At 47.7% G+C, this 72089-nt stretch overlaps 4 protein-coding genes and 1 long non-coding RNA gene across 9 annotated transcripts in view; 3 read left to right on the plus strand and 2 right to left on the minus strand.

Annotated features, from left to right (window-relative positions):
* The first annotated feature begins 5365 nt into the window (after positions 1 to 5365).
* LOC115125899 (large ribosomal subunit protein eL43) lies at positions 5366 to 9979 on the plus strand. The gene is made up of 4 exons (XM_029655482.2): positions 5366 to 5472; positions 6647 to 6775; positions 7597 to 7679; positions 9829 to 9979. The coding sequence occupies exons 1-4, from the start codon at positions 5470 to 5472 to the stop codon at positions 9890 to 9892; spliced, it is 279 nt and encodes a 92-aa protein (XP_029511342.1). The 5' UTR covers positions 5366 to 5469; the 3' UTR covers positions 9893 to 9979.
* A 13412-nt stretch (positions 9980 to 23391) lies between these two features.
* Positions 23392 to 44524, plus strand: pecr (peroxisomal trans-2-enoyl-CoA reductase). The gene is made up of 8 exons (XM_065013859.1): positions 23392 to 23571; positions 31353 to 31486; positions 32697 to 32862; positions 32965 to 33046; positions 43173 to 43269; positions 43428 to 43538; positions 43951 to 44062; positions 44132 to 44524. The coding sequence occupies exons 1-8, from the start codon at positions 23460 to 23462 to the stop codon at positions 44212 to 44214; spliced, it is 897 nt and encodes a 298-aa protein (XP_064869931.1). The 5' UTR covers positions 23392 to 23459; the 3' UTR covers positions 44215 to 44524.
* Positions 23830 to 25050, minus strand: LOC135565765 (uncharacterized). The gene is made up of 2 exons (XR_010461842.1): positions 24614 to 25050; positions 23830 to 24208 (listed from the first exon to the last, which is right to left on the minus strand). It is a non-coding gene; the product is annotated as an uncharacterized LOC135565765 (long non-coding RNA).
* Positions 44525 to 52399: 7875 nt separating the features above from the next.
* Positions 52400 to 54481, plus strand: ndufb3 (NADH:ubiquinone oxidoreductase subunit B3). 2 transcript variants are annotated; one of them, XM_065013864.1, is made up of 3 exons: positions 52400 to 52482; positions 52857 to 52982; positions 54256 to 54481. In XM_065013864.1, the coding sequence occupies exons 2-3, from the start codon at positions 52858 to 52860 to the stop codon at positions 54404 to 54406; spliced, it is 276 nt and encodes a 91-aa protein (XP_064869936.1). In that variant the 5' UTR covers positions 52400 to 52482; position 52857; the 3' UTR covers positions 54407 to 54481. The 2 variants fall into 2 exon arrangements, with proteins under 2 accessions (XP_064869936.1, XP_064869937.1); XM_065013865.1 differs by having other exon boundaries at positions 52427 to 52529.
* Positions 54482 to 62331: 7850 nt separating this feature from the next.
* Positions 62332 to 72089, minus strand: part of eef1da (eukaryotic translation elongation factor 1 delta a (guanine nucleotide exchange protein)) — a 36085-nt gene continuing 26327 nt past the window's right edge. For 3 of the 4 annotated variants that reach the window (XM_065013861.1, XM_065013863.1, XM_065013862.1), the window contains 2 exons: positions 69381 to 69575; positions 62335 to 62492 (listed from right to left, as the gene is read on the minus strand). In XM_065013861.1, the coding sequence (XP_064869933.1) occupies positions 62454 to 62492; positions 69381 to 69575 (234 nt within the window). In that variant the 3' untranslated portion in view covers positions 62335 to 62453. Of the gene's footprint in view, positions 62493 to 69380; positions 69576 to 72089 lie in introns of all 4 variants that reach the window. The other variant, XM_065013860.1, reaches the window with a different exon arrangement.

Below are 72089 nucleotides of genomic sequence, written 5' to 3' on the forward strand. Positions count from 1 at the left end.
ATTAGTCACATGCGCCGAATACAACAGGGCTTAAATGGCTTTAAGACTTAAATGTGAAAACAAAGTATTGCCTATTTAATGAAAAAGTATTGCCTATTTAGCTTATTTAATGAAACCTGGCTGGCTTTTGATGTCCTAGGTCAGGGCTCTCCAACCCTGTTCCTGGAGAGCTACCAACCTTCCTGTATGTTTCTGCACCAACCCCCGTTGTAACTAACCTGATTCAGTTTATCAACTTATTTCATCAGATGAGCTAGATCAGGGTTGGAGTGAAAACCTTACAGGAGGGTATCTCTCCAGGAACAGGGTTGGAGTGAAAACCTACAGCAGGGTCTCTCTCCAGGAACAGGGTTGGAGTGAAAACCTACAGGAGGGTCTCTCTCCAGGAACAGGGTTGGAGTGAAAACCTACAAACTGGTGTCTCTCCAGGAGGGTCTGGTGTCTCTCCAGGAACAGGGTTAGAGAGAAAACCTACAGACTGGTGTCTCTCCAGGAACAGGGTTAGAGAGAAAACCTACAGACTGGTGTCTCTCCAGGAACAGGGTTAGAGAGCCCTGTCTGAGGCAATAGATCACAAAGCAGCATCCCGTCTGTAGGTTTTCACTCTTACCCTGTTCCTGGAGAGAGACCCTCCTGTAGGTTTTAACTCCAACCCTGTTCCTGGAGAGACATCATCCCCGCTAAACTTTTTGGAAATTTCAAGTTCCCTTTCTCATCCATAAACACAGACAAGTGAAAATACGATTCAGCAGCTGAAATCAGCAGGATGTGGGAGAATGTTATCAGGAAGGACCACTACCTTGGATGGATCACTACCATGGATGGACCACTACCTTGGATGGATCACTACCATGGATGGACCACTACCATGGATGGATCACTACCATGGATGGATCACTACCATGGATGGATCACTACCATGGATGGACCACTACCATGGATGGACCACTACCATGGATGGATCACTACCATGGATGGATCACTACCATGGATGGATCACTACCATGGATGGATCACTACCTTGGATGGACCACTACCGTGGATGGACCACTACCGTGGATGGACCACTACCGTGGATGGACCACTACCATGGATGGATCACTACCATGGATGGACCACTACCATGGATGGATCACTACCATGGATGGATCACTACCATGGATGGACCACTACCATGGATGGACCACTACCATGGATGGATCACTACCATGGATGGATCACTACCATGGATAGATCACTACCATGGATGGATCACTACCATGGATGGATCACTACCATGGATGGATCACTACCATGGATGGATCACTACCATGGATGGATCACTACCATGGATGGATCACTACCATGGATGGATCACTACCATGGATGGATCACTACCATGGATGGATCACTACCATGGATGGACCACTACCATGGATGGATCACTACCATGGATGGATCACTACCATGGATGGATCACTACCTTGGATGGATCACTACCTTGGATGGATCACTACCATGGATGGACCACTACCATGGATGGATCACTACCATGGATGGATCACTACCATGGATGGATCACTACCATGGATGGATCACTACCATGGATGGATCACTACCTTGGATGGATCACTACCATGGATGGATCACTACCTTGGATGGACCACTACCTTGGATGGATCACTACCATGGATGGATCACTACCATGGATGGACCACTACCTTGGATGGACCACTACCATGGATGGATCACTACCTTGGATGGATCACTACCTTGGATGGATCACTACCTTGGATGGATCACTACCATGGATGGATCACTACCATGGATGGATCACTACCATGGATGGATCACTACCATGGATGGACCACTACCATGGATGGATCACTACCATGGATGGATCACTACCATGGATGGATCACTACCATGGATGGACCACTACCATGGATGGACCACTACCATGGATGGACATCTACCATGGATGGATCACTACCTTGGATGGACCACTACCTTGGATGGATCACTACCATGGATGGACATCTACCATGGATGGATCACTACCTTGGATGGACCACTACCATGGATGGATCACTACCATGGATGGATCACTACCATGGATGGATCACTACCATGGATGGATCACTACCATGGATGGATCACTACCATGGATGGACATCTACCATGGATGGACCACTACCATGGATGGATCACTATCATGGATGGATCACTACCATGGAAGGACATCTACCATGGATAGATCACTACCATGGATGGATCACTACCATGGATGGACCACTACCATGGATGGATCACTACCATGGATGGACCACTACCATGGATGGACCACTACCATGGATGGACCACTACCATGGATGGATCACTACCATGGATGGATCACTACCATGGATGGATCACTACCATGGATGGACCACTACCATGGATGGACCACTACCATGGATGGATCACTACCATGGATGGATCACTACCATGGATGGATCACTACCATGGATGGACCACTACCATGGATGGATCACTACCATGGATGGATCACTACCATGGATGGACCACTACCATGGATGGACCACTACCATGGATGGATCACTACCATGGATGGATCACTACCATGGATGGATCACTACCATGGATGGATCACTACCATGGATGGATCACTACCTTGGATGGACCACTACCATGGATGGACCACTACCATGGATGGATCACTACCATGGATGGACCACTACCTTGGATGGATCACTACCATGGATGGATCACTACCATGGATGGATCACTACCATGGATGGATCACTACCATGGATGGATCACTACCATGGATGGATCACTACCTTGGATAGATCACTACCATGGATGGATCACTACCATGGGATGGATCACTACCATGGATGGATCACTACCATGGATGGACCACTACCATGGATGGATCACTAAAATAATGATAATGCTCACCAGTGGTGATTTTAGCATGTAAATCTTGGTGGGGAAACTCAACCTTTTGTTGTTGTTGAAGCATGCCAGCAAAGCCACTCCACAACACAATACTAAACAATGCATTCATTGCAATATAAGGGTCCCATTTGTTTCGTTTTGTTATTTTTGTTCTAGTGTTCAGTGTCATTAAAAGATCATGAACACGTGTCACGCTGCATCTTGGTCCTCTCCTTCTTCCACCTATGACGATCGTTACACCCATGGAGGGAATCCTTACCACTGCTACACCTGGCTGTCAGCGGAGCCTTGTCTGGCAGCGAAACAGTTCATTCAGCCTCATTTACTGCCTTTAAAAAAATAATAGCTGATATGACTGACTTGCTTAAATAAATGTGGTTTCTATTGACAATTGAGATGTACAAACTATGGCATAAGGGGACAACAAGCAGATAAGAGGCAATCTGTCATTTAGATTAAGACATTAATGAGCGAGCTAAGACGGACGTCGTCAATAAAACTATTTGTTCAGCACTCTTGAAATGTACAGCGACAGAATTCATAACATGGGCCATTTTCATAGTATTCTCCCTGTACACTGATTCAGAACCATAGGATAAATAAAGGGGGCATATAAGCAGACAATGAAAGCTCTTACAATATTCAATGATTACATTTCTTTAAAACAGGCTATATGCTACGTGTGCACCACCAAGTCAGAACAGTAGGTGGAATTATGAGGGGGGTAAGGGACCAAATTGTTAGGGTGAGGCACATGGGCTACTAGCAGCTTACTACACAACATGAACGTAGTGTTACTTTCCTAGCGACAGTATACATATCTCCCTGGCATATTACATCATTCATGCAGCAGCAAACAATACATTTTCAGACTCATCGTTGTTGTGTTGTGAACAGGAAGGAATGATGCTGAATGTGAATAAATAAATAAATGAAAAAACATGCTTCATTTACCCCACCGCTCAGCGATCCTTCTTGTGGGAACATTTAGTCTTTTTTGCAGTGTCCCCCTGTGTGACAGAACACGTAGGCAATTTAAAAAAAAAAAACATTGTTTGAAAACTGATATGTGACACCTATTAATGCAACAATAACATGCTAAACAGGTGAGGCTCTGCCCCTCCTGCCCTGAATGACTGGTCGCCACTGAGGATCACGGTTCATCGGTTTAAATATTATGGGGGGGTGGATCTATAGCCTACATTTAGCAGCATGAGTTTTCAGTGTTGTGTACTATCGTCTAGACAGGAAGTTGAAATGAATGAAATATCGTCACGCCTACAATAAAAACCTACAGGCTTCCATCATGAGTCAAATAAATAATTACAGGGGGCAGTTTGTGAAAACGAATCCTGTGTGAATCTTCCTCTGGAATAATGCACATGCTTGGATAATAATGACATAACCAATGTCTCTAGTAGTCCAAATAAGGCTATAACATGGCAAACAATAGGTTTATCAGAATAGAGTGCACAGCATTTATTTTATTCCACCTTTATTTAACCAGGTAGGCTAGTTGAGAACAAGTTCTCATTTGCAACTGGCGACCTGGCCAAGATAAAGCGTAGCAATTCGACACATACAACAACACAGAGTTACACATAGAATAAACAAACATACAGTCAATAATACAGTAGAACAAAAGAAAACAAAAAGTCTATATACAGTGAGTGCAAATGAGGTAAGTTAAGGAAATAAATAGGCCATGGTGGCGAAGTAATTACAATATAGCAATTAAAACACTGGAATGGTAGATCGGCAGAAGATGAATGTGCAAGTAGAGATACTGGGGTGCAAAAGGAACAAAATAAATAAATAAATACCATTATGGGGATGAGGTAGGTAGATAGATGGGCTGTTTACAGGCTATGTACAGGTGCAGTGATCTGTAAACTGCTCAGACAGCTGGTGCTTAAAGCTAGTGAGGGAGATGTGAGTCTCCAGCTTCAGAGATTTTTGCAATTACAAGCATCATCCAGTATCTCTACCTGTACATGACCATCTGATCATTTATCACTCCAGTGTTAATCTACAAAATTGTAATTATTCGCCTACCTCCTCATGCCTTTTGCACACAATGTACATAGACTATTTTTTCTCTTTTTTTTCTACTGTGTTATTGACTTGTTAATTGTTTACTCCATGTGTAACTCTGTGTTGTTGTCTGTTCACACTGCTATGCTTTATCTTGGCCAGGTCACAGTTGTAAATGAGAACTTGTTCACAACTAGCCTACCTGGTTAAATAAAGGTGAAATAAATAAAAAATTAAATAAAAAAATCCCATGGGATCCGTCAAGGCTGCACACAGCAGAAATATCACTGAAATATTCTAGTTCCTACACATCAACTTCCATATTCAAACAAAATAGTCATTTTATAGAACGCAACCTCTAGCAGTAGAAGCGTTGCTGAGGGGGGGAAGAGGCAACAGCGCCAACATCCCACAATGCAATACATTCCACAGGGGTAAATTGCGCCTGCGTACTGTGCGCTTCCTTTTTGGACCTACGTCTCCAGAACTACAATGGTGAGACGAAAATGTCCCCTTCCTAATCCACACCCATCTAACTAATCCAAAGCGGTTGATGGAATAACAATTTATCTAATGGGCCGTTAATATAATTCGCCATTAGCTCCAAAAGTTATTGCAGATATTTTTGAGAGCGAATGGCCAAAATACGTGTTTTTACTGTTCGTATAACTGGTAGTTATAGAAATGGACGCCCGGTATGTGTATGTCACTCGGGTTTGCGCACCCAGTGCTTAAAATTGGGTTCCGTTACCAAACTAGTTAAAATTGGGTCCCGTTACCAAGCTAGTTACAGATATGTGTTTGTGGTTTTTGTAACAACCATAAACAGCGCTTAGTTATGTCAATAGCTACTGTAGTTGTAGTTGCTTTAACTATCTGTTAAAGACTGGTTACTTGTCCTCGCCGCTGTAGACTGCAGTCATCGTTGCCAGCCAAGCTAATACTAACTTCTTAATGTTTTACAAATGTAACTAACTGTATTCTTGAGTGTGGTTGTAGAGCAGACGTTAGTTACATCCGCCATGTTGTCTATATGCCAAGAAATCAAAAGCGTAGTAAGTTGGCTGGTGCATGTTTAACTAGATTTGGGTAGTTTGCTTGCCAAGGTTGACCGTGTGATGTTTGAGAAAATGCTGGGTGAGGTCATTGCCTTGCTAGTTATTGGGGGGGTTCTATTAACTTGGCCTGGGTAAAAGTAGTTTGGCCTGGGTGGAAAAGGGATTGCATTCGTTTAGGAACCGAGCTGTCTCTCGGGCATGCCCCTTTCAGGCAGATGAGGAAGTCTGCTCAAAACAAGCCATGTAGGTTATCACGTGGCGTAATGAGTAGAATTCAGTATTTTCACGTGCAAAATCGATTGCTTTTAAATGAAATGCATTATTTGTCTTTCCAGTTTGAATGAAGGATCGTGTTGCCTTGTTGACGACAACCGAGCAGTGCAGTTTGTTAGATTTGAGTGTTGTACTCAGGCTTGGCCCGGTCAATGACAGGTCATATATATATATATATAACGCTGTTAGCTAAATGTTTGTTTGCAGTGCCCCTGTTGAGGTTTTTGTCTATGTAATGGGAGGAGTGGTATTTCCTACCATAAAGGCTAACAGTAAGATGGGAGATGCTAGTTGGACGAGGTTATTGTGTGTTAATTTGGTGTCTCCCTCTTCCTCAGGCCAAGCGCACCAAGAAGGTGGGGATTGTGGGTAAATATGGCACGCGTTACGGCGCGTCGCTCAGGAAGATGGTGAAGAAGATTGAGATCAGCCAGCACGCCAAGTACACCTGCTCCTTCTGTGGCAAGGTACGGTCCACACCTCTAACATGGTACGGTCCACACCTCTAACATGGTACGGTCCACACCTCTAACATGGTACGGTCCACACCTCTAACATATACAGCCAGTACACCTGCTCCTTCTGTGGCAAGGTACGGCCCACACACCCATGGACAGCAGAAATGTTTTGTTCCTGCAGAACGGTTACTGATGTCTTAATCCTTAAGTCTGTTGATGCACTGGTGTGTCAATCTAAGTAACATAATAAAACAATCCCCATCAAACTCTTGTCAGTTTAAACTGGAGGTGTAGTCGTTTCTGCCTTCCACATCTGTGGTGACAGCTAGAGCGCTGTTAGACGGAGACAAACCCAAAAGTATTTATTCCCCATAAATATTTGTAGCGTCGACCGGTATGGCTTACATACTAATATGACCACTATGGAAAGACGACTCTCACCAACACTATTCTCTATTTTGCTCTACGGCCTCACAAGGGTCCCAGGACTCGTCTGAAGGTAACCCATACCAGTTAATGGAGGTAGATTTGTGCCCCAAAAATAAGGGCTTTTCTTATCTCTCTTAGGTATAGGACACACTTCAAAACCTTATTCAATATTAATCAAATAGTTTTTTGTGATACCTACAGGGGTCCTACGTTTGATCAAACTGATAAATGATCCTTTGTATGATCGGTGTTGGGTTCTGGGTAAAACTTTGGACGTGGTTATACTCAGAAGTATAGGAACATTAATAACATGAGAGGCCATAATGAAGGAGGGGGACAGTTGGAGGTTAATAACAGTATTGAACTGACGTTACTAAACAGTACTTGTGTTTCATCATCAGACTAAGATGAAGAGGAGGGCAGTTGGTATCTGGCACTGTGGGTCCTGCATGAAGACTGTTGCTGGAGGCGCCTGGACATACAAGTAAGTAACACTGTGAGCCTGTGGACGTAGAACTGTGTTTCTGGACTGTGAGGGGGTGCCTTCTCCATCTATCCCCTCAGATTAGACCAGGGATCTGTAACCACGTAGAACTGTGTTTCTGGACTGTGAGGGGGTTCCTTCTCCATCTATCCCCTCAGATTAGACCAGGGATCAGTAACCACGGAGAACTGTGTTTCTGGACTGTGAGGGGGTTCCTTCTCCATCTATCCCCTCAGATTAGACCAGGGATCAGTAACCACGGAGAACTGTGTTTCTGGACTGCGAGGGGGTGCCTTCTCCATCTATCCCCTCAGATTAGACCAGGGATCTGTTACCACGGTGGAAGGTCATGAATTTAACGCTCCTTTTCCTTATTCTGTTGAAATGATCCATGCTGCCATTTGACAAATACAAATATTCTGTCTATAATAATCTCATGTAGACTAGTCTACCTGCACTGTAATCTCATGTAGACTAGTCTACCTGCACTGTAATCTCATGTAGACTAGTCTACCTGCACTGTAATCTCATGTAGACTAGTCTACCTGCACTGTAATCTCATGTAGACTAGTCTACCTGCACTGTAATCTCATGTAGACTAGTCTACCTGCACTGTAATCTCATGTAGACTAGTCTACCTGCACTGTAATCTCATGTAGACTAGTCTACCTGCACTGTAATCTCATGTAGACTAGTCTACCTGCACTGAAATCTCATGTAGACTAGTCTACCTGCACTGTAATCTCATGTAGACTAGTCTACCTGCACTGTAATCTCATGTAGACTAGTCTACCTGCACTGAAATCTCATGTAGACTAGTCTACCTGCACTGTAATCTCATGTAGACTAGTCTACCTGCACTGTAATCTCATGTAGACTAGTCTACCTGCACTGTAATCTCATGTAGACTAGTCTACCTGCACTGTAATCTCATGTAGACTAGTCTACCTGCACTGTAATCTCATGTAGACTAGTCTACCTGCACTGTAATCTCATGTAGACTAGTCTACCTGCACTGTAATCTCATGTAGACTAGTCTACCTGCACTGTAATCTCATGTAGACTAGTCTACCTGCACTGTAATCTCATGTAGACTAGTCTACCTGCACTGTAATCTCATGTAGACTAGTCTACCTGCACTGTAATCTCATGTAGACTAGTCTACCTGCACTGTAATCTCATGTAGACTAGTCTACCTGCACTGTAATCTCATGTAGACTAGTCTATTTTAACGCAAGTTTTAGCTATAATTTAAAAAAAAGTGGTGGAAACATTTTTAGATATTTATTCGGTCCATCAAAATGAAACTGTACATGTTGTGCACTGTGTCACCACGTGCTGGTTTTGCTCCACAACAAGTCTGATTGGTTCTTTATGTGGATTCTAGAATATGAGCATGTGAGGTGATTTTCCCCTCCAGACTGGGATTAGCAGGTAGCATCTCTGGTATAGTGGTGATTTTCCCCTCCAGACTGGGATTAGCAGGTAGCATCTCTGGTATAGTGGTGATTTATCCCTCCAGACTGGGATTAGCAGGTAGCATCTCTGGTATAGTGGTGATTTGTCCCTCCAGACTGGGATTAGCAGGTAGCATCTCTGGTATAGTGGTGATTTGTCCCTCCAGACTGGGATTAGCAGGAATATATTGACAGAGTCGTGTACCTTGACTTTTCTTTGTTCAGAGGGTTGAAACATTTGTCCTGTTTGCAAAAGGGCAATAAAATAATACCGCAAAGAATTCCAAGTTTTTGCCCAGAATACAAAGTGCTCTGTTTGTGGCACTGAGTACCACTCTCCATATTTACAAGCTTAGTAGTGGCTGCATCCTTATAACTGAGTTTTCAGGTTACAAACTAAGCGCAGGCAAAATCCTAGAGGAAGAAGTCACCTTTCAGCAGGACAATGACCTAAAAGATGAGGTCAAATCAACACCAGTTGCTATAGGCAACTGATTTACCAGACACAGGTTAAGCCTAGTCCAGGACTGGAGCACTTTAATAGAGATTCTTCATAGAAAGGACTTCTTAGTTCAGGACTAGACTTAACCTGTGTGTAGGGAAACTGCCTGGCCCTTGGTGTCTTGTGAGTTCAGTATATTTTCCACTGCATGTGCTAAACCACCGCTCTGTGTTCGCTCTCTGTTCCACAGCACGACGTCTGCAGTCACGGTGAAGTCGGCCATCAGGAGACTGAAGGAGCTGAAAGACCAGTAGACAGTTACCGGAGAATCAGACTGTTGTGTTTTTGACCTGGCCGCTGTGTCGAACATCTACCACAATAAAAAGCCGTCTGGAGCAGAACACCGGAGTCTACTTGTACTACTTGTGTTGCTGTTGGTACCTGAGTGTCTGAATGTTATTTGGCGCTGATGTTAAACTCCTACAGTCCCACTTCTAGCCCCTTTTAAAAAATATATATATATATTGTTTGAGCTCCAGACTTCTGGTTTGTTCCGTTGGTTTTCTGATTAATTAACAAGCTCTTAAAAGCAATGAAAAGCTCATCCATAACGAATGCATTACATAACATGGTAAAATACTTAGTTGTGAAGCTAAATATAAGGGCTGGACATGCAGATACGAGTGATTCATTGATGGGGTCTGATGGGTTGCATTTGGAAAGTGTTCAGACATTTTGTTACGTTAACGACCTATTTTAAGACTGATTTAATAGTTTTTCCCCTCAATTGACACACTACCCCATAACGACAAAGCAAAGAAAGGCTTTTGAAGAAAAGAAACCAAATTAATCACATTTACAGACCCTTTGCTCAAATCCCCAAGCTTTGTTGAAGCACCTTTTAGTAGTGATTACAGCCTAGAGTCTTGGGTATGATGCTACAAGCTTGTACCTGTATTTGGGGAGTAAACAATAAAATGTTACTGGTCACATGTGTTTAGCAGATGTTCCTTCAACCCTGCAGTCATATAACCATTTCACAGCAATGGAATTAAAAACACTCCCAGAGCCCTGTAGGCTGTGTCATCGTTGTTGGAAATCAAGCCTACTACTGTTGTCTGCAAACTTGATGATTGAGTTGGAGGCGTGCATGGCCACAGTCAACCGGAGGGGACTGAGCACACACCCTTGTGGGGCCCCAGTGTTGAAGATCAGTGGGGTGGAGATGTTGTTTCCTACCTTCACCACCTGGGGGCGGCCCGTCAGGAAGTCCAGGACCCAGTTGCACAGGGGGGGTTCAGACCCAGGGCCTCCAGGTTAATGATGAGCTTGGAGGGTGGTGTTGAATGCTGAGCTATAGTTAAGTCACCCGCGTTCTTACATTTATTTTAACTAGGAAAGTACGTTAACAAATTATTTACAATTACAGCCTAGGAACAGTGGGTTAACTGCCTTGTTCAGGGGGCAGAAGGACAGATTTGTACCTTTTATTTTGCAACTTTTTGGTTACTGGCCCAACGCTCTAACCACTAGGCTACCTCCGCCGCAAACAGGTATTCATCTAGTCCAGATGGGATAGGGCCGTGTGATGGCGATTGAAGTGGGTCTAGAGGTGATTTCACTCTCAAAGCACTTCATGATGACAGAAGTGAGTGCTATGGGGCGATAGTCGTTTGTTTGTTTATCCATCCTTTATTTTACCAGGTCAGTTGACTGAGAACACGTTCTCATTTGCAGCAACGACCTGGGGAATAGTTACAGGGGAGAGGAGGAGGATGAATGAGCCAATTGTAAACTGGGGATGATTAGGTGACTGGTGGTTTGAGGGCCAGATTGGGAATTTAGCCAGGACACTGAGGTTAACACCCCTACTCTTACGATAAGTGCCATGGGATCTTTAATGACCTCAGAGAGTCAGGACACCCGTTTAACATCCCATCTGAAAGACGGCACCCTACGCAGGGCAGTGTCCCCAATCACTGCCCTGGGACATTGGGATATTTTTTTTAGACCAGAGGAAAGAGTGCCTCCTACTGGCCCTCCAACACCACTTCCAGCAGCATCTGGTCTCCCATTGAGGAACTGACCAGGACCAACCCTGCTTAGCTTCAGAAGCAAGCCAGCAGTGGTATGCTCAGTTACCTTTGCTTTCTTGGGAACAGGAACAATGGTAGCCCTCTTGATGCATGTGGGGACAGCAGACCGGGATAGGGATTGATTGAATATGTCCGTAAGCACCATAAACTACACTGTTTATATTCCCAGTCACCTTGCCATGGTTAAATGCGGTGGTTTGCGCAAAATGCTTCCATCTATACACGGTTTCTGGTTCGGGTAGGTTTTAGTGGGTACAACATCTCCTATACACTTGCTGATGAACTCAGTCTTCCTATCAGTGTATTCGTCTGTTATTCTCGGAGGCAGAACAGTCCACGTGATCAAAATAACATTGAAGCATGGATTCCGATTGGTCATACAAGCATTGTATAGTCTTTAGCACAGGTACTTCCTGTTTGAGTGTCTGCCTATGTGAAAGGAAGAGAGGAGCAAAATGGAGTCGTTGATCAGATTTGCCAAAAGGAGGGCAGGGGAGGGCCTTGTAGGCATCCTGGAAGTTGGTGGTAGCAGCGGTCCAGTGTTTTAGCAGCTCGAGTGCTACAGTCAATGTGTTGATAGAAGCATTTTCCTCAAATTTTCTTTAAAATCCCCAGCTACAATAAATGAGGCCTCAGGATATGTGGTTTCCAGTTTGCATAGAGTCCAGTGTAATTCTTTGAGGGCCATCGTGGTATCGGCTTGAGGGGGAAAATACACTGCTGTGACTACAACTGAAGAGATGTCTCTTGGGAGGTAATACGGTTGACATTTGATTGTGAGCTATTCTAGGTTGGGTGAACATAGGACTTGAGTTCCTGTATGTTATCACAATCACGAAACATACACCCTTCTTCCCGGAGAGGTATTTATTCCTATCTGCTCGATGAACTGAGAACCCAACTGGCTGGACCAGACAGTTTCCATGAAACAGTATGTTACAATCCCTGATGTCTCGCTGGAAAGCAACCCTCGCCCTGAAAGATCCTCGCCCTGAGCTCGTCTCTATTATCCAGAGACTGAACATTAGCAAGTAAGTACTCGGAGGCGGTGGGTGTTGTGCGTGGCTCCTGCGTCGAACTAGAAGTCCGAGTACCTCTTGTCTGCCGGTGATGTTTTGGGGCACCCTCTGGAATTCCTGGGATGACATGGGCCTCCACACCTCCTCTAATGTAGCACCCTGTCTGACATGGGCCTCCACACCTCCTCTAATGTAGCAACCTGTCTGACATGGGCCTCCACACCTCCTCTAATGTCTGTCTGACATGGGCCTCCACACCTCCTCTAATGTAGCACCCTGTCTGACATGGGCCTCCACACCTCCTCTAATGTAGCACCCTGTCTGACATGGGCCTCCACACCTCCTCTAATGTCTGTCTGACATGGGCCTCCACACCTCCTCTAATGTAGCACCCTGTCTGACATGGGCCTCCACACCTCCTCTAATGTCTGTCTGACATGGGCCTCCACACCTCCTCTAATGTAGCACCCTGTCTGACATGGGCCTCCACACCTCCTCTAATGTAGCACCCTGTCTGACATGGGCCTCCACACCTCCTCTAATGTAGCACCCTGTCTGACATGGGCCTCCACACCTCCTCTAATGTAGCACCCTGTCTGACATGGGCCTCCACACCTCCTCTAATGTAGCACCCTGTCTGACATGGGCCTCCACACCTCCTCTAATGTAGCACCCTGTCTGACATGGGCCTCCACACCTCCTCTAATGTAGCACCCTGTCTGACATGGGCCTCCACACCTCCTCTAATGTAGCACCCTGTCTGACATGGGCCTCCACACCTCCTCTAATGTAGCACCCTGTCTGACATGGGCCTCCACACCTCCTCTAATGTAGCGCCCTGTCTGACATGGGCCTCCACACCTCCTCTAATGTAGCACCCTGTCTGACATGGGCCTCCACACCTCCTCTAATGTAGCACCCTGTCTGACATGGGCCTCCACACCTCCTCTAATGTAGCATCCTGTCTGACATGGGCCTCCACACCTCCTCTAATGTAGCACCCTGTCTGACATGGGCCTCCACACCTCCTCTAATGTAGCATCCTGTCTGACATGGGCCTCCACACCTCCTCTAATGTAGCACCCTGTCTGAGGGGGTAATTCCTGGTTGTCATGAGTTACCACCGCTCTGATATTCAAAATTAATTCCCAGTTGTATGTAAAAGCCAAAAGGTTCCTGGGGGCAAGATGGCGCCGATAGAGACGGTTTAGTTCTATGCAGCATTTAGTATTTTTTGATGTATTATTTCTTACATTGTTACCCCAGGAACTGTTATGACATACAGCCTGGAAGAACTATTGGCTATAAGAGCAACGTCAATTTACCAATATCAAAACTAGGAATATGACTTTCCCCGAGGCGGATCCTCTGTTTGGACCACCACCCAGGACAATGGATCAGACCCCAGCCGGCGACCCAAAACAACGGCGCCGCAGAAAGGGGAGATGGAGGGGTCTTCTGGTCAGGCTCCGTAGACGGGCACATTGCCTGGTCTTCTGGTAGACGTCACATCGCGCACCGCTCCAGAGCATACTACTCGCCTTGTCTAGTCTCTTGACAACAAGGTAGATTAAATTCGATCAAGGTTAGATTGTAACATTCTCTGTTTCCCGGAAACGTGGCTCACTGGGGATATGTTATCGGAGTCGGTAGTTTTAAGTTCCTCGGCGTACACATCACAGACAAACTGAATTGGTCCACCCACACAGACAGCGTTGTGAAGAAGGCGCGACAGCGCCTCTTCAACCTCAGGAGGCTGAAGAAATTTGGCTTGTCACCATAAACACTCACAAACTTTTACAGATGCACAATCGAGAGCATCCTGGCGGGCTGTATCACCGCCTGGTACGGCAAGTGCTCCTCCCACATCCGTAAGGTTCTCCCGAGGGTAGTGAGGTCTGCACAACGCATCACCGGGGGCAAACTACCTGCCCTCCAGGACACCTACACCACCCGATGTTACAGGAAGGCCATAAAGATCATCAAGGACAACAACCACCCGAGCCACTGCCTGTTCACCCCGCTATCATCCAGAAGGCGAGGTCAGTACAGGTGCATCAAAGCTGGGACCGAGAGACTGAAAAACAGCTTCTATCTCAAGGCCATCAGACTGTTAAACAGCCACCACTAACATTGAGTGGCTGCTGCCAACATACTGACACTGACTCAACTCACACCCCAGTTTAATAATTTAAAAAATGTATGTAATAAATGTATCACTAGCCACTTTATATAATGTTTACATGTCTTACATTACTCATCTCACATGTATGTACTGTATTTTATACCATCTACTGCATCTTGCCTGTGCCGTTCGGCCATCCATATATTTATATGTACATATTCTTATTCCATCCCTTAATATTTGTGTGTATCAGGTAGTTGTTGGGGAATTGTTAGATTACTTGTTAGATATTACTGCACTGTCGGAACTAGAAGCAGAAGCATTTCGTTACATTAACATCTGCTAACCATGTGTATGTAACCAATAACATTTGATTCGGGCTAGAAGCCCTCTATTGGCACCGGTTCTTCTCTGCAGATCCTCTCCATCTCTGTCAGGTTGGATGGGGAGCGTCGCTGCGCAGTTATTTTCAGGTCCATAGATGTTCGATCGGGTTAAAGTCCAGCCTCTCTCCCAAAGCCACTCCTGGGTTGTCTTGGCTGTGTGGTTAGGGTCGGTGTCCTGTTGGAAGGTGATCCTTCGCCACAGGCTGAGGTCCTGCGTGCTCTGGAGCAGGTTTTCATCAAGGGTCTCTCTGTACTTTGCTATTTTCATCTTTTCATATTTTTCCCTCGGTCCTGACTAGTCTCCCAGTCCCTGCCGGTGAAAAACATCCCCACAGCATGATGCTGCTTCATCATAGGGATGGTGCCAGGTTTCCTCCAGACGTGACACTGCCACCACCATGCTTCACCATAGGGATGGTGCCAGGTTTCCTCCAGACGTGACACTGCCACCACCATGCTTCACCATAGGGATGGTGCCAGGTTTCCTCCAGACGTGACACTGCCACCACCATGCTTCACCATAGGGATGGTGACAGGTTTCCTCCAGACGTGACACTGCCACCACCATGCTTCACTATAGGGATGTGCCAGGTTTCCTCCAGACGTGACACTGCCACCACCATGCTTCACCATAGGGATGGTGCCAGGTTTCCTCCAGACGTGACACTGCCACCACCATGCTTCACCATAGGGATGGTGCCAGGTTTCCTCCAGACGTGACACTGCCACCACCATGCTTCACCATAGGGATGGTGCCAGGTTTCCTCCAGACGTGACACTGCCACCACCATGCTTCACCATAGGGATGGTGCCAGGTTTCCTCCAGACGTGACACTGCCACCACCATGCTTCACCATAGGGATGGTGCCAGGTTTCCTCCAGACGTGACACTGCCACCACCATGCTTCACCATAGGGATGGTGCCAGGTTTCCTCCAGACGTGACACTGCCACCACCATGCTTCACCATAGGGATGGTGCCAGGTTTCCTCCAGACGTGACACTGCCACCACCATGCTTCACTATAGGGATGGTGCCAGGTTTCCTCCAGACGTGACACTGCCACCACCATGCTTCATCATAGGGATGGTGCCAGGTTTCCTCCAGACGTGACACTGCCACCACCATGCTTCATCATAGGGATGGTGCCAGGTTTCCTCCAGACGTGACACTGTCACCACCATGCTTCATCATAGGGATGGTGCCAGGTTTCCTCCAGACGTGACACTGCCACCACCATGCTTCATCATAGGGATGGTGCCAGGTTTCCTCCAGACGTGACACTGCCACCACCATGCTTCATCATAGGGATGGTGCCAGGTTTCCTCCAGACGTGACACTGCCACCACCATGCTTCACTATAGGGATGGTGCCAGGTTTCCTCCAGACGTGACACTGCCACCACCATGCTTCACCATAGGGATGGTGCCAGGTTTCCTCCAGATCATGGTCTGAGTCCTTTAGGTGCTTTTTTTTTTTGGCAAAACTCCAAGTGGGCTGTCATGTGCCTTTTCCTGAGGAGTGGCTTCCATCTGGCCAATACCATACAGACCGGATTGGTGGAGTGCTGCAGAGATGGTTGTCCTTCTGGAAGGTTCTCCCATCTCCACAGAGGATCTCTAGAGCTCTGTCAGGGACCATCGGGTTCTTGGTCACCTCCCAGACCAAGCTCCTTCTCCTGATTGCTCAGTTTGGCCGGGTGGCCAGCTCTAGGAAGAGTCTTGGTGGTTCCAAACTTCCTTTTAAGAATGATGGAGGCCACTGTGTTCTTAGGGACCTTCAATACTGCAGAAATGTTTTGTTTCCTTTCCCCAGATTGGTGCCTTGACACAATCCTGTCTCAGGGCTCTATGGACAATTCCTTCAACCTCATGGCTTGGTTTCTGCTCTGACATGCACTGTCAACTGTGGGACGTTATATAGACAGGTGTGCCTTTCCAAATCATGTCCAATCAATTGAATTTACCTCAGGTGGACTCCAATCAAGTTGTAGAAACATCTCAAGGATGATCAATGGAAACAGGATGCACCTGAGCTCAATTTCAAGTCTCAGAGCAAAGGGTCTGAATACTTATGTAAATAAGGTATTTCTGTTTTATTTTGAATACATTTGCAAACATTTGTGTGTGTATATTGATGTGGATTTTTACAAATTAAATCAATCAAATGTATTTAGAAATCCCTTCGTACATCAGCTGATATCTCAAAGTGCTGTACAGAAACCCAGCCTAAAACCTCAAACAGCAAACAATGCAGGTGTAGAAGCACGGTGGCTAGGAAAAACTCCCTAGAAAGGCCAGAACCTAGGAAGAAACCTAGAGAGGAACCAGGCTATGAGGGGTGGCCAGTCCTCTTCTGGCTGTGCCGGGTGGAGATTATAACAGAACATGGCCAAGATGTTCAAATGTTCATTGACCAGCAGGGTCAAATAATATTAATCACAGTAGTTGTCGAGGGTGCAGCAAGTCAGCACCTCAGGAGTAAATGTTGGTTGGCTTTTCATAGCCAATCATTGCGAGTCTCTCTGCCGCTCCTGCTGTCTCTAGAGAGTTGAAAACAGCAGGTCTGTGACAGGAAGCACGTCTGGTTAACAGGTCAGGGTTCCATAGCCACAGGCAGAACAGTTGAAACTGGAGCAGCAGCATGACCAGGTGGACTGGGGACAGCAAGGAGTCATCATGTCAGGTAGTCCTGAGGCATGGTCCTAGGGCTCAGGTCCTCCGAGAGAGAGAAAGAAAGAGAGAATTAGAGAGAGCATAATTAAATTCACACAGGACACCGGATAAGACAGGATAAATACTCCAGATATAACAGACTGACCCCAGCCTCCAGACACAAACTATTACAGCATAATTACAGCCATAAAACACTTCAGCAAACAGGCCTTTCTAATCTACCTGGCCGGGGTATCCTGGAATGACATTGACCTCATCCCTTCAGTAGATGATGCCTGGTTATTCTTTAAAAGTGCCCCCCACCATCTTAAATAAGCATGGCCCATTCCCCCCAAAATTGAACCAGGAACAGATATAGCCCTTGGTTCTCCCCAGACCTGACTGCCCTTAACCAACACAAAAACATCCTATGGCGTTCTGCATTAGCATCGAACAGCCCCCGTGATATGCAGCTGTTCAGGGAAGTTAGGAACCAATATACACAGGCAGTTAGGAACGCTAAGGCTAGCTTTTTCAAACAGAAATATACATCCTGTAGCACAAACTCCCAAAAGTTCTGGGACACTGTAAAGTCCATGGAGAATAAGAGCACCTCCTCCCAGCTGCCCACTGCACTGAGGTTAGGAAACACTGTCACCACCGATAAATCTACGATAATCGAACATTTCAATAAGCATTTTTCTACAGCTGGCCATGCTTTCCCCCTGGCTACCCCTACCCTGGCCAACATCTCAGCCCCCTCGTCCCCCAGCTACTCCTTCTACTACTACCCTGGCCAACTGCCCTGCTTTCCACCTGGCTACCCCTACCCCGGTCAACTGCTATGTTTTCCACCTGGCTACCCCTACCCCGGTCAACTGCCCTGCTTTCCACCTGGCTACCCCCTGCCCCGGTCAACTGCCCTGCTTTCCACCTGGCTACCCCCTGCCCCGGTCAACTGCCCTGCTTTCCCCCTGGCTACCCCTACCCCGATCAACTGCCCTGCTTTCCCCCTGGCTACCACTACCCCGGTCAAAAGCCTTGCACCCTCGACAGCAAACCGCCAAAGCCCCCACCATTTCTCCTTCACCCAAATCCAGAGAGCTGATGTTCTGAAAGAGCTGCAAAATCTGGACCCCTACATATCAGCCGGGCAAGACAATCTGGCCCTCAAACCATCATGGTCACCTAATAATCCCCAGTTTAGAATTGGCTCATTCATCCCCCTCCTCTCCCCTGTAACTATTCCCCAGGTCGTTGCTGCAAATGAGAACGTGTTCTCAGTCAACTTACCTGGTAAAATAACGGATAAATTAAAATAAAATAATGTCTTGAGATGTTGCTTGAATACATCCACAAAATGTTCCTTCCTCATGATGCCATCTATTTTGTGAAGTGCACCAGTCACTCTTGCAGCAAAGCACCCCCACAACATGATGCTGCCACCCACATGCACGGTTGGGATGGTGTTCTTCGGCTTGCAAGCCTCCCCCTTTTCCTCCAAACATAACAATGGTCATTATGGCCCAACAGTTCTATTATTGTTTCATCAGACCTGAGGACATTTCTCCAAAAAGTACGATATATGTCCCCATGTGACCATAGTCTGGCTTTTTTATGGCGGTTTTGGAGCAGTGGCTTCCATCCTTGCTGAGCGGCCTTTCAGGTTATGTCAATATAGGACTCGTTTTACTGTGGATATAGATTATTTTGTAACTGTTTCCTCCAGCATCTTCACAAGGTCCTTTGCTGTTGTTCTGGGATTGATTTGCACTTTTCGCACCAAAGTACGTTCATCTCTAGTAGACAGAACGAGTCTCCTACCTGAGTGGTATGACGGCTGTGTGGTCCCATGGTGTTTATACTTGCGTACTATTGTTTGTACAGATGAACGTGGTACCTTCAGGCGTTTGCAAATTGCTCCCAAGGATGAACCAGACTTGTGGAGGTCTTGGCTGATTTCTTTAGATTTTCCCATGATGTCAAGCAAAGAGGCACTGAGTTTGAAGGTAGGCCTTGAAATACATCCACAGGTACACCTCCAATTGACTCAAATGATGTCAATTAGCCTATCAGAAGCTTCTAAAGCCATGACATCATTTTCTGGAATATTCCAAGCTGATTAAAGGCACAGTCAACTTAGTGTATGTAAACTTCTGACCCACTGGAATTGTGATACAGGGAATTATAATTAAAAAAATCTGTCTGTTTACAATTGTTGGAATGCACAAAGTAGATGTCCTAACAGCCTTGCCAAAACTATACAAGAAATTATCACAGAAATTTGTGGAGTGGTTGAAAAAACAGTTTTAATGACTCCAACCTAAGTGTATGTGAACTAGTTTTAATGACTCCAACCTAAGTGTATGTAAACTAGTGTTAATGACTCCAACCTAAGTGTATGTAAACTAGTTTTAATGACTCCAACCTAAGTGTATGTAAACTAGTTTTAATGACTCCCAACCTAAGTGTATGTAAACTAGTTTTAATGACTCCAACCTAAGTGTATGTAAACTAGTTTTAATGACTCCAACCTAAGTGTATGTAAACTAGTTTTAATGACTCCAACCTAAGTGTATGTAAACTAGTGTTAATGACTCCAACCTAAGTGTATGTAAACTAGTGTTAATAACTCCAACCTAAGTGTATGTAAACTAGTTTTAATGACTCCAACCTAAGTGTATGTAAACTAGTGTTAATAACTCCAACCTAAGTGTATGTAAACTAGTTTTAATGACTCCAACCTAAGTGTATGTAAACTAGTGTTAATGACTCCAACCTAAGTGTATGTAAACTAGTTTTAATGACTCCAACCTAAGTGTATGTAAACTAGTTTTAATGACTCCAACCTAAGTGTATGTAAACTAGTTTTAATGACTCCAACCTAAGTGTATGTAAACTAGTGTTAATGACTCCAACCTAAGTGTATGTAAACTAGTTTTAATGACTCCAACCTAAGTGTATGTAAACTAGTTTTAATGACTCCAACCTAAGTGTATATAAACTAGTTTTAATGACTCCAACCTAAGTGTATATAAACTAGTGTTAATGACTCCAACCTAAGTGTATGTAAACTAGTCTTAATGACTCCAACCTAAGTGTATGTAAACTAGTTTTAATGACTCCAACCTAAGTGTATGTAAACTAGTTTTAATGACTCCAACCTAAGTGTATATAAACTTCTGACTTCATCTGTATGTTCTTCAGATTGTATTAGTTTTGAATTGTTACATTTATATTCACTTTGTTTATATACATTAAAAAGTTCAACTTTAAATGCAAATATTTAATAGCATTCTTTTCCATAACAAACCAATGCATTTTTAAATACATTGTGGTTAAGAGGAGTATGATTTCATTTAATAATTTAATTTGAATTGTTTTAACACCAATCATAGTCAAACTTTCGCAAACTGTTTGACTTGAAAAAATACATTTTGTTTGGGAGCCAAAAGAACCGGCTCACTGAACAGATCCGGAACGCCCATCACTAAAGGACATTATCAGTCGGCTTTAATACCGGCTGAACGCCCATCACTAAAGGACATTATCAGTCGGCTTTAATACCGGCTGAACGCCCATCACTAAAGGACATTATCAGTCGGCTTTAATACCGGCTGAACGCCCATCACTAAAGGACATTATCAGTCGGCTTTAATACCGGCTGAACGCCCATCACTAAAGGACATTATCAGTCGGCTTTAATACCGGCTGAACGCCCATCACTAAAGGACATTATCAGTCGGCTTTAATACCGGCTGAACGCCCATCACTAAAGGACATTATCAGTCGGCTGAACGCCCATCACTAAAGGACATTATCAGTTGGCTGAACGCCCATCACTAAAGGACATTATCAGTCGGCTTTAATACCGGCTGCACGCCCATCACTAAAGGACATTATCAGTCGGCTTTAATACCGGCTGAACGCCCATCACTAAAGGACATTATCAGTCGGCTTTAATACCGGCTGAACGCCCATCACTAAAGGACATTATCAGTCGGCTTTAATACCGGCTGCACGCCCATCACTAAAGGACATTATCAGTCGGCTTTAATACCAGCTGCACGCCCATCACTAAAGGACATTATCAGTAGGCTTTAATACCGGCTGAACGCCCATCACTAAAGGACATTATCAGTCGGCTTTAATACCGGCTGAACGCCCATCACTAAAGGACATTATCAGTCGGCTTTAATACCGGCTGAACGCCAATCACTAAAGGACATTATCAGTTGGCTTTAATACCGGCTGAACGCCAATCACTAAAGGACATTATCAGTTGGCTTTAATACCGGCTGAACGCCAATCACTAAAGGACATTATCAGTTGGCTGAACGCCCATCACTAAAGGACATTATCAGTTGGCTTTAATACCGGCTGAACGCCAATCACTAAAGGACATTATCAGTTGGCTGAACGCCCATCACTAAAGGACATTATCAGTCGGCTGAACGCCCATCACTAAAGGACATTATCAGTCGGCTGAACGCCCATCACTAAAGGACATTATCAGTCGGCTGAACGCCCATCACTAACGGACATTATCAGTCGGCTGAACGCCCATCACTAAAGGACATTATCAGTCGGCTGAACGCCCATCACTAAAGGACATTATCAGTTGGCTTTAATACCGGCTGAACGCCCATCACTAAAGGACATTATCAGTTGGCTTTAATACCGGCTGAACGCCAATCACTAAAGGACATTATCAGTTGGCTGAACGCCCATCACTAAAGGACATTATCAGTCGGCTGAACGCCCATCACTAAAGGACATTATCAGTCGGCTGAACGCCCATCACTAAAGGACATTATCAGTCGGCTGAACGCCCATCACTAACGGACATTATCAGTCGGCTGAACGCCCATCACTAAAGGACATTATCAGTCGGCTGAACGCCCATCACTAAAGGACATTATCAGTCGGCTTTAATACCGGCTGAACGCCCATCACTAAAGGACATTATCAGTTGGCTGTAATACCGTCTGTATCCTGGAGAGGGCGCCACAAGGGCGCTCAAAAACACGACAGATCACATTTTATTTGATTTTATTTCACCTTTATTTAACCAGGTAGACAAGTTGAGAACAAGTTCTCATTTACAATTGCGACCTGGCCAAGATAAAGCAAAGCAGTTCGACAGATACAACGACACAGAGTTACACATGGAGTAAAACAAACATACAGTCAATAATACAGTATAAACAAGTCTATATACAATGTGAGCAAATGAGGTGAGATAAGGGAGGTAAAGGCAAAAAAGGCCATGGTGGCAAAGTAAATACAATATAGCAAGTAAAACACTGAAATGGTAGTTTTGCAATAGAAGAATGTGCAAAGTAGAAATAAAAATAATGGGGTGCAAAGGAGCAAAATAAATAAATTAAATACAGTAGGGAAAGAGGTAGTTGTTTGGGATAAATTATAGGTGGGCTATGTACAGGTGCAGTAATCTGTGAGCTGCTCTGACAGTTGGTGCTTAAAGCTAGTGAGGGAGATAAGTGTTTCCAGTTTCAGAGATTTTTGTAGTTCGTTCCAGTCATTGGCAGCAGAGAACTGGAAGGAGAGGCGTGACTAGCACCGAGAAGCAGGGAGAAACATGGCCGTCTCCGGTGTGTTTAAAGCGGGTCTGTTCAACCACAAAGTGGCGGTGGTAACGGGAGGAGGCACCGGAATCGGTAAAGCCATCTCCTCCGACCTGCTGAAGCTGGGTAGGTAGTGTGTTGTGTTCAGACGTATCGATTACTCTGTGTGTGTCAGCGTTTAGAAACAGGCAGGGAGTCGCTAACCAGGTTATAGCAGCACTGAGTGAACTTTACCCTAGATCAGAGAAACTCTGTTTTCCTGGGACCCATGCTTAGGAAAATATGCAACTATACATACATATCGGTATATTATTAATATTTCATTGCCCTTATGCCTCAAACAAATGCAATATAGACAAAAACAAATAACAATGAAATTAAATATTCATATGAATATGTATTCATGTTTATTTCCCCCCATTAAAAACACTCTGACATATCAGTCGAGGTTGGAACTGTTGCTGCTAAAATGCAACAAATCATTTTCATTCTGAACTAGAATAAACTGATTGATCACATCACACAGATGAATAACAGAACACACACACACACAGGCTTTTTGATAGTGCAACCCTTAGTAACAGTACAGATGAAAAATTATCAGGCCAACTGTACATCTTTACTGTAGAACATATTGTTATTCTGCCCTTGAGTTGCGTTGCCATGCAAAACTAGACAGATAGCTAACAACTAAGTCTTCAATAAAACTCCCAAGGCGTGACTTTTCTTGAATGAATATATTGAAAACGTTTATGTTGTGAAACTGCAAAATACAGAAAAGAATATACATTAGTGTTCAATTCACACCGACATACTGTAGCTGTACATTAAACATTTGAAGTTGCATAAATACAAAGCACGCGCTAAGGTACCATGCATCTGGCATGATGCCAAACCATATAGCTAATTGTTAACCATATGGTAATTGGCTCCTTTCATTACTCTAATAATGTAGAATAACAAAGCATATTACACTAGAAACAGTAACAAAACTACAGTATTGTATATTTTACAATTCGTTTGCATGACGCATGAGCAAAGTAATACAGCTAACGACATACATTAAAGGCATTGCAATTTGTGAGTAAATGCAACCAACATTGATATGTAAGCAACTCTATCAATAACAAGATTATCATCATTAGCTAAATGCTTGAATCGAATTTACAAACAAATATTTTTCCAAGGCTGAAGCGTGACAAGAAATAACTACATTGAAAGACCTGCACCGTACCGTTGTTTGTAGCTGTTTCTATGCGTGCAAAACAAATTCTGTACTTCCTGTTTGCATCGTCTTTCTAAGTACCAGAAAGCGCCACTAGGGGGCAAAATAACACCATTGAACACAATGCAAATCCAATTGAACCATTGTAATAAAATAATCTGTTACCTTCTAACAGGATGGCAGCACACTTGTTGAAAGAAAGTCTGGTTTGGAGACTGTTGCTGTTTAAAATACAATATATATTTTTAATTCTGACCATTATGCGAGTCTCATTACATTTACATTTAAGTCATTTAGCAGACGCTCTTATCCAGAGCGACTTACAAATTGGTGCGTTCACCTTATGACATCCAGTGGAACAGCCACTTTACAATAGTGCATCTAAATCTTTTAAGGGGGGTGAGAACGATTACTTTATCCTATCCTAGGTATTCCTTAAAGAGGTGGGGTTTCAGGTGTCTCCGGAAGGTGGTGATTGACTCCGCTGTCCTGGCGTCGTGAGGGAGTTTGTTCCACCATTGGGGGGCCAGAGCAGCGAACAGTTTTGACTGGGCTGAGCGGGAACTAAGCACTTCCACACACAAAACACATTGTGGGCGCTCCTCGTTGTAAGTTTGTATGGAAGAGAGAGAGAAACTTATCGCTGTATTTGCGTTTCAGTCAGAACTTGTGGCTAGTTTGAGTCCATTTGATGACCGCGGTGAGTGACGGCGAGTGGGAATGACAAGTCCGTAACGGACATCACGTCATCTGTTGCCTGGACAACAGCGCTGCGTCTTGGGGGTCACCGAGTGATCTTCAACAAAACGGCAGAAAAAAGGATCCGGTAAACCGGGAAGCACCGGCATCTCCCTGTCTCCCTGCCACCCTGTCTCCCTGCCACCCTGCCACCCTGTCACCCTGCCACCCTGTCACCCTGTCACCCTGCCACCCTGTCACCCTGCCACCCTGTCACCCTGCCACCCTGTCTCCCTGCCACCCTGTCTCCCTGCCACCCTGTCTCCCTGCCACCCTGCCACCCTGCCACCCTGTCTCCCTGCCACCCTGTCACCCTGCCACCCTGTCTCCCTGCCACCCTGCCACCCTGTCTCCCTGTCACCCTGCCACCCTGCCACCCTGTCTCCCTGCCACCCTGCCACCCTGTCACCCTGCCACCCTGTCACCCTGTCACCCTGCCACCCTGTCACCCTGCCACCCTGTCACCCTGCCACCCTGTCTCCCTGCCACCCTGTCTCCCTGCCACCCTGTCTCCCTGCCACCCTGCCACCCTGTCACCCTGCCACCCTGTCTCCCTGCCACCCTGTCACCCTGCCACCCTGTCTCCCTGCCACCCTGTCTCCCTGTCACCCTGCCACCCTGTCTCCCTGCCACCCTGCCACCCTGTCTCCCTGCCACCCTGTCACCCTGTCTCCCTGTCACCCTGCCACCCTGTCTCCCTGCCACCCTGTCACCCTGTCTCCCTGCCACCCTGTCACCCTGCCACCCTGTCTCCCTGCCACCCTGTCACCCTGTCTCCCTGCCACCCTGTCTCCCTGCCACCCTGCCACCCTGTCTCCCTGCCACCCTGCCACCCTGTCTCCCTGCCACCCTGTCTCCCTGCCACCCTGTCTCCCTGCCACCCTGCCACCCTGTCACCCTGCCACCCTGTCTCCCTGCCACCCTGTCACCCTGCCACCCTGTCTCCCTGCCACCCTGCCACCCTGTCTCCCTGTCACCCTGCCACCCTGTCTCCCTGCCACCCTGCCACCCTGTCACCCTGCCACCCTGTCTCCCTGCCACCCTGTCACCCTGTCTCCCTGCCACCCTGTCACCCTGCCACCCTGTCTCCCTGTCACCCTGTCTCCCTGTCACCCTGTCTCCCTGTCACCCTGCCACCCTGTCTCCCTGTCTCCCTGCCACCCTGTCACCCTGTCTCCCTGCCACCCTGTCACCCTGCCACCCTGTCTCCCTGTCACCCTGCCACCCTGTCACCAGATGCACTTGGCCAAATCAATTAGAGTAATTTAACGAAACAATTATACATGTGCACTGACCACTAACAGGTCCGACACCAATACTTTAAGAAATGGCTGTCCGAGATACACTGATCTCTGTTCAAAAGACAATATTACATTGGCAAGGAGTTCTAGTAGCAGCTCCATGTGTGAATACCATTGGCACTGAGTTCTAGTAGCAGCTCCATGTGTGAATACCATTGGCAAGGAGTTCTAGTAGCAGCTCCATGTGTGAATACCATTGGCACAGAGTTCTAGTAGCAGCTCCATGTGTGAATACCATTGGCACAGAGTTCTAGTAGCAGCTCCATGTGTGAATACCATTGGCAAGGAGTTCTAGTAGCAGCTCCATGTGTGAATACCATTGGCAAGGAGTTCTAGTAGCAGCTCCATGTGTGAATACCATTGGCAAGGAGTTCTAGTAGCAGCTCCATGTGTGAATACCATTGGCACTGAGTTCTAGTAGCAGCTCCATGTGTGAATACCATTGGCAAGGAGTTCTAGTAGCAGCTCCATGTGTGAATACCATTGGCAAGGAGTTCTAGTAGCAGCTCCATGTGTGAATACCATTGGCAAGGAGTTCTAGTAGCAGCTCCATGTGTGAATACCATTGGCACAGAGTTCTAGTAGCAGCTCCATGTGTGAATACCATTGGCACTGAGTTCTAGTAGCAGCTCCATGTGTGAATACCATTGGCAAGGAGTTCTAGTAGCAGCTCCATGTGTGAATACCATTGGCACAGAGTTCTAGTAGCAGCTCCATGTGTGAATACCATTGGCACTGAGTTCTAGTAGCAGCTCCATGTGTGAATACCATTGGCACAGAGTTCTAGTAGCAGCTCCATGTGTGAATACCATTGGCACAGAGTTCTAGTAGCAGCTCCATGTGTGAATACCATTGGCACTGAGTTCTAGTAGCAGCTCCATGTGTGAATACCATTGGCAAGGAGTTCTAGTAGCAGCTCCATGTGTGAATACCATTGGCAAGGAGTTCTAGTAGCAGCTCCATGTGTGAATACCATTGGCACAGAGTTCTAGTAGCAGCTCCATGTGTGAATACCATTGGCACAGAGTTCTAGTAGCAGCTCCATGTGTGAATACCATTGGCACTGAGTTCTAGTAGCAGCTCCATGTGTGAATACCATTGGCACTGATCATATGTCTCTGTGTCAGGTTGTAATGTGGTGATCATATGTCTCTGTCAGGTTGTAACGTGGTGATCATATGTCTCTGTGTGTCAGGTTGTAACGTGGTGATCATATGTCAGGTTGTAACGTGGTGATCATATGTCTCTGTGTCAGGTTGTAACGTGGTGATCATATGTCTCTGTGTCAGGTTGTAACGTGGTGATCATATGTCTCTGTGTGTCAGGTTGTAATGTGGTGATCATATGTCTCTGTGTGTCTCTGTGTGTCTCTGTGTGTCTCTGTCAGGTTGTAATGTGGTGATCATATGTCAGGTTGTAACGTGGTGATCATATGTCTCTCTGTCAGGTTGTAATGTGGTGATCATATGTCTCTCTGTCAGGTTGTAACGTGGTGATCATATGTCTCTGTGTCAGGTTGTAACGTGGTGATCATATGTCTCTGTGTCAGGTTGTAACGTGGTGATCATATGTCAGGTTGTAACGTGGTGATCATATGTCTCTGTGTGTCAGGTTGTAACGTGGTGATCATATGTCTCTGTGTCAGGTTGTAACGTGGTGATCATATGTCTCTCTGTCAGGTTGTAACGTGGTGATCATATGTCTCTGTGTCAGGTTGTAACGTGGTGATCATATGTCAGGTTGTAACGTGGTGATCATATGTCTCTGTGTCAGGTTGTAACGTGGTGATCATATGTCTCTGTGTGTCAGGTTGTAACGTGGTGATCATATGTCTCTCTGTCAGGTTGTAACGTGGTGATCATATGTCTCTGTGTCAGGTTGTAACGTGGTGATCATATGTCAGGTTGTAACGTGGTGATCATATGTCTCTGTGTGTCAGGTTGTAACGTGGTGATCATATGTCAGGTTGTAACGTGGTGATCATATGTCAGGTTGTAACGTGGTGATCATATGTCTCTGTCAGGTTGTAACGTGGTGATCATATGTCTCTGTCAGGTTGTAACGTGGTGATCATATGTCTCTGTGTCAGGTTGTAACGTGGTGATCATATGTCAGGTTGTAACGTGGTGATCATATGTCTCTGTGTGTCAGGTTGTAACGTGGTGATCATATGTCTCTGTGTCAGGTTGTAATGTGGTGATCATATGTCTCTGTGTCAGGTTGTAACGTGGTGATCATATGTCAGGTTGTAACGTGGTGATCATATGTCTCTGTGTGTCAGGTTGTAACGTGGTGATCATATGTCTCTGTGTCAGGTTGTAATGTGGTGATCATATGTCTCTGTCAGGTTGTAACGTGGTGATCATATGTCTCTGTCAGGTTGTAACGTGGTGATCATATGTCAGGTTGTAACGTGGTGATCATATGTCTCTGTCAGGTTGTAACGTGGTGATCATATGTCAGGTTGTAACGTGGTGATCATATGTCTCTGTGTGTCAGGTTGTAATGTGGTGATCATATGTCTCTGTCAGGTTGTAATGTGGTGATCATATGTCTCTGTGTCAGGTTGTAACGTGGTGATCATATGTCTCTGTGTCAGGTTGTAACGTGGTGATCATATGTCTCTGTCAGGTTGTAACGTGGTGATCATATGTCTCTGTCAGGTTGTAACGTGGTGATCATATGTCTCTGTGTGTTAGATTGTAACGTGGTGATCATATGTCTCTGTCAGGTTGTAATGTGGTGATCATATGTCTCTGTCAGGTTGTAACGTGGTGATCATATGTCAGGTTGTAATGTGGTGATCATATGTCTCTGTGTCAGGTTGTAACGTGGTGATCATATGTCTCTCTGTCAGGTTGTAACGTGGTGATCATATGTCTCTGTGTCAGGTTGTAACGTGGTGATCATATGTCTCTGTGTCAGGTTGTAACGTGGTGATCATATGTCTCTGTGTGTCAGGTTGTAACGTGGTGATCATATGTCAGGTTGTAACGTGGTGATCATATGTCTCTGTGTGTCAGGTTGTAACGTGGTGATCATATGTCTCTGTCAGGTTGTAATGTGGTGATCATATGTCTCTGTCAGGTTGTAATGTGGTGATCATATGTCAGGTTGTAACGTGGTGATCATATGTCTCTGTGTGTCAGGTTGTAACGTGGTGATCATATGTCTCTCTGTGTCAGGTTGTAATGTGGTGATCATATGTCTCTGTCAGGTTGTAATGTGGTGATCATATGTCTCTGTGTCAGGTTGTAACGTGGTGATCATATGTCAGGTTGTAACGTGGTGATCATATGTCTCTGTGTCAGGTTGTAACGTGGTGATCATATGTCTCTCTGTCAGGTTGTAACGTGGTGATCATATGTCTCTCTGTCAGGTTGTAACGTGGTGATCATATGTCTCTGTGTCAGGTTGTAACGTGGTGATCATATGTCTCTGTGTCAGGTTGTAACGTGGTGATCATATGTCTCTGTGTGTTAGGTTGTAACGTGGTGATCATATGTCTCTGTCAGGTTGTAACGTGGTGATCATATGTCTCTGTGTCAGGTTGTAACGTGGTGATCATATGTCTCTGTGTCAGGTTGTAACGTGGTGATCATATGTCTCTGTCAGGTTGTAACGTGGTGATCATATGTCTCTGTGTCAGGTTGTAACGTGGTGATCATATGTCTCTGTGTCAGGTTGTAACGTGGTGATCATATGTCACGTTGTAACGTGGTGATCATATGTCTCTGTCAGGTTGTAACGTGGTGATCATATGTCTCTGTGTCAGGTTGTAACGTGGTGATCATATGTCTCTGTCAGGTTGTAATGTGGTGATCATATGTCAGGTTGTAACGTGGTGATCATATGTCTCTGTCAGGTTGTAACGTGGTGATCATATGTCTCTGTCAGGTTGTAACGTGGTGATCATATGTCTCTGTGTCAGGTTGTAACGTGGTGATCATATGTCTCTGTCAGGTTGTAACGTGGTGATCATATGTCTCTGTGTCAGGTTGTAATGTGGTGATCATATGTCTCTGTCAGGTTGTAACGTGGTGATCATATGTCTCTGTCAGGTTGTAACGTGGTGATCATATGTCAGGTTGTAACGTGGTGATCATATGTCTCTGTGTCAGGTTGTAACGTGGTGATCATATGTCTCTGTCAGGTTGTAACGTGGTGATCATATGTCTCTGTGTCAGGTTGTAATGTGGTGATCATATGTCTCTGTCAGGTTGTAACGTGGTGATCATATGTCTCTGTCAGGTTGTAACGTGGTGATCATATGTCTCTGTCAGGTTGTAACGTGGTGATCATATGTCTCTGTCAGGTTGTAACGTGGTGATCATATGTCAGGTTGTAACGTGGTGATCATATGTCTCTGTGTGTCAGGTTGTAACGTGGTGATCATATGTCTCTGTCAGGTTGTAACGTGGTGATCATATGTCTCTGTCAGGTTGTAACGTGGTGATCATATGTCTCTGTGTCAGGTTGTAACGTGGTGATCATATGTCTCTGTCAGGTTGTAACGTGGTGATCATATGTCTCTGTGTGTCAGGTTGTAACGTGGTGATCATATGTCTCTGTCAGGTTGTAACGTGGTGATCATATGTCTCTCTGTCAGGTTGTAACGTGGTGATCATATGTCTCTCTGTCAGGTTGTAACGTGGTGATCTCCAGTAGGAAGTTGGAGAGGCTGGAGGCTGCAGCTGAAGAGCTGAGACAGAGTATCCCTGAGTCTAGTCCTGCCTCCATCACCCCTATAGTCTGTAACATACGCAACGAGGAGGAGGTAGGTCAACCCAGCATCCTGTTACCCCTATAGTCTGTAACATACGCAACGAGGAGGAGGTAGGTCAACCCAGCATCCTGTTACCCCTATAGTCTGTAACATACGCAACGAGGAGGAGGTAGGTCAACCCAGCATCCTGTTACCCCTATAGTCTGTAACATACGCAACGAGGAGGAGGTAGGTCAACCCAGCATCCTGTTACCCCTGTAGTCTGTAACATACGCAACGAGGAGGAGGTAGGTCAACCCAGCATCCTGTTACCCCTGTAGTCTGTAACATACGCAACGAGGAGGAGGTAGGTCAACCCAGCATCCTGTTACCCCTATAGTCTGTAACATACGCAACGAGGAGGAGGTAGGTCAACCCAGCATCCTGTTACCCCTGTAGTCTGTAACATACGCAACGAGGAGGAGGTAGGTCAACCCAGCATCCTGTTACCCCTATAGTCTGTAACATACGCAACGAGGAGGAGGTAGGTCAACCCAGCATCCTGTTACCCCTGTAGTCTGTAACATACGCAACGAGGAGGAGGTAGGTCAACCCAGCATCCTGTTACCCCTGTAGTCTGTAACATACGCAACGAGGAGGAGGTAGGTCAACCCAGCATCCTGTTACCCCTGTAGTCTGTAACATACGCAACGAGGAGGAGGTAGGTCAACACAGCATCCTGTAACTTCCACATGGAGGAAGGGGTACCAACCCCATGGGGTATCAAAGGAAACCTCTTCTGTGTGTGTGGCTGTAGGTGAAGTCTCTGGTGGGGTCAGTGTTGTAGAGGTAGTGTGTAGAGGTAGTGTGTAGAGTTAGTAGTAGGTAGTAGTAGTGGTGTATCAAAGGAAACCTCTTCTGTGTGCCTGGCTGTAGGTGAAGTCTCTGGTGGGGTCAGTGTTGTAGTAGTAGAGGTAGTAGTAGGTAGGTAGGTAGGTAGTAGTAGTGGGGTATCAAAGGAAACCTCTTCTGTGTGCCTGGCTGTAGGTGAAGTCTCTGGTGGGGTCAGTGTTGTAGAGGTAGTGTGTAGAGGTAGTAGTAGGTAGGTAGGTAGTAGTAGTAGTGGTGTATCAAAGGAAACCTCTTCTGTGTGCCTGGCTGTAGGTGAAGTCTCTGGTGGGGTCAGTGTTGTAGAGGTAGTGTGTAGAGGTAGTAGTAGGTAGGTAGGTAGGTAGTAGTAGTGGTGTATCAAAGGAAACCTCTTCTGTGTGCCTGGCTGTAGGTGAAGTCTCTGGTGGGGTCAGTGTTGCAGCAGTATGGTCGGATAGACTACCTGGTAAATAATGGTGGAGGTCAGTTCAGCAGCCCAGCAGAACACACCTCATCTAAGGGCTGGAAGGCCGTCATAGACACCAACCTCACAGGAACCTTCCACTGCTGCAAGGAAGGTAGGTGTGTGTGTGTGTGTGTGTGTGTGTGTGTGTGTGTGTGTGTATGTGTGTGTGTGTGTGTGTGTGTGTGTGTGTGTAACATGCTGTGTGTTTTCCTAGTGTATGCTGCATGGATGAAGGAGAACGGAGGAGTGATCGTCAACATCATCGCTGATATGTGGAAGGGCTTCCCAGGCATGGCGTGAGTCTACAACACTACCTACCTACCTACCTACCTACTACCACCAACTCTACACACTACCTACCTACCTACCTACTACTAACTCTACACCCTACCTACCTACCTACCTACCTACCTACCTACCTACCTACTTACTACTAACTCTACACACTACCTACCTACCTACCTACCTACCTACCACCAACTCTACACACTACCTACCTACCTACCTACCTACTACTAACTCTACACACTACCTACCTACCTACCACCAACTCTACACACTACCTACCTACCTACCTACCTACCTACCTACCTACTACTAACTCTACACACTACCTACCTACCTACCTACCTACCTACCTACCTACCTACCTACCTACCTACCTACCTACCTACCTACCTACCTACCTACCACCAACTCTACACACTACCTACCTACCTACCTACCTACCTACTACTAACTCTACACACTACCTACCTACTTTCCTATCTACCTACTACCAACTCTACACACTACCTACCTACCTACCTACCTACCTACCTACTACCAACTCTACACCTACCTACCTACCTACCTACCTACTACTAACTCTACCTACCTACCTACCTACCTACCTACCTACCTACCACCAACTCTACACACTACCTACCTACCTACCTACCTACCTACTACTAACTCTACACACTACCTACCTACCTTCCTATCTACCTACTACCAACTCTACACACTACCTACCTACCTACCTACCTACCTACCTACCTACCTACCTACTACCAACTCTACACACTACCTACCTACCTACCTACCTACCTACCTACCTACTACCAACTCTAAACCCTACCTACCTACCTACCTACACCCTACCTAACCCCACCTCACCCACCTACCCACCTACCTACCTGCCTACTACCAACTCACACACCACCCACCTACCTACCCTACCTACCTACTACCAACTCCACACACCACCCACCCCTACCTACCTACCTACCCACCTACCTACCTACCTACCTACCTACTACTAACTCTACCTACCTACCTACCACCTACCTACCTAACTACCTACCTACCTACCTACCTACCTACCTACCTACCTACCTACCACCAACTCTACACACTACCTACCTACCTACTTACTACTAACTCTACACACTACCTACCTACTTTCCTATCTACCTACTACCAACTCTACACACTACCTACCTACCTACTACCACCTCTACACCCTACCTACCTACCTACCTACCACCTACCTACCTACCTACCTACCTACCTATCTACTACCTACCACCACCTCTACACCCTACCTACCTACCTACCTACCTACTACCACCTCTACACCCTACCTACCTACCTACCTACTACCACCTCTACACCCTACCTACCTGCTGTTTTGCAAGGAGGAATGGGAAAAAATGTCAGTCTCTCGATGTGCAAAACTGATAGACATACCCCAAGCGACTTACAGCTGTAATCGCAGCAAAAGGTGGCGCTACAAAGTATTAACTTAAGGGGGCTGAATAATTTTGCACGCACCAATTTTTCAGTTTTTGATTTGTTAAAAAAGTTTGAAATATCCAATAAATGTCGTTCCACTTCATGATTGTGTCCCACTTGTTGTTGATTCTTCACAAAAATACAGTTTTATATCTTTATGTTTGAAGCCTGAAATGTGGCAAAAGGCACCCACCCACCCACCTAGTTCACCAACCCACCTACACTGTACCTACCTACCTACCTACCACCCCTACACCCTACCTACTCACCTACCTACCACCCCCACCCACCACCACCTACCACCCACCCTACCCTACCTACCACCTACCTACTAACACCTACCCACCTACCTACCTACCTACCCACTACCCTACACCTACTCTACCACCTACCTACTACCTACCTACCAACCCACCACCCACCTACCTACCTACCTACCACCCAAAAACCTACCCTACCTACCTACCTACCACTCACCACTCTACACACCACCCACCCACCCACCACCCACTACCACCAACCTACCCACACCTACCTACCTACCTACTACCTAACTCACCCACCCACCTACCTACCTACCTACCACCAACTCTACCACCTACCTACCTACACACCACCTACCACCACACTCCCACCTACCTACCCACCTACCTACCTACTACCAACTCTACACACCACCCACCTACTACCACCTACACCTACCCACCACTACCAACTCTACACACCTACCACCCACCTACCTACCTACCTACTACCTAACACCACCCACCCACCCACCTACCTACCCACTACCTACCTACCCCTACACCTACACACTACCCACCCACCTACCTACCTACCCACCACCAACACCCACACACCACCTACCCACCTACCCACCCACCCTACCCACCCACCTACCCACCCACCACCCACCCACACTACCTACCCACCTACCCACACACCCCACCCACCTACCCACCCACCTACCTACCTACCTACCTACACCCTACCTACCTACCTACCTACTACCACCTACACCTACCTACCTACCTACCTACCTACTACCACCTACCCTACCTACCTACCTACCACCTACCTACCCACTACCACCTACCCACCTACCCACCTAACCCACCACTACCCACCTCACCTACCCACCCACCTACACCACCTCCACACCTACCCACCTACCTACCTACCTACCTACCACCAACTCTACACACCACCTACCCACCTACCTACCTACCCACCCTACCTACCTACCACACCTACCTACCTACTACCCTACCTACCCTACCACCTACCTACCTACCTACCACCCTACACCTACCTACCTACCACTACCACCTACCTACCTACCTACACCTCTACACCCACCTACCCTACCTACCTACCTACCTACCCACCACCACCTACACCCACCCACCTACCTACCCACCAACCCACCACCACCCACCCACCCACTACCTACCCACCCTACCTACCCACTACACCTACACCTACCCACCTACCCTATCACCCTACCCACTCTACACCTACCTACCTACCTACACCTCTACACCCCACCTACCTACCTACCTACCCCTACTACTACCACCTACACCCTACCTACCCACCCACCACCTACCTACCCACCACCTCTACACCCCACCTACCTACCTACCTACCTACCTACCTACCTACTACCACTCTACCCTACCTACCTACCCACCCTACACCTACCTACCTACCTACCTACCTACCTACCACCCACACCCTACCTACCTACCCACCACCCTACCCACCACTACCACCCCACACCTACACCACCCACCACCTACCCCCCTACCTACCCACCTACCTACCTCTACACCCACCCACCTACCTAACCCACCCACCCACCACCCACCACACCCCACCACCACCACACCCCACCCACCCACCCACCACCCACCCTACACCCTACCCACCCACCTACACCCACCCTACACCACCCACCTACCTACCACACTACCACCTACCCTACACCCACCTACCCACCTACCTACCTACCTACCACCACCACCCTACACCCTACCTTTACCACCTACACCACCCTACACCCACCTACCACCACATCTACTACCACCCACACCCACCTACCTACCTAACCCTACCTCCTACCTACCTACCTACCTACCTACCTACCTACCACCTCTACACCCCTACCTACCACCCTACACCTACCTACCTACCTACCTACCTACCACCTCCACCTACCTACCTACCTACCACCTCCCACCACCACCCTTACCACCACCTCTACACCTACCTACCCACCTACCTACCTACCATCACTACACCCTACCTACCTACCTACCACCTACCTACCCACCTACCCACCTACCCACCTACCCACCACCTCTCACACCCTACCACCCTACCTCCACCACCTACCTACCACCTATCCTACCCACACCTCTACACCCTACACCTACCTACCTACCACCTCTACACCCTACCTACCTACCCACCACCTACCTACCACCACCTACCACTTACCTACCTACACCTACCCACCACCCACCCCACCTACCCACCTACCTACCCACCCCCACCTACCTACCCACTTACCACACCCACCTACCTACCCACCTACCCACCTACCCCCCACCTACCTACCTACCTACCTACCCACCTACCACCTCTACCTACCTACCCACTACCACCTACCCACCCACCCACCCACACCCCACCCTACCTACCTACCCACCTACCCACCCTACCCACCCACCTACCCTACCTACCTACCTACCTAACTCTACCCACCTACCCACCTACCTACCTCCACTACCTACCTACCTACCACCACCCACCTACCTACCTACCTACCTACCTACACCACTCTACCCACCTACCTACCTACCTACCTACCTACCACCACTCTACACCTACCTACACCACCTACCCACCTACACCACCTACCCACTTACTACCTACTACCACCTACCTACCTACCTACCTACCTACCTACACACCACCTACCCACTACTACCCACCCATACCCTACACCCACCCACCTACCTACCTACCTACTACTACCCACCTACCTACCTACCTACCTACCTACCTACTACACCCTACCCACCTACCACCACCCTACCTACCTACCTACCACCTACACCTACCTACCCACCTACCTACCTACCTACCTACCCACCTCCACCCACCACCTACCCCACCTATCCACACCTACCTACCTACCTACCACCACCTACCTACCTACCCACCTACACCCACCTACCTACCTACCACACCACCCACCATCCACTTACCCACCTACCCCTACCACCTACCTACCACCACCTACCTACACCCTACCTACCACCTACCCACCTACCCACTACCTACCTACCCACCTACACCTACCCACCTACCTACCTACCTACTACCACCTACACACTACCTACCTACCCACCTACCTACCACCTCTACACCCTACCTACCTACCCACCTATCTCTACCTACCACCCACACCCACCCACCTACCCACCCACCCACACCACCCACCCACCCACCCACCTACCCTACCCACACCCACCACCACCTACCACCTACCTACCTACACCACCACCCACCTACCCACCACCCACCCACCCACCCACCTACCCACCCACCCACCCACACACCACCCACCTACCCACCCACCACCTACCACCTCTACACCTACCTACCTACCTACCACCTCTACCCCCTACCCACCTACCACCTACCACCACCTCTACACCCTACCCACCTACCCACCTACCCACCACCTACCTACCACCCACACCTACCCACCTACCACCCACACCCCACTTACCACCCTACACCCACCACCTACCCACCTACCACCACCACCTACCTACCTACACCCCACCCACCACCTACCCACCACACCACCACCCCTACACCTACCTATCCACCACCTACCTACCACACCTACACCCTACCCACCTACCACCTACCTACTACACCCACACACCCCACCCACCACCTACCCACCACCCACCTACATACCTACCTACCACTCCACCCTACCCACCTACCTACCCACCTACCACCACCCTACACCCTACCCACCCACCTACCCACCTACCTACCTACCTACCTACCTACCACCACCCCAACCCTACCCACCTACCCACCTACCCACCTCTACACCCTACCCACCTACCCACCTACCACCTCTACACCCACCTACCTACCTACCACCTACCCTACCACCTACCTACCTACCACCTCTACACCCACCTACCTACCTACCACCAACTCACACACTACCCACCTACCTACCCACCACTTACTACTACCTCTACACACTACCCACCTACTTTCCTATCTACCTACCTACTCACCACCTCTACACCCTACCCCCCACCTACCTACCTACCAACCTACACACCACCCACCCACCCACCTACCTACTACCACCCTACACCCTACCCACCTACCCACCTACCTACTTACCACCACCCACCTACCCACTACCTACCACCACCTACCCACCCACCCCTACCTACCTACCACCTACCCACCTACCCACCCACCCACCTACCACACTACACCCTACCTACCCACCCACCTACACTTACCTACCCACCCTACACCCCTACCTACCTACCTACCTACCACCACCTACCTACCTACCCACCTACCACCACCTACACCCTACCCACCTACCTACCCACCTACCACCTCACCCACCCACCTACCTACCTACCCACCTACCACCTACCTACCACCCACCTACCTACCACCTCTACCCACCCTACCTACCTACCTACCTACCACCTCTACCCACCTACCACCTACCACCTCTACACCTACCTACCTACCACCACCTCTACACCCTTACCCACCTACCCACCTACCCACCACCTACCCACACCCTACCTACCTACCTACCTACCACCAACTCTACACACCACCCACCTACCTACCTACCTACTTACTACTAACTCTACACACTACCTACCTACTTTCCTATCCACCTACCTACCTACCACCTACCTACCCTACCTACCTACCTACCTACTACCAACTCTACACCCACTTACCTACCTACCTACCTACCTACCCACCTACCCACCACCCTACCTACCCACCACCCTACCCACCCACCACCTACCACCCTACCCACCTACCCACCACCACCTACCTACCACCACCCACCTACCTACCACCTCTACACCACCTACCTACCTACCTACCACCTCTACCTACCCTACCTACCTTCACACCTCACCCTACCTACTACCACCACCCCCACACACCACCCACCTACCTACCTACCTACCTACCCACCTACCTACCTCCCTACCTACCACCAACTCACACCCTACCTACCTACCACCAACCTACACCCTACCTACCTACCCACCACCTCTACACACTACCCACCTACCTACCTACCTACCACCTACCACTACACACTACCCTACCTACTACCACCCTACCCCACCTACCTACCCACCTACCCACCTACCCACCTACCTACCACCTACCCACCTACCTACCACCTATCTAACTACCACTACCTACCCATACCTACCTACCACCTACCACCACCACTACACCCTACCTACCTACTACCACCTACTACACCCCACCCACCTACCCACCCACCTACCTACTACCACCTCTACCCACCCTACCCACCACCTACTACCACCTCTACACCCTACCTACCTACCACCTACCTACCTACACCACCCACACCCCACCCACCCACCTACCTACCACCACCCTCTACCTACCTACCCACCTACCCACCACCTACCACCTACCCACCTACCCACTACCACCCTACACCCCACCACCTACCCACCTACCCACCACCCTACCTACCTACCTACCTACCACCTCTACACCCTACCTACCTACCACCTCTACACCCTACCTACCTACCCACCTCTACACCCTACCTACCTACCTACCACCTCTACACCTACCTACCTACCTACCTACCACCTCTACACCCTACCTACCTACCTACCTACCTACCACCAACTCTACACACTACCTACCTACCTACCTACCTACTTACTACTAACTCTACACACTACCTACCTACTTTCCTATCTACCTACCTACTACCACCTCTACACCCTACCTACCTACCTACTACCAACTCTACACACTACCTACCTACCTACCTACCTACTACCACCCTCTTCACACCTACCCACCCACCCACCCTACCTACCCACCCACTTACCACCCACCACCCACCTACCCACCTACCTACCCACCTACCACCTCTACACCCTACCTACCTACCTACCTACCACCTACTACACCCTACCCACCTACTACCACCTCTACACCCCACCCACCTACCCACCTACCTACCTATCCACACCACCCTACACACCTACCTACCTACCTACCTACCTCCCTACCTACCACCAACTCTACACCCTACCTACCTACCACCAACTCTACACCCTACCTACCTACCTACCACCTCTACACACTACCTACCTACCTACCTACCTACCTACCTACCTACCTACCTACCTACCACCACCTCTACACACTACCTACCTACTACCACCTCTACACCCTACCTACCTACCTACCTACCTACCTACCTACCTACCTACCTACTACCACCTCTACACCCTACCTACCTACCTACTACCACCTCTACACCCTACCTACCTACCTACCTACCTACTACCACCTCTACACCCTACCTACCTACCTACTACCACCTCTACACCCTACCTACCTACCTACCTACCTACCTACCACCACCCTACACACACCCCACCCACCCACCTACCACCACCTACCCACCCCACACCTACCCACCCACCTACCTACCTACCACCACCTCCACCCCACCCACCTACCCACCTACCTACCACCTCACACCCTACCTACCTACCTACCACCACTCTACACCCTACCTACCTACCACCACCCTACACCCACCACCTACCTACCTACCTACTACCACCTCTACACCCTTCCTACCTACCACCTACCTACCTACTACCACCTCTACACCCTACCACCTACCTACTCCACTCTACACCCCCTACCACCTACCTACCTACCACCACCTCTACACCCTACCCACCTACCTACCTACCACCACCTCTACACCCTACCTACCCACCTACCTACCTACCTACCCACCTACCTACCACCACCTACACCCACCCACCTACCCACCCACCACCTACTACCACCTACCTACCCCACCCACCCACCCACCCACCACCCACCACCCACCACCACCCCACACCCCACCCACCCACCCACCCACCCACCCACCCACCCACCCACCCACCCACCCACCCACCCACCTCCCACCACCACCCCACACACCACCCACCCACCCACCTACCCACCCACCCACCACCACCCCACACCCCACCCACCCACCACCCACCCACCCCACCCATCTACACCCACCACCACCACCCCACCTACCCACCTACCTACTACCAACTCACACACCACCCACCTACCCACCCACCTACTACCACCTCTACACCCTACCTTCCTACCTACCTACCTACCACCTCTACACCCTCTACCTACCTACCTACCTACCTACCTACCTACCTACCTACCCTACCTACCTACCACCTCTACACCCTACCTACCTACCTACCTACCTACCACCTCTACACCCTACCTACCTACTACCACCTCTACCACCTACCACCTACCTACCTACCTACCTACCAACCTATTTCCACCTCTACACCCTACCTACCTACCTACCTACCTACCACCACCTCTACACCCTACCTACCTACCTACCACCTACCTACCTACCTACTACCACCTCTACACCCTACCTACCTACTACCACCTCTACACCCCTACCTACCTACCTACCTACCTACCTACCACCACCTCTACACCCCTACCTACCTACCACCACCTCTACACCCTACCTACCTACCTACCTACCACCTCTACACCCTACCTACCTACCTACCTACCTACTACCACCTCTACACCCTACCTACCTACTACCACCTCTACACCCTACCTACCTACCTACCTACTACCACCTCTACACCCTACCTACCTACCTACCTACCTACCTACCCACTACCTACCTACCTACCACCTCTACACCCTACCTACCTACCTACCTACTACCACCTCTACACCCTACCTACCTACCTACCTACCACCTCTACACCTCTACTACCTACCTACCTACCACCACCTCTACACCCTACCTACCTACCTACCTACCTACCACCTCTACACCCTACCTACCTACCTACCTACCTACCTACTCCACCTCTACACCCTACCTACCTACCTACCTACTACCACCTCTACACCCTACCTACCTACCTACCTACCACCACCTCTACACCCTACCTACCTACCTACCTACCTACCTACCTACCTACCACCTACCTACCTACCTACCTACTACCACCTCTACACCCTACCTACCTACCTACCTACCTACCTACCTACCCTACCTACCTACTACCACCTCTACACCCTACCTACCTACCTACCTACCTACCTACTACCACCACCTCTACACACCTACCTACCTACCTACCTACCTACCTACCTACCTACCTACTACCACCTCTACACCCTACCTACCTACCTACCTACCTACCTACCTTACTGAGGGGACCTCACGCTGACGTCTGGGTTGTCTCTGGCCAGTCATACCGGAGCAGCGCGGGCCGCTGTAGACAACCTAACTAAGACTCTGGCCATCGAATGGGCGGTGTCTGGAGTCAGAGTCAACGCCATAGCACCGGTACGTACGTGTGTGTGACAGTATGACTGACCTGAAGACTTGTTTGCTCCCCAAGCTCTCAAAGCCTTATCTTAAGCTCAGTGGGCTAACCCAGTCTTATGGTACCTAGCCACAGAAGCCCCCGGGTTTCAAGCCAGTCACTCTGTCACCTCTTCCAGGGAACCATCATCTCCAAGACAGCCGTTGAGAACTATAAGGAGTTTGGACCGACACTGTTTAAGATGTCTATTCCCTTCAGCCCTGCTAAAAGACTGGGAGTCCCAGAGGAGGTACGTCATTTACACATTACAGAGTTACACATCAGCACAGTGCTTCAGACCGCTCTCTCTCTCTCTCTCTCTCTCTCTCTCTCTCTCTGTGTACTGACGGTCTCTCTCTCTCTCTCTCTGTGTACTGACGGTCTCTCTCTCTCTCTCTCTCTGTGTACTGACGGTCTCTCTCTCTCTCTCTCTCTCTGTGTACTGACGGTCTCTCCCTCTCTCCCTCTCTCTGTGTACTGACGGTCTCTCTCTCTCCCTCTCTCTGTGTACTGACGGTCTCTCCCTCTCTCTCTCCCCCTCTCTCTCTCTCTCTCTCTCTGTGTGTTCTGACGGTCTCTCTATCCCTCTGTGTTCTGACGGTCTCTCCCTCTCTCTCTCTCTTTGTGTTCTGACGGTCTCTCCCTCTCTCTCTCTCTCTCAGATATCTCCAGCAGTGTGCTTCCTCCTGTCTCCTGGTGCTTCTTATATCTCTGGAGCCACTCTGAGGGTGGACGCTGGACAGAGTCTTTACCACTCTATGTGGGAAATACCAGGTAGGTACAAACACACCCAGTTACTCACTTTATACACGTGAGGTTATAACCTCCCTCTCGTGCGGTTAGATCACAGTGCGTGGCCTGCGGCCCCAGAGGGAGAGAATCTGGACACTCTGAAGGAGCTGCTGAAACCCAAGGCCAGGCTCTAACTATCACTATGGAAACAAGGTCATCGCTACGGAAACAACCCAGCACCGCGGTGACCAGCCCATGGCAACGGACGGACGGACGCGTGTATGATTGTAGACAGACAGATGTTTAGAGAATTGTTTTTGATAACGCTGATCAGAATGCTATCAATATGAATTAATGGAAGGATTAGTGTCACTATAGAGGCTGACCTCTACATCTGTCTCCTCTCGTCCTGTCAGCCTGACCTTGTGACCCTGTATCGCCCTGTGACCCTGTATCACCCTGTGTGACCCTGTATCGCCTTGCGTGACCCTGTATCACCCTGTGACCCTGACCCTGTGACCCTGTATCACCCTGCGTGACCCTGTGTGACCCTGTATCACCCTGTGTGACCCTGTGTGACCCTGTATCACCCTGTGTGACCCTGTGTGACCCTGTATCACCCTGTGTGACCCTGTGTGACCCTGTATCGCCCTGTGTGACCCTGTATCACCCTGTGTGACCCTGTATCACCCTGTGTGACCCTGTATCGCCCTGTGTGACCCTGTATCACCCTGTGACCCTGTATCACCCTGTGACCCTGTATCGCCCTGTGTGACCCTGTATCGCCCTGTGTGACCCTGTATCGCCCTGCGTGACCCTGTATCGCCCTGCGTGACCCTGTATCGCCCTGCGTGACCCTGTATCGCCCTGCGTGACCCTGTATCGCCCTGCGTGACCCTGTATCGCCCTGCGTGACCCTGTATCACCGTGACCCTGTATCGCCCTGCGTGACCCTGTATCGCCCTGTGTGACCCTGTATCGCCCTGCGACCCTGTATCGCTCTGCGACCCTGTATCGCCCTGCGTGACCCTGTATCGCCCTGCGTGACCCTGTATCGCCCTGCGTGACCCTGTATCGCCCTGCGTGACTCTGTATCGCCCTGCGTGACCCTGTATCGCCCTGCGTGACCCTGTATCGCCCTGCGTGACCCTGTATCGCCCTGCATCACCCTGTGACCCTGTATCACCCGTATCGCCCTGTGTGACCCTGTATCACCCTGTGTGACCCTGTATCGCCCTGTATCACCCTGTGACCCTGTATCACCCTGTGTGACCCTGTATCACCCTGTGTGACCCTGTATCGCCCTGTGACCCTGTGACCCTGTATCACCCTGCGTGACCCTGTATCACCCTGCGTGACCCTGTATCGCCCTGCGTGACCCTGTATCGCCCTGCGTGACCCTGTATCGCCCTGCGTGACCCTGTATCGCCCTGCGTGACCCTGTATCGCCCTGCGTGACCCTGTATCGCCCTGTATCACCCTGTGACCCTGTATCGCCCTGCGTGACCCTGTATCGCCCTGCGTGACCCTGTATCGCCCTGCGTGACCCTGTATCGCCCTGCGTGACCCTGTATCACCCTGCGTGACCCTGTATCGCCCTGCGTGACCCTGTATCACCCTGCGTGACCCTGTATCACCCTGCGTGACCCTGTATCACCCTGCGTGACCCTGTATCACCCTGCGTGACCCTGTATCACCCTGCGTGACCCTGTATCGCCCTGCGTGACCCTGTATCACCCTGTATCGCCCTGTATCACCCTGCGTGACCCTGTATCGCCCTGCGTGACCCTGTATCGCCCTGTGTGACCCTGTATCGCCCTGCGTGACCCTGTATCGCCCTGCGTGACCCTGTATCGCCCTGCGTGACCCTGTATCACCCTGCGTGACCCTGTATCGCCCTGCGTGACCCTGTATCGCCCTGCGTGACCCTGTATCGCCCTGCGTGACCCTGTATCGCCCTGCGTGACCCTGTATCACCCTGTATCGCCCTGTATCACCCTGCGTGACCCTGTATCACCCTGTATCACCCTGCGTGACCCTGTATCGCCCTGTGTGACCCTGTATCGCCCTGCGTGACCCTGTATCACCCTGTATCGCCCTGTGTGACCCTGTATCGCCCTGTGTGACCCTGTATCGCCCTGTGACCCTGTATCGCCCTGTGTGACCCTGTATCGCCCTGTGTGACCCTGTGACCCTGTATCGCCCTGTGTGACCCTGTATCACCATGTGACCCTGTATCGCCCTGTGTGACCCTGTATCACCCTGTATCGCCCTGCGTGACCCTGTATCGCCCTGCGTGACCCTGTATCGCCCTGCGTGACCCTGTATCGCCCTGCGTGACCCTGTATCGCCCTGTGACCCTGTATCACCCTGTATCACCCTGTATCACCCTGTGACCCTGTATCACCCTGTGACCCTGTATCACCCTGTGACCCTGTATCACCCTGTGACCCTGTATCACCCTGTATCACCCTGTATCACCCTGTGACCCTGTATCACCCTGTGACCCTGTATCACCCTGTGTCACCCTGTATCACCCTGTGACCCTGTATCACCTTGTGTCACCCTGTGACCCTGTGTGACCCTGTATCACCCTGTATCACCCTGTGACCCTGTATCACCCTGTGACCCTGTATCGCCCTGTGTGACCCTGTATCGCCCTGTGACCCTGTGTGACCCTGTATCGCCCTGTATGACCCTGTATCACCCTGTATCACCCTGTGTGACCCTGTATCGCCCTGTGTGACCCTGTATCGCCCTGTGTGACCCTGTATCGCCCTGTGTGACCCTGTATCACCCTGTGACCCTGTATCGCCCTGTGTGACCCTGTATCACCCTGTGACCCTGTATCGCCCTGTGTGACCCTGTATCACCCTGTGACCCTGTATCGCCCTGTGTGACCCTGTATCGACCTGTGTGACCCTGTATCGCCCTGTGTGACCCTGTATCGCCCTGTGTGACCCTGTATCGCCCTGTATCACCCTGTGACCCTGTATCACCCTGTGTGACCCTGTATCGCCCTGTGACGCCCTGTGTGACCCTGTATCGCCCTGTGTGACCCTGTATCGCCCTGTGACCCTGTATCGCCCTGTGTCCCTGTATCGCCCTGTGACCCTGTATCGCCCTGTGACCTTGTATCACCCTGTGACCTTGTATAACCCTGTGTGACCCTGTATCACCCCGTGTGACCCCGTGTGACCCTGTATCACCCTGTGTGACCCTGTATCACCCCGTGTGACCCTGTATCACCCTGTGTGACCCTGTATCACCCCGTGTGACCCTGTATCACCCCGTGTGACCCTGTATCACCCCGTGTGACCCTGTATCACCCTGTGTGACCCTGTATCACCCCGTGTGACCCTGTATCACCCCGTGTGACCCTGTATCACCCCGTGTGACCCCGTGTGACCCTGTATCACCCCGTGTGACCCTGTATCACCCTGTGACCTTGTATCACCCTGTGTGACCCTGTATCACCCCGTGTGACCCTGTATCACCCCGTGTGACCCTGTGTGACCCTGTATCACCCCGTGTGACCCTGTATCACCCCGTGTGACCCTGTGTGACCCCGTGTGACCCCGTGTGACCCTGTATCACCCCGTGTGACCCTGTGTGACCCTGTATCACCCCGTGTGACCCTGTGTGACCCTGTATCGCCCTGTGTGACCCTGTGTCTCATGTACTGTACATAATTGTAGATAATTCAGGTATTATTAACATGGTAATAGGCCTGTGTGACCCTGTATCACCCTGTGTGACCCTGTGTGACCCTGTGTCTGTACGTAGATAATTCAGGTATTATTAACATGGTAATAGGCCTGTATCACCCTGTGTGACCCTGTGTCTGTACGTAGATAATTCAGGTATTATTAACATGGTAATAGGCCTGTGTGACCCTGTGTCTGTACGTAGATAATTCAGGTATTATTAACATGGTAATAGGCCTATGTGACCCTGTGTGACCCTGTGTGACCCTGTGTACGTAGATAATTCAGGTATTATTAACATGGTAATAGGCCTGTGTGACCCTGTATCACCCTGTGTGACCCTGTGTCTGTACGTAGATAATTCAGGTATTATTAACATGGTAATAGGCCTGTGTGACCCTGTATCACCCTGTGTGACCCTGTGTCTGTACGTAGATAATTCAGGTATTATTAACATGGTAATAGGCCTATGTGACCCTGTGTGACCCTGTGTGACCCTGTGTACGTAGATAATTCAGGTATTATTAACATGGTAATAGGCCTGTGTGACCCTGTGTACGTAGATAATTCAGGTATTATTAACATGGTAATAGGCCTGTATCACCCTGTGTGACCCTGTGTGACCCTGTGTCTGTACGTAGATAATTCAGGTATTATTAACATGGTAATAGGCCTGTATCACCCTGTGTGACCCTGTATCACCCTGTGTGACCCTGTATCACCCTGTGTGACCCTGTGAGACCCTGTGTGACCCTGTGTCTGTACGTAGATAATTCAGGTATTATTAACATGGTAATAGGCCTGTATCACCCTGTATCACCCTGTGTGACCCTGTATCGCCCTGTGTGACCCTGTGTGACCCTGTATCACCCCGTGTGACCCTGTATCACCCCGTGTGACCCTGTATCACCCTGTGTGACCCTGTGTCTGTACGTAGATAATTCAGGGCCTATGTGACAATTCTCCTGATTATTGGCCCGTGCCGTTGAATATGAACCATAATGTTTTCACTAACTCGTCTCATAAAGAAACAGCTCTGCCTTACAATAAACACCCTTTACATTGTACTGACTTGTCCCTCAGATCTGACCGGGTCTGTGGTTCTGACCGGGTCTGTGGTTCTGACTGGGTCTGTGGTTCTGACCGGGGCTGTGGTTCTGACCAGGTCTATGGTTCTGACTGGGGCTGTGGTTCTGACTGGGGCTGTGGTTCTGACCGGGTCTATGGTTCTGACTGGGGCTGTGGTTCTGACCAGGTCTATGGTTCTGACTGGGGCTGTGGTTCTGACCAGGTCTGTGGTTCTGACTGGGGCTGTGGTTCTGACTGGGGCTGTGGATCTGACCGGGGCTGTGGATCTGACCAGGTCTGTGGTTCTGACTGGGGCTGTGGTTCTGACCGGGTCTGTGGTTCTGACTGGGTCTGTGGTTCTGACTAGGGCTGTCATGATTCACCAATACGAATCAGTCCCCGATTTAAAAGGTGCATCAGTCCACGGACCCCAATGCGATCCAAATATATCATGCATTGGTCAGAAAACCCATTCAAACGTTACGAATTGCCGGTCCACAATTTTTTGTTGTTGCTCATATTACATTACATTACATACATTATATTATTTGACATTACTTACATTACATTATATTCATTATATTACATATTACATTACATTATATTCATTATATTACATTATATACATTATATTCATTATATTACATATTACATTACATTATATTCATTATATTACATTATATTCATTATATTACATTATATTACATTATATACATTATATTACATTACGTTATATTCATTACATTACATTATATTCATTACATTACATTATATTCATTATATTACATTATATTACATTATATACATTATATTACATTACGTTATATTCATTATATTACATTCATTACATTACATTATATTCTACTTTCTGAAAATACAGATGCATCCTTTTCTTCGTGTTGCTGACGATCATCTACTAGTGATTTTACACGCCGAACAACCCCAGGCAACATCAGTTGTCTAGTCAAACTCACTACTAGTGATTTTACACGCCGAACAACCCCAGGCAACATCAGTTGTCTAGTCAAACGCACAAGTTCACGTTCTGACCAACGCCAGGTAGGTGGTCTGTTCCTGGTCAATCACATCCGCCCCGGTGGAGGCCGTGAGGGGATGACGGCTCTGGTCAATCACATCCGCCCCGGTGGAGGCCGTGAAGGGATGACGGCTCTGGTCAATCACATCCGCCCCGGTAGAGGCCGTGAGGGGATGACGGCTCTGGTCAATCACATCCGCCCCGGTGGAGGCCGTGAGGGGATGACGGCTCTGGTCAATCACATCCGCCCCGGTGGAGGCCGTGAGGGGATGACGGCTCTGGTCAATCACATCCGCCCCGGTGGAGGCCGTGAGGGGATGACGGCTCTGGTCAATCACATCCGCCCCGGTGGAGGCCGTGAGGGGATGACGGCTCTGGTCAATCACATCCGCCCCGGTGGAGGCCGTGAGGGGATGACGGCTCTGGTCAATCACATCCGCCCCGGTAGAGGCCGTGAGGGGATGACGGCTCATGATAATGGCGGTAAAAGAGCTAATGGAATGCAACCCTTTTGTTTTGATGTATTTGATACCATTCCACTGATTCCACTCCAGGCATTACCACGAGCCTGTCCTCCCCAATTAAGGTGCCACCAGCCTCCTCAGCATACAAATGGCTCGGGTGATATGAGGCTTTATTAGTTGAGTAAAGACCTATGTAAATTGCTAGGTAATTATCTATGTGTTTTACCAGAATAAAAGCAGGCCTAAACTACCTGAGAAAACTCTGGTCTTTTCCTGCTGAATGGGATTTACGACACATTTGATTTGGATGGTTTGGTTTTGGTAGTTTTGCTTTGAACAAACAGTGTATATGGTCATTTTTAAATATACTAAATATTAAATGACTAAATACTAAATAAAACCTCATAGCGAAGACACAGTCACTTTTGCGAGCTGCAATTGCATGGCCGAAGATAATCACACTAAAACGTTCCCGAACTGTCAAATTATTTGGTTTTGAGATGGGGATGAAATCGAATGTTGTGCTATATATTCATTTTCTATGTCATAGCTAATTAAAACGATAAATATTGATTCATTAGCAGCTCAAACATTTAATCTGCAAAAATGACAAGTTAATTAGTGGGTGATGGTGATTTCACAAACATAGTAGGGGGAAAAAAACAGGCTACACCCCCCCCCCCCCTAGTGGGGTGGTAGAGGTCTCGTCTCCCTTATGGCTCTAATCTGGTAGTGGGGTGGTAGAGGTCTCGTCTCCCTTATGGCTCTAATCTGGTAGTGGGGTGTCGGAGGCCTCGTCTCCCTTATGGCTCTAATCTGGTAGTGGGGTGGTAGAGGTCTCGTCTCCCTTATGGCTCTAATCTGGTAGTGGGGTGGTAGAGGTCTTGTCTCCCTTATGGCTCTAATCTGGTAGTGGGGTGTCGGAGGCCTCGTCTCCCTTATGGCTCTAATCTGGTAGTGGGGTGGTGGAGGTCTTGTCTCCCTTATGGCTCTAATCTGGTAGTGGGGTGGTAGAGGTCTTGTCTCCCTTATGGCTCTAATCTGGTAGTGGGGTGGTAGAGGTCTTGTCTCCCTTATGACTCTAATCTGGTAGTGGGGTGGTAGAGGTCTTGTCTCCCTTATGGCTCTAATCTGGTAGTGGGGTGGTGGAGGCCTCGTCTCCTTTATGGCTCAGCTCAGGTGCCTACATAGTACATACATCATTTACACACTCACAAGCCCATAGTAAATATACCGTAGACATACATGTTACATCTCTCTCTCACACAGTCATTTCAGAGGCCCAGATCATGAGTTCTATCAGCAGCAGTCATTTAGAATGCACCGTTTAATGTTTGTAATGTGTGGCCTCCCCGTTTTAGTGCTAGAGGCGTCACTACAGACTCCCTGGTTCAGCGGTCTAAGGCACTGCGTTTTAGTGCTAGAGGCGTCACTACAGACTCCCTGGTTCAGCGGTCTAAGGCACTGCGTTTTAGTGCTAGAGGCGTCACTACAGACTCCCTGGTTCAGCGGTCGAAGGCACTGCGTTTTAGTGCTAGAGGCGTCACTACAGACTCCCTGGTTCAGCGGTCGAAGGCACTGCGTTTTAGTGCTAGAGGCGTCACTACAGACTCGCTGGTTCAGCGGTCTAAGGCACTGCGTTTTAGTGCTAGAGGCGTCACTACAGACTCCCTGGTTCAGCGGTCTAAGGCACTGCGTTTTAGTGCTAGAGGCGTCACTACAGACTCCCTGGTTCAGCGGTCGAAGGCACTGCGTTTTAGTGGTTCGAATGACAGCCTCCCTGGTTCGAATCCAGGCGGTATCACAACCGGCCGTGATTGGGAGTCCCATAGGGTTGCGCACAATTGGGCTCAGCATTGTCCGGGGTAGGCTGTCATTGTAAATAAGAATCTGTTCTTAACTGACTTGCCTAGTTAAATAAATATAACATATGTTAATGCATCGATTCGTCCCCTAATCAAACTGAACCGCTTCAAACTAAAATGTATCGTTCCCGTATCGTCTTGAAAGGGAATGTACATCCCTAGTTCTGTCCAGACTATGGTTCTGACCGACAAATACACTGGATTGTTTGCGCTCCGACAAAATACGTACTAAGTGTGGTCTCTTTCGTGTACCGTAGCAGTGCCGTACATCAGATGCAATTGTCGAAGTGCTTCATCCACAACAGAGGTCACAAACAGACAGGTACAACCGTTACGCGTTTATACTATTACAAAAACATGAAATAAAACGTAAGTGTTTGATATATAAATATGTTGTACTACTGAAGACTTAGATTTAATTGTTTCATGGTTAAATGTGTCATTGCTGCTTCCCGAGGTCCTCTGCTAATGTTAAAAGCAGGCTAACTAGCTTGCTAGCTCCCTAGTCGGTAGGCTGTGCTAGTTATCTAGCTAACCACAGTACAATCCAAGAGTATCTGATCATGGAAACCTAACATCTCTATGGTACTATGAAATATTCTTACAATCTGTGGTGTGTCCTGTATGCTTTCATCAACTAATTTAGCTAGCTAGTTCCACAACTCAACCCCCCCCCCCCCTGACGCTGTGTGTTAGGATGGGAGGAGACCACGGCAGTAAATTAAACCTGCCAGACTCGAAGCAGTGGCAGGTCGAGGGAACGCCTCTGGAGTTCACACGGCAGAGGCTGGCAGCTAGAGGACTGAAGGACCCATGGGCACGGTGAGAGAGAGGGAGATCGTTGCATTAAAGATGTGTACATCTACAGTGCCTTCGGAAAGGATTCAGACCCTTTGACTTTTTCCACATTTTGTTAAATTACAACCTTGTTCTAAAATGGATTTTAAAAATATATAAAACCCCCCCCAGCAATCTACACACAATAACCCATAATGACAGCGAAAACAGGGTTTGAGAAATGTTTGTAAATTCATTAAAAATAGAAAAATGGATACCTTACTTACATAAGTATTCAGAACTTTTGCTATTGCTACTTTTGCTATCAGGCCTAAATGATAGTGGCCAGAAGGAAGCCACTCCTTAGTAAAAGGCACATGACAGCCCACTTGGGGTTTGCCAAAATGCACCTAAAGGACTCTTGGACCATGAGGAACAAGATTCTCTGGTCTGATGAGACCAAGATTGAACTCTTTGGTCTGATTGGCAGGCGTCACATCTAGAGGAAACCTGACACCATCCCTACGGTGCAGCATGGTTGTGGCAGCATCATACTGTGGGGATGTTTTCCAGAGGCAGGGGCTGAGAGACTAGTCAGGATCGAGGCAAAGATGAACAGAGCCAAGTGTAGAGATCCTCGATGAAAACCTGCTCAGGACCTCAGACTGGGGCGAAGGTTCACCTTCCAACAGAACTACAACCCTAAGCACACAGCCAAGACAACCCAGGATTGGCTTCGAGACAAGTCTCTGAATGTCCTTGCGTGGCCCAGCCAGAGCCTGGACTTGGAGAGACCTGGAGAGAGCTGAAAATAGCTGTGTAGCGACGCTCCCCATCTAACCTGACAGAGCTTGAGAGGATCTGCAGAGAAGAATGGGAGAAACTCAAATACAGGTGTGTCAAGCTTGTAGCTTCATACCCAAGAAGACTTGAGGCTGTAAGTACTGCCAAAGATGCTTCAGCAAAGTACTGAGTAAAGGGTTTGAATACTTATGTAAATGTAATATTTCAGTTTATTTTTTAAATACATTTGCAAAAATGTCAAAAAAAAAAGTTGTTTTGTCATTACGGGGTATTGTGTAGATTGCTGGGGGGGGGTTATATATATTTTTAAATACATCACGGGGTATCGTGGCGTCATTACGGGGTATTGTGGCGTCATTACGGGGTACCGTGGCGCCATTACGGGGTACCGTGACGCCATTACGGGGTACCGTGACGTCATTACGGGGTACCGTGTGTAGATTGTGGGAAAAGTCAAGCGGTCTGAATACTTTCCGAAGGCTCTGTGTGATACTGATGTTTCTCTCTCCCACAGTAACGAGGTGTGGAGGTACGTGGGAGGCTTCAGTCGTCCTGTATCCCTGGGAGACGTGATGCTGAGGGGCTTTAAATGGGGCTTTGCTGCCTTCGCTGTGGCTCTGACTGTAGAGTACGCTCTCTTCCCCCCAAAGAAGTCTGACCACTGACCTTTAACCCCAGAACACGACCGTATCAGATGTTTTTTCTGTAATAATAAATGTTGAGTGTTTTCATCCACTAAATGGGCTGGTTGTGTTGGTGTGGTTGGTAATGGTATTACTCTCCCTGCTATACAACTCTGACACTGAAAAAGGCACACAACCAGGGTTTCTATGTTTGCAGTGTTCCTGTAAATTAGGCTACTTTGAAAACAAAATATATTGGTTGCAGGTTTTTGGGCTACTTCTAAATTGCACTGCGGCCACCATCTATTCATTTTACTGTGAGGCAGGCTGTTGCTGAACAACTGGTAGGATGGAGGGGGATGTGCTGTTGCTGAGCGACTGGTGGGATGGAGGGGGATGTGCTGTTGCTGAGCGACTGGTGGGATGGAGGGGGATGTGCTGTTGCTGAGCGACTGGTAGGATGGAGGGGGATGTGCTGTTGCTGAGCGACTGGTGGGATGGAGGGGGATGTGCTGTTGCTGAGCGACTGGTGGGATGGAGGGGGATGTGCTGTTGCTGAGCGACTGGTGGGATGGAGGGGGATGTGCTGTTGCTGAGCGACTGGTGGGATGGAGGGGGATGTGCTGTTGCTGAGCGACTGGTGGGATGGAGGGGGATGTGCTGTTGCTGAGCGACTGGTGGGATGGAGGGGGATGTGTTGAGAGAGTACTGCCGACGAGTCACTTGAGTGAGAGGAGAGGAGCATGTCAGGACAAGTGATGTGAGAACAAGGTAATATGGAGACACCTATTGGATAAATGTGGCTACTGGAGAACTTATTTGTATTGCTTTTAATCTTTTTAAATGAATTTCTTATTAACACTTTGTTCTAGCTAGCTATCAAGTAAACACAATGATAATGTGCTTTTGGTTCCATTGCTGAAAACATATCTATTTTCGTATTGATTTGTCCGTGCCATTTGACTTTGCACACAAGGTCAGAACGGCATATTGACTGCATGACAACTCATGTATGAAGAACATTATGTAGATTCAACTTGCTGCAAATTTATTTGGGGGTGATAGTTTTTAGGCCTTGTGGGGGATAGTTTTTAGGCCTTGTGGGTGATAGTTTTTAGGCCTTGTGGGGGATAGTTTTTTGGCCTTGTGGGTGATAGTTTTTAGGCCTTGTGGGGGATAGTTTTTAGGCCTTGTGGGGGATAGTTTTTAGGCCTTGTGGGTGATAGTCTAGGCCTTGTGGGGGATAGTTAGGCCTTGTGGGTTGGTCATTGCGCAAAATGTTTTACTCTGCACAGTTCAGCTTTCACCGTCTTGATTTCCTTAACACAGCTGCTCATTAGTCAAAATGTTTCACAACCCAAATTCGGCCAGGTCCCTCAAATGTTTGACCGTTTAGTTCCCTTATTCTCAGAGACTCTGTTGCTGTTTCACTCCGTTTACTCTACTGAAGCAGACCCAGGTGTGCTGGTGGTGGAATAGAACAAGTGGAATGGCTGGGAATCCTCTAGGAAATACTGGTATACACTTTTTATACACCCATTTTCTGAAATGGAAAGTTAAAGGAGATTCATGTTGTGGCTCTGCTCTCACGGTCAGTCCCGCTTCCTCTTCCTGGTTGTTAACCTCGACAAGCACTTTGCCGTCAACAGGACAACGACCATCACCACCAGGCCGTCCAGGCTGTGGTACTGCAACCTGGATTGTAATCAATACGTTTTGCAACAGAAAGCATTTACTCCAAGTTTCTATTGAACAAATCCAGGTAGGTCATTTGGTTTGGTTGTCAAACACTTTCCGTAATGATTCCACCCAGTTGACGTCCTGGGTTGGGGCTCAGATGGCCCGCCCCGTGGGAACAGTGTGACACACCCCCTCCTACAGGCCATGGGTCCCACTGGGTCAAGAAGGCCCTCACACTGGTGAGCTAACACAAACATGATCAGACACACATGACCAGACACACACATGACTTAAATGTGTATCCAAACTTTTGACTGGTACTGTACATACGGGGGGAACCACTGGTACTGTACATACGGGGGGAACCACTGGTACTGTACATACGGGGGGAACCACTGCTCTGGAGTATGGGCTGTGGAATTTGATTGAGACCACACTAGAACCACTTGATATTGCTGCCTAGCAGACAATCATGGATGAAGGGCCTCATCGGGCACACACATACACACACACACACACAAAATACTAAAATAAGCAACTAATTCTCAAACTCCGAGCAATAGGACTAAACCCTCCCCTGGAATAAAAAAGACCCCAAACTAAACCCTCCCCTGGAATAAAAGAGACCCCAAACTAAACCCTCCCCTGGAATAAAAAAAGACCCCAAACTAAACCCTCCCCTGGAATAAAAAAAGACCCCAAACTAAACCCTCCCCTGGAATAAAAAAGACCCCAAACTAAACCCTCCCCTGGAATAAAAAAAGACCCCAAACTAAACCCTCCCCTGGAATAAAAAAAGACCCCAAACTAAACCCTCCCCTGGAATAAAAAAAGACCCCAAACTAAATATATATAATATATATATATAGCAGCCTGTTATGGTTTATATATATATATATTATATAGCAGCCTGTTATGGTTTATATATTATTATTATATATATATATATAGCAGCCTGTTATGGTTCTGAATAAGTTTCAGCATATATATTCCACATAACTACTAAACTACATATATATTCCACATGACTACTAAACTACATATATATTCCACATGACTACTAAACTACATATATATTCCACATGACTACTACTACACTACGTTTATATATATATATTCCACAGTACTACTACTAAACTATGTTTTTATATATATATATATATATATATATTCCACATGACTACTACTAAACTATGTTTATATTCCACAGTACTACTACTAAACTACGTTTATATATATTCCACAGTACTACTACTAAACTATGTTTATATATATATATTCCACAGGACTACTACTAAACTATGTTTATATATATATATTCCACAGTACTACTACTAAACTATGTTTATATATATATATTCCACAGTACTACTACTAAACTATGTTTATATATATATATTCCACAGTACTACTACTAAACTATGTTTATATATATATATATTCCACAGTACTACTACTAAACTACGTTTATATATATATATATATTCCACAGTACTACTACTAAACTACGTTTATATATATATATATTCCACAGTACTACTACTAAACTACGTTTATATATATATATATATATATTCCACAGTACTACTACTAAACTATGTTTATATATATATATATATATTCCACAGTACTACTACTAAAGTTTATATATATATATTCCACAGTACTACTACTAAACTAAGTTTATATATATATATTCCACAGTACTACTACTAAACTATGTTTATATATATATATTCCACAGTACTACTACTAAACTATGTTTATATATATATATTCCACAGTACTACTACTAAACTATGTTTATATATATATATTCCACAGTACTACTACTAAACTATGTTTATATATATATATTCCACAGTACTACTACTAAACTATGTTTATATATATATATTCCACAGTACTACTACTAAACTATGTTTATATATATATATTCCACAGTACTACTACTAAAGTTTATATATATATATTCCACAGTACTACTACTAAACTAAGTTTATATATATATATTCCACAGTACTACTACTAAACTATGTTTATATATATATATTCCACAGTACTACTACTAAACTATGTTTATATATATATATTCCACAGTACTACTACTAAACTACTAAACTATGTTTATATATATATATTCCACAGTACTACTACTAAACTATGTTTATATATATATATTCCACAGTACTACTACTAAACTATGTTTATATATATATATATATTCCACAGTACTACTACTAAACTATGTTTATATATATATATATATTCCACAGTACTACTACTAAACTATGTTTATATATATATATTCCACAGTACTACTACTAAACTATGTTTATATATATATATTCCACAGTACTACTACTAAACTACGTTTATATATATATATATATATTCCACAGGACTACTACTAAACTACGTTTATATATATATATATTCCACAGTACTACTACTAAACTTGCGTTCTGGCAGCGAGTCTGCGCGCTCTACGGTTGGCGAGTCTGCGCGCTCTACGGTTGGCGAGTCTGCGCGCTCTACGGTTGGCGAGTCTGCGCGCTCTACGGTTGGCGGGAAAGATCGGCACATTCATGTCAAGTTCCGTTTTTATGATTGCAACTTTCTGTGTGAAAATGTTTTAGGTGCATATGCAACGTTTCTAAATGAGGCTGCTGGTTCTGAACGTGAACACAGCCAATCCCTACCTGTGTGTGTGAGGACACAGGGGGACCCCCAGCCGTACCCCTGACTGGGCTCAGGTGCTGTGTGGAGGTGCGTCTATAGGGGTGCTTCCCCTCACTGGGCCTTTACTAGTCCTGTATTAACAGACCTATATATAGTCATGTTTGCCCTCATTCAGACAGAAACAGACAGGTGCTGTGTGGAGGTGCGTCTATAGGGGTGCTTCCCCTCACTGGGCCTTTACTAGTCCTGTATTAACAGACCTATATATAGTCATGTTTGCCCTCATTCAGACAGAAACAGACAGGTGCTGTGTGGAGGTGCGTCTATAGGGGTGCTTCCCCTCATTCAGACAGAAACAGACAGGTGTTTGTGGAGGTGCGTCTATAGGGGTGCTTCCCCTCATTCAGACAGAAACAGACAGGTGCTGTGTGGAGGTGCGTCTATAGGGGTGCTTCCCCTCATTCAGACAGAAACAGACAGGTGCTGTGTGGAGGTGCGTCTATAGGGGTGCTTCCCCTCATTCAGACAGAAACAGACAGGTGCTGTGTGGAGGTGCGTCTATAGGGGTGCTTCCCCTCACTGGGCCTTTACTAGTCCTGTATTAACAGACCTATATATAGTCATGTTTGCCCTCATTCAGACAGAAACAGACAGGTGTTTGTGGAGGTGTTTCCCCTCATTCTATAGGGGTGCTTCCCCTCATTCAGACAGAAACAGACAGGTGCTGTGTGGAGGTGCGTCTATAGGGTGTTTCCCTCATTCAGACAGAAACAGACAGGTGCTGTGTGGAGGTGCGTCTATAGGGGTGCTTCCCCTCATTCAGACAGAAACAGACAGGTGCTGTGTGGAGGTGCGTCTATAGGGTGCTTGCGTCTATAGGGTGTTTCCCTCATTCAGACAGAAACAGACAGGTGCTGTGTGGAGGTGCGTCTATAGGGGTGCTTCCCCTCACTGGGCCTTTACTAGTCCTGTATTAACAGACCTATATATAGTCATGTTTGCCCTCATTCAGACAGAAACAGACAGGTGTTTGTGGAGGTGCGTCTATAGGGGTGCTTCCCCTCATTCAGACAGAAACAGACAGGTGCTGTGTGGAGGTGCGTCTATAGGGGTGCTTCCCCTCATTCAGACAGAAACAGACAGGTGCTGTGTGGAGGTGCGTCTATAGGGGTGCTTCCCCTCATTCAGACAGAAACAGACAGGTGCTGTGTGGAGGTGCGTCTATAGGGGTGCTTCCCCTCACTGGGCCTTTACTAGTCCTGTATTAACAGACCTATATATAGTCATGTTTCCCCTCATTCAGACAGAAACAGACAGGTGCTGTGTGGAGGTGCGTCTATAGGGGTGCTTCCCCTCACTGGGCCTTTACTAGTCCTGTATTAACAGACCTATATATAGTCATGTTTCCCCTCATTCAGACAGAAACAGACAGGTGCTGTGTGGAGGTGCGTCTATAGGGGTGTTTCCCCTCATTCAGACAGAAACAGACAGGTGCTGTGTGGAGGTGCGTCTATAGGGGTGCTTCCCCTCACTGGGCCTTTACTAGTCCTGTATTAACAGACCAGGTATATAGTCATGTTTCCCTCATTCAGACAGAAACAGACAGGTGCTGTGTGGAGGTGCGTCTATAGGGGTGTTTCCCTCATTCAGACAGAAACAGACAGGTGTTTGTGGAGGTGCGTCTATAGGGGTGTTTCCCCTCATTCAGACAGAAACAGACAGGTGTTTGTGGAGGTGCGTCTATAGGGGTGCTTCCCCTCACTCAGACAGAAACAGACAGGTGTTTGTGGAGGTGCGTCTATAGGGGTGTTTCCCCTCATTCAGACAGAAACAGACAGGTGCTGTGTGGAGGTGCGTCTATAGGGGTGTTTCCCCTCATTCAGACAGAAACAGACAGGTGCTGTGTGGAGGTGCGTCTATAGGGGTGTTTCCCCTCATTCAGACAGAAACAGACAGGTGTTTGTGGAGGTGCGTCTATAGGGGTGTTTCCCCTCATTCAGACAGAAACAGACAGGTGTTTGTGGAGGTGCGTCTATAGGGGTGTTTCCCCTCATTCAGACAGAAACAGACAGGTGTTTGTGGAGGTGCGTCTATAGGGGTGTTTCCCCTCATTCAGACAGAAACAGACAGGTGTTTGTGGAGGTGCGTCTATAGGGTGTTTCCCTCATTCAGACAGAAACAGACAGGTGCTGTGTGGAGGTGCGTCTATAGGGGTGTTTCCCTCATTCAGACAGAAACAGACAGGTGCTGTGTGGAGGTGCGTCTATAGGGGTGTTTCCCCTCATTCAGACAGAAACAGACAGGTGCTGTGTGGAGGTGCGTCTATAGGGGTGTTTCCCTCATTCAGACAGAAACAGACAGGTGCTGTGTGGAGGTGCGTCTATAGGGTGCTTCCCCTCATTCAGACAGAAACAGACAGGTGCTGTGTGGAGGTGCGTCTATAGGGGTGTTTCCCCTCATTCAGACAGAAACAGACAGGTGCTGTGTGGAGGTGCGTCTATAGGGGTGTTTCCCCTCATTCAGACAGAAACAGACAGGTGCTGTGTGGAGGTGCGTCTATAGGGGTGTTTCCCCTCATTCAGACAGAAACAGACAGGTGCTGTGTGGAGGTGCGTCTATAGGGGTGTTTCCCCTCATTCAGACAGAAACAGACAGGTGCTGTGTGGAGGTGCGTCTATAGGGTGCTTCCCCTCATTCAGACAGAAACAGACAGGTGCTGTGTGGAGGTGCGTCTATAGGGGTGTTTCCCTCATTCAGACAGAAACAGACAGGTGCTGTGTGGAGGTGCGTCTATAGGGGTGTTTCCCCCTCATTCAGACAGAAACAGACAGGTGCTGTGTGGAGGTGCGTCTATAGGGGTGTTTCCCCTCATTCAGACAGAAACAGACAGGTGCTGTGTGGAGGTGCGTCTATAGGGGTGTTTCCCCTCATTCAGACAGAAACAGACAGGTGCTGTGTGGAGGTGCGTCTATAGGGGTGTTTCCCCTCATTCAGACAGAAACAGACAGGTGCTGTGTGGAGGTGCGTCTATAGGGGTGTTTCCCCTCATTCAGACAGAAACAGACAGGTGCTGTGTGGAGGTGCGTCTTGTGCTTAAAGCTGTGTTTTATTAGTAACTGGAAGCAGAGAGCAGCAGTAACTCTTTGGATGACTGGAGAGGAGGGGAGGGAGGAGGGGAGAGAGGGAGGGAGGAGGAGGGAGGGGGGGGGAGGGGAGGGAGGGAGGAGGGGAGTTTCCCCTCAGGGAGGGAGGTGCTGGGGAGGGAGAAACAGAGGGGAGGAGGGGAGGGAGGGAGGAGGGGAGAGAGGGAGAGGGGAGGGAGGAAGGGAGGGAGGGAGGAGGGGAGGGAGGGAGGGAGGGGAGGGAGGGAGGAGGGGAGAGACAGAGGCGAGAGGAGGGAGGGAGAGAGAGAGGGAGAGGGAGTGTTTTATTAGTAACTGGAAGCAGAGAGCAGCTGGATGACTGGAGAGGAGGGAGGGAGGAGGGAGGGAGGGAGAGGGAGGGAGAGGGAGGGAGAGGAGAGAGGAGAGGAGAGGAGGGAGAGGAGAGGAGGGAGGGAGACTCTGGGAGAGAGGGAGAGGGAGTCAGAGGGAGGGAGAGGAGAGAGGGGGAGAGGGAGTAGAGGGAGGGAGTAGAGAGAGGAGAGGAGAGGAGGGAGAGGGAGAGGAGAGAGGGAGAGAGGGAAGGAGGGAGGAAGGGAGGGAGGAGAGGAGAGGGAGGGAGAGGCTTAGATCTTGTTGAAGGCAGCCACGTCGACACTCTGGACCTGAAATAGAAGAGTTCAGATCAGGGTAATGTGTCCTCAGACCACTATAATACACTAGTAGTAGTATCTCAGATCAGGGTAATGTGTCCTCAGACCACTATAATACACTAGTAGTAGTATCTCAGATCAGGGTAATGTGTCCTCAGACCACTATAATACACTAGTAGTAGTATCTCAGATCAGGGTAATGTGTCCTCAGGCCACTATAATACACTAGTAGTAGTATCTCAGATCAGGGTAATGTGTCCTCAGACCACTATAATACACTAGTAGTAGTATCTCAGATCAGGGTAATGTGTCCTCAGACCACTATAATACACTAGTAGTAGTAGTAGTATCTCAGATCAGGGTAATGTGTCCTCAGGCCACTATAATACACTAGTAGTAGTATCTCAGATCAGGGTAATGTGTCCTCAGGCCACTATAATACACTAGTAGTAGTATCTCAGATCAGGGTAATGTGTCCTCAGACCACTATAATACACTAGTAGTAGTAGTAGTAGTATCTCAGATCAGGGTAATGTGTCCTCAGACCACTATAATACCCTAGTAGTAGTAATGTGTCCTCAGGCCACTATAATACACTAGTAGTAGTATCTCAGATCAGGGTAATGTGTCCTCAGGCCACTATAATACACTAGTAGTAGTAGTAGTAGTAGTATCTCAGATCAGGGTAATGTGTCCTCAGGCCACTATAATACACTAGTAGTAGTAGTAGTAGTAGTATCTCAGATCAGGGTAATGTGTCCTCAGACCACTATAATACCCTAGTAGTAGTAGTAGTAGTATCTCAGATCAGGGTAATGTGTCCTCAGACCACTATAATACACTAGTAGTAGTATCTCAGATCAGGGTAATGTGTCCTCAGGCCACTATAATACACTAGTAGTAGTAGTAGTAGTAGTATCTCAGATCAGGGTAATGTGTCCTCAGACCACTATAATACACTAGTAGTAGTAGTAGTAGTAGTAGTAGTAGTATCTCAGATCAGGGTAATGTGTCCTCAGGCCACTATAATACACTAGTAGTAGTAGTAGTATCTCAGATCAGGGTAATGTGTCCTCAGGCCACTATAATACACTAGTAGTAGTAGTAGTAGTAGTATCTCAGATCAGGGTAATGTGTCCTCAGACCACTATAATACACTAGTAGTAGTATCTCAGATCAGGGTAATGTGTCCTCAGACCACTATAATACACTAGTAGTAGTAGTAGTAGTAGTAGTAGTAGTAGTATCTCAGATCAGGGTAATGTGTCCTCAGACCACTATAATACACTAGTAGTAGTATCTCAGATCAGGGTAATGTGTCCTCAGACCACTATAATACACTAGTAGTAGTATCTCAGATCAGGGTAATGTGTCCTCAGGCCACTATAATACACTAGTAGTAGTATCTCAGATCAGGGTAATGTGTCCTCAGACCACTATAATACACTAGTAGTAGTAGTATCTCAGATCAGGGTAATGTGTCCTCAGACCACTATAATACACTAGTAGTAGTAGTAGTAGTAGTAATAGTATCTCAGATCAGGGTAATGTGTCCTCAGACCACTATAATACACTAGTAGTGGTAGTAGTAGTATTATCTCAGATCAGGGTAATGTGTCCTCAGACCACTATAATACACTAGTAGTAGTAGTAGTAGTAGTAGTATCTCAGATCAGGGTAATGTGTCCTCAGGCCACTATAATACACTAGTAGTAGTATCTCAGATCAGGGTAATGTGTCCTCAGGCCACTATAATACACTAGTAGTAGTATCTCAGATCAGGGTAATGTGTCCTCAGGCCACTATAATACACTAGTAGTAGTATCTCAGATCAGGGTAATGTGTCCTCAGACCACTATAATACACTAGTAGTAGTATCTCAGATCAGGGTAATGTGTCCTCAGACCACTATAATACACTAGTAGTAGTATCTCAGATCAGGGTAATGTGTCCTCAGACCACTATAATACCCTAGTAGTAGTAGTAGTAGTATCTCAGATCAGGGTAATGTGTCCCCAGACCACTATAATACACTAGTAGTAGTAGTAGTAGTAGTATCTCAGATCAGGGTAATGTGTCCTCAGACCACTATAATACACTAGTAGTAGTATCTCAGATCAGGGTAATGTGTCCTCAGACCACTATAATACACTAGTAGTAGTAGTAGTAGTATCTCAGATCAGGGTAATGTGTCCTCAGACCACTATAATACACTAGTAGTAGTATCTCAGATCAGGGTAATGTGTCCTCAGACCACTATAATACCCTAGTAGTAGTAGTAGTAGTATCTCAGATCAGGGTAATGTGTCCTCAGACCACTATAATACCCTAGTAGTAGTAGTAGTATCTCAGATCAGGGTAATGTGTCCTCAGGCCACTATAATACACTAGTAGTAGTATCTCAGATCAGGGTAATGTGTCCTCAGACCACTATAATACACTAGTAGTAGTAGTAGTAGTAGTAGTAGTATTATCTCAGATCAGGGTAATGTGTCCTCAGGCCACTATAATACACTAGTAGTAGTATCTCAGATCAGGGTAATGTGTCCTCAGACCACTATAATACACTAGTAGTAGTAGTAGTAGTAGTAGTATCTCAGATCAGGGTAATGTGTCCTCAGACCACTATAATACCCTAGTAGTAGTAGTAGTAGTAGTATCTCAGATCAGGGTAATGTGTCCTCAGACCACTATAATACACTAGTAGTAGTATCTCAGATCAGGGTAATGTGTCCTCAGACCACTATAATACACTAGTAGTAGTAGTATCTCAGATCAGGGTAATGTGTCCTCAGACCACTATAATACACTAGTAGTAGTAGTAGTAGTATCTCAGATCAGAGTAGTAGTATCTCAGATCAGGGTAATGTGTCCTCAGGCCACTATAATACACTAGTAGTAGTATCTCAGATCAGGGTAATGTGTCCTCAGACCACTATAATACCCTAGTAGTAGTAGTATCTCAGATCAGGGTAATGTGTCCTCAGACCACTATAATACCCTAGTAGTAGTAGTAGTAGTAGTAGTAGTAATGTGTCCTCAGGCCACTATAATACACTAGTAGTAGTATCTCAGATCAGGGTAATGTGTCCTCAGGCCACTATAATACACTAGTAGTAGTAGTAGTAGTATCTCAGATCAGGGTAATGTGTCCTCAGGCCACTATAATACACTAGTAGTAGTAGTAGTAGTAGTAGTATCTCAGATCAGGGTAATGTGTCCTCAGACCACTATAATACACTAGTAGTAGTAGTAGTATCTCAGATCAGGGTAATGTGTCCTCAGGCCACTATAATACACTAGTAGTAGTATCTCAGATCAGGGTAATGTGTCCTCAGGCCACTATAATACACTAGTAGTAGTATCTCAGATCAGGGTAATGTGTCCTCAGACCACTATAATACACTAGTAGTAGTAGTAGTAGTAGTAGTATCTCAGATCAGGGTAATGTGTCCTCAGACCACTATAATACCCTAGTAGTAGTAGTAGTAGTAGTAGTAATAATGTGTCCTCAGGCCACTATAATACACTAGTAGTAGTATCTCAGATCAGGGTAATGTGTCCTCAGGCCACTATAATACACTAGTAGTAGTAGTAGTAGTAGTAGTATCTCAGATCAGGGTAATGTGTCCTCAGGCCACTATAATACACTAGTAGTAGTAGTAGTAGTAGTATCTCAGATCAGGGTAATGTGTCCTCAGACCACTATAATACCCTAGTAGTAGTAGTAGTAGTATCTCAGATCAGGGTAATGTGTCCTCAGACCACTATAATACACTAGTAGTAGTATCTCAGATCAGGGTAATGTGTCCTCAGGCCACTATAATACACTAGTAGTAGTAGTAGTAGTAGTAGTATCTCAGATCAGGGTAATGTGTCCTCAGACCACTATAATACACTAGTAGTAGTAGTAGTAGTAGTAGTATCTCAGATCAGGGTAATGTGTCCTCAGGCCACTATAATACACTAGTAGTAGTAGTAGTAGTATCTCAGATCAGGGTAATGTGTCCTCAGGCCACTATAATACACTAGTAGTAGTAGTAGTAGTAGTAGTAGTAGTAGTAGTATCTCAGATCAGGGTAATGTGTCCTCAGACCACTATAATACACTAGTAGTAGTATCTCAGATCAGGGTAATGTGTCCTCAGACCACTATAATACACTAGTAGTAGTAGTAGTAGTAGTATCTCAGATCAGGGTAATGTGTCCTCAGACCACTATAATACACTAGTAGTAGTATCTCAGATCAGGGTAATGTGTCCTCAGACCACTATAATACACTAGTAGTAGTATCTCAGATCAGGGTAATGTGTCCTCAGGCCACTATAATACACTAGTAGTAGTATCTCAGATCAGGGTAATGTGTCCTCAGACCACTATAATACACTAGTAGTAGTAGTAGTAGTAGTAGTATCTCAGATCAGGGTAATGTGTCCTCAGACCACTATAATACACTAGTAGTAGTAGTAGTAGTAGTAATAGTATCTCAGATCAGGGTAATGTGTCCTCAGACCACTATAATACACTAGTAGTGGTAGTAGTAGTATTATCTCAGATCAGGGTAATGTGTCCTCAGACCACTATAATACACTAGTAGTAGTAGTAGTAGTAGTAGTAGTAGTATCTCAGATCAGGGTAATGTGTCCTCAGACCACTATAATACACTAGTAGTAGTAGTAGTAGTATCTCAGATCAGGGTAATGTGTCCTCAGGCCACTATAATACACTAGTAGTAGTATCTCAGATCAGGGTAATGTGTCCTCAGGCCACTATAATACACTAGTAGTAGTAGTAGTAGTATCTCAGATCAGGGTAATGTGTCCTCAGACCACTATAATACACTAGTAGTAGTATCTCAGATCAGTATCTCAGATCAGGTAATGTGTCCTCAGGCCACTATAATACACTAGTAGTAGTATCTCAGATCAGGGTAATGTGTCCTCAGGCCACTATAATACACTAGTAGTAGTAGTAGTATCTCAGATCAGGGTAATGTGTCCTCAGACCACTATAATACACTAGTAGTAGTATCTCAGATCAGGGTAATGTGTCCTCAGACCACTATAATACACTAGTAGTAGTATCTCAGATCAGGGTAATGTGTCCTCAGGCCACTATAATACACTAGTAGTAGTATCTCAGATCAGGGTAATGTGTCCTCAGACCACTATAATACACTAGTAGTAGTAGTAGTAGTAGTAGTATCTCAGATCAGGGTAATGTGTCCTCAGACCACTATAATACACTAGTAGTAGTAGTAGTAGTAGTAATAGTATCTCAGATCAGGGTAATGTGTCCTCAGACCACTATAATACACTAGTAGTGGTAGTAGTAGTATTATCTCAGATCAGGGTAATGTGTCCTCAGACCACTATAATACACTAGTAGTAGTAGTAGTAGTAGTAGTAGTAGTATCTCAGATCAGGGTAATGTGTCCTCAGACCACTATAATACACTAGTAGTAGTAGTAGTAGTATCTCAGATCAGGGTAATGTGTCCTCAGGCCACTATAATACACTAGTAGTAGTATCTCAGATCAGGGTAATGTGTCCTCAGGCCACTATAATACACTAGTAGTAGTAGTAGTAGTATCTCAGATCAGGGTAATGTGTCCTCAGACCACTATAATACACTAGTAGTAGTATCTCAGATCAGGGTAATGTGTCCTCAGGCCACTATAATACACTAGTAGTAGTATCTCAGATCAGGGTAATGTGTCCTCAGGCCACTATAATACACTAGTAGTAGTAGTAGTAGTATCTCAGATCAGGGTAATGTGTCCTCAGACCACTATAATACACTAGTAGTAGTATCTCAGATCAGGGTAATGTGTCCTCAGACCACTATAATACACTAGTAGTAGTATCTCAGATCAGGGTAATGTGTCCTCAGGCCACTATAATACACTAGTAGTAGTATCTCAGATCAGGGTAATGTGTCCTCAGACCACTATAATACACTAGTAGTAGTATCTCAGATCAGGGTAATGTGTCCTCAGACCACTATAATACACTAGTAGTAGTATCTCAGATCAGGGTAATGTGTCCTCAGACCACTATAATACCCTAGTAGTAGTAGTAGTAGTAGTAGTATCTCAGATCAGGGTAATGTGTCCTCAGACCACTATAATACACTAGTAGTAGTAGTAGTAGTAGTAGTAGTAGTAGTATCTCAGATCAGGGTAATGTGTCCCCAGACCACTATAATACACTAGTAGTAGTAGTAGTAGTAGTATCTCAGATCAGGGTAATGTGTCCTCAGACCACTATAATACACTAGTAGTAGTATCTCAGATCAGGGTAATGTGTCCTCAGACCACTATAATACACTAGTAGTAGTAGTAGTAGTAGTAGTATTATCTCAGATCAGGGTAATGTGTCCTCAGACCACTATAATACACTAGTAGTAGTATCTCAGATCAGGGTAATGTGTCCTCAGACCACTATAATACACTAGTAGTAGTAGTAGTAGTATCTCAGATCAGGGTAATGTGTCCTCAGACCACTATAATACCCTAGTAGTAGTAGTAGTAGTATCTCAGATCAGGGTAATGTGTCCTCAGACCACTATAATACACTAGTAGTAGTATCTCAGATCAGGGTAATGTGTCCTCAGACCACTATAATACACTAGTAGTAGTAGTAGTAGTATCTCAGATCAGGGTAATGTGTCCTCAGACCACTATAATACACTAGTAGTAGTAGTAGTAGTATCTCAGATCAGGGTAATGTGTCCTCAGGCCACTATAATACACTAGTAGTAGTATCTCAGATCAGGGTAATGTGTCCTCAGACCACTATAATACACTAGTAGTAGTAGTATCTCAGATCAGGGTAATGTGTCCTCAGACCACTATAATACAATAGTAGTAGTTGTGTTATCTACAGCGTGTGATACTCACATAGTCCTCAAACTTGGTGATCTCTTCTTCTAGCAGGTCTGTCCCCACCTTGTCGTCCTCGACAACACACCCGATCTGAAGCTTCTTTATGCCGTAACCCACGGGAACCAGCTTGGACTGACCCCACAGCAGACCGTCAGCTACAACAGACCTCACACACTCCTCCAACTTAGACATGTCTGTCTCATCATCCCACTGAGGAGGGAGAGGAGGGGAGAAAGCATTAGATAGAGGACAGACAGGGGACAGAGGACAGACGGGGGACAGAGGACAGACAGGGGACAGACGGGGGACAGAGGACAGACAGGGGATAGAGGACAGACAGGGGACAGAGGACAGACGGGGGACAGAGGACAGACGGGGGACAGAGGACAGACGGGGGACAGAGGACAGACGGGGACAGAGGACAGACGGGGACAGAGGACAGACGGGGACAGAGGACAGACGGGGACAGACGGAGGACAGACGGGGACAGACGGGGACAGACGGAGGACAGAGGACAGACGGGGACAGACAGGGGACAGAGGACAGACGGGGGACAGACAGAGGACAGACGGGGACAGACAGGGAGGACAGACGGGGGACAGACAGGGGACAGAGGACAGACGGGGACAGACAGGGGACAGAGGACAGACGGGGACAGACAGGGGGACAGAGGACAGACGGGGGGACAGACAGGGGACAGACGGGGGGGACAGAGGACAGACGGGGACAGACAGGGGATAGAGGACAGACAGGGGATAGAGGACAGACAGGGGACAGACGGGGGACAGACAGGGGATAGAGGACAGACAGGGGACAGACAGGGGATAGAGGACAGACAGGGGACAGAGGACAGACAGGGGACAGACAGGGGACAGAGGACAGACAGGGGACAGACAGGGGATAGAGGACAGACAGGGGACAGAGGACAGACGGGGGGGACAGAGGACAGACGGGGACAGAGGACAGACTGGGGACAGAGGACAGACGGGGATAGAGGACAGACAGGGGACAGACAGGGGACAGACGGAGGACAGAGGACAGACGGGGGACAGAGGACAGACGGAGGACAGAGGTAAGTCGCTCTGGATAAGAGCGTCTGCTAAATGACTTAAATGTAAATGTAGAGGACAGACAGGGGACAGACAGGGGACAGACGGGGGACAGACAGGGGACAGAGGACAGACGGGGGGGACAGACAGGGGACAGAGGACAGACGGGGGACAGACAGGGGACAGAGGACAGACGGGGGGACAGAGGACAGACGGGGGACAGATAGAGGACAGACAGGGGAGAGGACAGACTGGGGACAGACGGGGGACAGACAGGGGATAGAGGACAGACAGGGGACAGACGGAGGGGACAGACGGGGGACAGACAGGGGGATAGAGGACAGACGGGGACAGAGGACAGACGGGGGATAGAGGACAGACAGGGGACAGACGACAGACAGGGGACAGACGGGGATAGAGGACAGACAGGGGACAGACGGGGATAGAGGACAGACTGGGGACAGAGGACAGACAGGGGACAGACGGGGGATAGAGGACAGACAGGGGATAGAGGACAGATGGGACAGAGGACAGACGGGGGACAGACAGGGGACAGAGGACAGACGGGGGGACAGACGGGGACAGAGGACAGACGGGGATAGAGGACAGACGGGGGATAGAGGACAGACGGGGACAGAGGACAGACGGGGGACAGAGGACAGACGGGGGACAGAGGGACAGACAGGGGACAGGGGACAGAGGACAGACGGGGACAGAGGGACAGACAGACGGGGGACAGAGGACAGACGGGGACAGAGGACAGACAGGGGACAGGGGACAGACGGGGACAGAGGATAGACAGGGGACAGAGGACAGACAGGGGACAGACGGGGGACAGAGGACAGACAGGGGGATAGAGACAGGGGACAGACAGGGGGACAGACGGGGACAGAGACAGACAGACAGGGGATAGAGGACAGACAGGGGACAGACGGGGATAGGGATAGAGGACAGACGGGGATAGAGGACAGACGGGGGGACAGAGGACAGACGGGGGATAGAGGACAGACAGGGGGACAGAGGACAGACGGGGACAGAGGACAGACTGGGGATAGAGAGGACAGACGGGGACAGAGGACAGACAGGGGGATAGAGGACAGACGGGGGACAGAGGACAGACAGGGGATAGAGGGACAGACAGACAGGGGGGATAGAGGACAGACAGGGGACAGACAGGGGACAGACAGGGGATAGAGGACAGACGGGGGGGATAGACAGGGGATAGAGGACAGACGGGGGACAGAGGATAGAGGACAGACAGGGGATAGAGGATAGACACGGGGACAGAGGACAGACAGGGGATAGAGGACAGACGGGGGACAGACAGGGGACAGAGGACAGACAGGGGACAGACAGGGGATAGAGGACAGACAGGGGGATAGACAGGGGATAGAGGACAGACGGGGACAGAGGATAGAGGACAGACAGGGGACAGACGGGGATAGAGGACAGACAGGGGACAGAGGACAGACGGGGGACAGACAGGGGATAGAGGACAGACGGGGGACAGAGGACAGACAGGGGATAGGGGACAGACAGGGGACAGAGGATAGAGGACAGACGATAGGGGACAGAGGATAGACGGGGATAGAGGACAGACGGGGGGACAGAGGACAGACGGGGACAGAGGACAGATAGGGGGACAGACAGGGGATAGAGGACAGACGGGATAGAC

The sequence above is a fragment of the Oncorhynchus nerka genome, linkage group LG9b (genome assembly GCF_034236695.1).
Source record: "Oncorhynchus nerka isolate Pitt River linkage group LG9b, Oner_Uvic_2.0, whole genome shotgun sequence".
NCBI classification, from domain to species: domain Eukaryota; kingdom Metazoa; phylum Chordata; class Actinopteri; order Salmoniformes; family Salmonidae; genus Oncorhynchus; species Oncorhynchus nerka.

What these genes read in the sequence shown, in the direction of transcription:
- pecr (XM_065013859.1), top strand. Translation starts at nt 23,460, where the DNA reads ATGGCCGTCTCCGGTGTGTTTAAAGCGGGTCTGTTCAACCACAAAGTG. An exon ending in GACTGGGAGTCCCAGAGGAG is followed by an intron (nt 43,539 to 43,950) that starts GTACGTCATTTA and finishes TCTCTCTCTCAG; the next exon opens with ATATCTCCAGCAGTGTGCTT. An exon ending in CTCTATGTGGGAAATACCAG is followed by an intron (nt 44,063 to 44,131) that starts GTAGGTACAAAC and finishes TCGTGCGGTTAG; the next exon opens with ATCACAGTGCGTGGCCTGCG.
- LOC115125899 (XM_029655482.2), top strand. An exon ending in CCTGCTCCTTCTGTGGCAAG is followed by an intron (nt 6,776 to 7,596) that starts GTACGGTCCACA and finishes TTTCATCATCAG; the next exon opens with ACTAAGATGAAGAGGAGGGC. An exon ending in GGAGGCGCCTGGACATACAA is followed by an intron (nt 7,680 to 9,828) that starts GTAAGTAACACT and finishes TCTGTTCCACAG; the next exon opens with CACGACGTCTGCAGTCACGG.
- ndufb3 (XM_065013864.1), top strand. Translation starts at nt 52,858, where the DNA reads ATGGGAGGAGACCACGGCAGTAAATTAAACCTGCCAGACTCGAAGCAG. An exon ending in CTGAAGGACCCATGGGCACG is followed by an intron (nt 52,983 to 54,255) that starts GTGAGAGAGAGG and finishes TCTCTCCCACAG; the next exon opens with TAACGAGGTGTGGAGGTACG.